Here is a 72,089-nt window from a genome sequence, read left to right on the forward strand (position 1 = left end):
TTATTGTCACTTTGGTATCATTTTCTGATTTGCTTTTGATCCATCCTGACGTGTGATTGCATTTCGAACTTACTTAACGGCGCATTGTTATTACTGAGTGGATGTAAGTCTGATTTGCCACCATTCAGGCACACGCGGTCGATATCTATGCGAAAATCCTTTCTCATAAGGTGAATCCCGCTCACTTACCATAGTCAGGTATTACACAACTTTCCTAAAAAAACTATATACAAATTACTAAAACAATTAAGGAGGTGCTTCAATTTTTGACCGAAACAATCTTCAAATTTACTTACTCAGTTGAAATGATTACAATTAGAACATGTCCAAATGACAATACCCTTAATGTGAGGTTGCTTCCATATTGCGTGTGAATTAGCGATAGCTGCGAGCAGACCAAGGTTTCAGATGAATACGAGAGATCCACGAGACAGGAAATGACATAGAAATGTACTCAACTTCGCACTGCAATTGAACTTCAGATGCTATAATTCTCTACCGGAAAGATGGAATCACGCAACATTGACAACATAACCCAAGATGTAAAGGAGAGAACAGGGCATTAAAAATCTCTCTGCCCCCGTGGTGCTCTGCCCCCAGTATGCTCGGTTCGACCGCTGCCAATTATCTGTAACACAACACACGTCAACGGCAGACAATATTCTGAGACATAAACTACACAACATTATCTACAGAACAGGTGATGAACACAACTGAATAGAAACAAATTAGCCTCCGTGAGTTACGTGGCCAGTGCCAGCACTTAAACTTTGATTAATAAGTTCGCTAAAACTCATGCCATAAAGTTAAGATGACAAGAATTATCTCGGCCACGTTTACACGCCAAGCTACCAAATGAACTACAAGGTAGAATAGAGGACGTATCTCGGCGTGTCTTGAAACGCCAGAGGCGGACTTACTATTCGTAGCATTTCTAGCTACGTCTTTAACCACGCTTGATGTCGGTTGGTTGGGCGTAACCACACTTCCTCAACTGCCGTCAAGATAGTTAGTCACTACACCGAGGTAAGTGGTAAACAATTAAAACAATTCCAAAGGATTTTTAGTACACTGGCACATTTAATTAAGCAGCACGCAACCCACCGAAGCATCTTAACGACTCCAATTCAGTCGGCCAGTGTAGCTTATAACAGACTCGAAGGAGCTTGTCCTTCCGACCTTTAGGAAAACCAAATTACCATGGGCGGTGGATCTGCCGTAACGACTCAACATGCCTAGCCGCTGGCCCCGCTCCTTCGTTGTCCGACTCGTCCTCTCGCCGTCCTGCCTACAGACACAGTCCCACGTGACTCTCGCTCACCGCCGATCCCGACCCACGTCTCCAGCAGAGTGCACGCGCCGCCATTAAATCCGCGCCGCCAAAGATGAGCAGAAGACAAATAAGCATCGAAGTGGACTCAAAGACCAAAATGACGACCGACGGAAACTGGCGCCAGAAACGCACCAGCTCAAGGCACAGAGAATTTCAAAAAGGATTATCTCCAGAAATTTTGAGAGTTACATTAGGCTGCTTTGGGTCTGAACTTCACGTACTATATACATAAATCTGATTGTTGTGTTGTTTCCTTCTAAGGAAAGAAGGATAGGATGAAAGGTGAAAGGGTCATACAAAGGAAACTAACTTGAATTTGAAGAAAATATGGAAAGTATACGAATATACTATTTCACAGAGCAGAGAAAGATCTAAGACGAATTTTCGCTGCGTGCTTTCCGAAATTTGACTATGAAGAATTAAGTGCTATGCCGGAAAGAAGTCGATCATATTTTTCGTCCAGCTGGTCTGTATAGTTCACTTAGAGTACATGTTTCACCGAAAGTTTCAGTATACCAAGGACGCAGATGCTTGTGCGCTGAATAATTTTAAATCAAGAACGCTGTTATTAAAATCTACTCACGCTCTATTCCGAGAACAGTCCATTGATTTTCGATTATGTGTTGAAATAACAATAAAATGTAATGTTAAGATTTTGTGCTATCTATACGAGATTCATCAGGTTGGCACGTTATATGTCATATATTTCCCGTTTGTTGTGTGTAAAAAAATTAAACTTTCTGTTTGTTGTATAGATAAGATATTAAGCTATTCGTAAAAGCTCCTCTCTGATATTACCATACAGAGAATGTAAAAGATGAAAGTGATCAACTACTTGTCTTTCACATCTCATACGTTAAAATTAAACCGTTTCAGTCGTCAGCATCACTAGAAATCGTAATAAAATTCATCGTACTTCTCATAGTGTAGACACGTCCAACGTTGTTCTCTGTGACCTATTCTGAGGTCTCTTTTGCTGCTTTGGCTTTGTTTCCATTGTGCCTGAAAGGATTTCCGTGCGGCAACTTAGAGTGTACGAAATGAAAAGTTAATTGCGCTGTTGCGCAGACAGATTTGCTGCGTGTCAAAACGCTCAGAATTAATTTTCGGTGGACTGTTGTAAATCTCTTTCAAGCCTTCTACAATGAGAATGACAGACGCCCACGAATAATAGCTTTGCATTCAAAGCAGGGAAGTGTTTTTTCTACACCATAGAGTCGTACTTATTGTGTGTCCGTTACTTGCAAAAAATGAGCCCTCTATGTCGGTGAAAATGTCATGACAGCAACTTGTTGATTTAAATCCGGTTTGCCGCTATGTAACGGTACCTCTAAAAGTGTTTCCAGTGGAAGAGGTAATAAGGTGTAGTTCTAGATCCAATAAGCATCGTAAGTAAACAACAAAAGCAAAGCAAAATATTACATTACAAAGTAGCAATATTTAGTTCAAAGTAATCACTTATAAAAGAAAGAACACTAAAACTACAACATACCGGCGATGAGAAGAAATATAAGAAAAAAAGTTGTGTTTGTTCGACAAGTTCTCAGTGACGACTCTTAAATCAATTGAGGCCATACTAAAAAAATATATGCTGTTGTTACTCACCAATACGGAATGTAATTTTACAAATACAAGAAATTCAGTTTGGAAAACTTCCAGAATTAGAAACAGTTACTTAGTTACTTAGTTATTTGTTTATTCATCCACAGAGCATTTACAAAACGATAAAAGACGTGTACTATTAATTTAAAACGGAAAAAATTAAATAAATTTAATTCAAGCACACACTTATGTCGATACAGACTAATATTCTGTGTTGTTAATTTTGAAATACTGTCTTTATCAGAATTTTAATGATTTTAGTTGTATCTTTAATCTTACTCGACCGTTTCAAATTGAAATTTTCTCTCTGCAGCAGAGTGGGCGCTGAAAAGGAACTTCCTTGGAGATTAAAACTGTGTGCCGGAACGAGAGTCGAACTCGAGACCTTTGCCTTTTCCGGGGAAGTGCTCTACCGAGTTTTTTTATTATCAGATTGACTTGGTATTTTCATGAAAATCAGATAACCATAGTCAAATCATCATTTAATATCAGCTGCAAAAAGAAAATCAACAAATTAGTTCAAGCAGAAACAATTATTAAATTCTGAACGGGAAGACTAACTCATTATCCCACCCTTCTTGTCATTTTTTTTTATATCCATGTGGGAGAGAAGAAGTGACAAAACAAAGCTACAAGTGAGGGGACTCAAGCTCAAGGAAGAAACAGGGATCACAGAGGAACTTAACCAACACCCTAACGGTTAAACAAGAGAAAAATCATATTCGCAGAAAGCGTTCGGTATCGCGGCAACCGCTGCCATTTCCAATGGTCAGATAATGATGAAAAACGCGGGGATCTGGCTCAGTTCCACTCTCAACGATATAGTGAACATAGTAACGCAAGAGCCAGACATTAGTGTTCGTTTTCGTCTGAGGAAAAAAAGGATATGTCCAGATGTAGGAGAATGTCATGGGGAAAGCGGCTTCAGGGCCTCGAGTAAGGAAAGCTAATTGACGGCAGACCCAAGGCCAATGATCCCATCCGCAAGGAAGAAGCCTGTGAAGTAAGGTGTCAGTTTAATGACATTCCTCACACTGATCAGTCGAAGGCCAATACGAAAAAGACGATCACCAGTAGGTATCAGACGGCGAATGACCTTATACCACGCTGAAGCAATCTCCATCGGCAATATAGGAAGACTATGATGAAACCAGACCGTTTTCGAAGACGTTGACGGGGAAGCAAGTTCAACAGAAGAAAGGAGACAGCCGGCCGGGGTGGCCGAGCCGTTCTAGGCGCTACAGTCTGGAACCGCGCGACCGCTACAGTCGCAGGTTCGAATCCTGCCTCTGGTATGGATATGTGTGATGGCCTTAGATTAGTTAGGTTTAAGTAGTTCTAAGTTCCATGGAACTGATGACCTCAGAAGTTGATTCCCATAGTGATCAGAGCCATTTGAACCATTTTTTTGAACTGAGTGGTCCCCGACAACCATCCTAAGTTGTGGCGGCAGAGGGCACTCGTGATACGGAGCTGCCAGAGGCGTGGTTCAGCAGGTGAGTCTACTGCGTGCCACATGACCACTATCGATCTCTGATGGGAACTTTTAATTCCATTGCCAACTTGAAGATACCTGTGGGATGGTATCGATATGTGATACCATAAAATGTGTCGGCCAGATGTGTCAGGTACGTCAAGACACAACATGCAGTGTAAGGTCTTGCATTGTCCTATTGAAAGATAAGATCATCAAGACTTCGAAGTTAAGAAACAGACATTGACTTTAACACATCAGAAGTTAAACACCTGCTGTCAAAATTATCTGTTATGCGAAACAGAGACGATCGTATTGTGAGCCAATCTCACCTCATACCATTACACCAGATGCTAGCGATATACGTCAGTGACTTAAGCAATTTGACAACTTTCATCCTCCTTGGAGCCTCTGTCCACAGGTATGTCCAACATAGTCCTTTACGCTGGTTTAGGACTCGTCTGACAAAATAGCGTGTGCCACACCAGTGCCCAGTTTTGTTGGGTGCATTACTCTCGTTGTGTCTATCCCTGCTTCCATGTCAAAGAAAGCCGCAACAACTGGTGTCGTGCTGACAATTTGTGGTGTTCCAAATGGCGTCACTCCTCCCATGTGTATATTCATTTTGCTCCAACCAAACCCATTTAATGACCAAACGTACGTGGCTGAGCGATAGTGCACAGCTGAGTGAACAAAGGTACGAGAGTAGTGTGTTTACATTTTTGCGGCGTGCAGTTGCAACTGTAACGGTTATAAAACTAAGTACTGACAAAGTTATTTGTGCACAGTAATACAGTTTAAATATAACAGTTTTTAGAGGCGTTTCGTGTTGTTTGTGGCGAAATAACGCTTTAATAAACTTTTGGAAACATTCGCTGGCTGTGTTTTTTAATTTTTCTGTGCGTAGAAGTCGTTTAGTAAATTTCATGCTTTAGTTATCAGCTGACGTTTCTTATTGTTACCAGTGAAATATTTCAGTAAAATTTTCAAAAAAAAAAAATGGTTCAAATGGCTCTGAGCACTATGGGACTAAACATCTGCGGTCATCAGTCCCCTAGAACTTAGAACTACTTAAACCTAACTAACCTAAGGACATCACACACATCCATGCCCGAGGCAGGATTCGAACCTGCGACCGTAGCAGTCGCGCGGTTCCGGACTGAGCGCCTAGAACCGCTAGACCACCGCGGCCGGCTAAAATTTTCATTCACCGTTTTAACTTCGTTGAGTGTTCCAGTGGCCGCTTGAATTTTTGGTTTTAGCTAATAATTTTGTGAAGTTTTGTTGGTACTGGTAGACCCTATTAGCTGTGATTTAGTGGTATTAATACCAGTAATTGCTTTCTTAGTAGCGAGAGAATTTCTAGACCGCTGTTGTCAGTTCTACAAATAGTTCTACTGGTGTAACTGAACATAGGTAACGTAGTTGCATAGTTTTTTCAGTAACTGTTAAATTTTACCATGAGTGACAAGTGTGGACTCTGTCGTAGGTTTGTGAGTAGTGGGTTACGTTGTGGGACTTGTTCGAAGTATTTTCATTGGGGCGAATGCAGCGGGGTAGCCAGCGGGCATTCTAGCGAGATCCTCTCCTGGGAATGCAGAATCTGTAGAAGAAATAAGTTGATAGAGGAGCAGGAGCCTAAGATCTGTGCCCTTCAGGTGCAGTTACAACACAAGGAGGAACTAGATAGGTTGAGGGGGGTGAAGGGGCTGGCGAATGGGAACTGGCAGTTGGCAAGAAGGCAGCTAGGAGGAGTAGGTATTCAGACAGTTATACTTTGCGTATATGCAATAGATTCGACCAACTGCCAGAGCTGAGTGGAGAGTAGCCTCTTGTAGCTGTAGGTGTAGGGAACATGCAGCGGTCCCAAGCAGTTAGGGGGCCCATGTTAGTTTCAAAGTCTAGCAGAAAGAAAAAGGTTATACTGCTAGGTAGTTCGCACAGTAGAGATGTGGACCAGCAGTTGCAGGAAGTGTTGGGGAGTGAGTATCAGGTCACCAGCATTGTGAAGCCTAGTGCAGGGTTGGCTCAGGTGACTGACAGCATAGTGAAGTTATGTAGGAATTTTACGGAGGAGGATCAGACAGTGACAGTGGGTGGAGCACTGAACACTCTCGTTAGGGACAGGGGATATGATGTAGGTGGTGGTGCGATAAAGATAGTTACTCAAACTGGTGGCACTAATGCGCAATTCGTGCAACTGTTTCAGCCTCATGATCGGTCTCATCTTAATGCGGCTGTTAGGTGCTTTAAAATGGGGCTGGAGAAGTCACTGATAGCGTAGGGAATGAGTGACATTTTAATGATGCCAGTTGAGTCTACCAGTAGATCGGGTTTCACTAGGCATGGCCTGCTCCTCAATAGGTATAGAAAGGGGAGGCTGGCAAACCTTATACGTGACCGTGTAGTGGGTGGTGGTGGGATCACTCATGGAAAAATCTTTGTAGTAGTTGGTGTTAGAGCTGCACCTTCCCTAGATTGAAGTCAGCTGATAAGTATACCTACTTAAAGGAAGTCCCTCTAAGGGCTCACCTTCAGAGGACGTCATGTTTTCAAGTAGAGAAGGAATTAACGTATTTCATCAAAATATAACATGTATTAGAGATAAGGTCAGTGAACTGAGTCTGAAATTATGTTGACTCTGAAATTATTGTTGTATAAGAGCACCACTTAAATAAATTGACAATTCAGAGGCTTCCTTTACCAGGATACAGATTAACTGGCTGTTTTTCAAGGAGTTCCTGGGGGGGGGGGGGGGGGGAGGGCAGGAGAGTGGCCATGTACGTCAAAAACAGTATTCCTTTTGAGTCCATATACGTTGCACTGAACAGATATTTGAATGTTATGCAGGGGCGGTTGAATTTAGTAAAACTAAACTTCTAGTTGTTTTTATTTATAGGTCCCCTAACTCTGACTTCAGAGCATCTCTGCTCAAGCTAGAGAAGGTTCTTGATTCACTTTGTAGGAAGTACCAGAAATTAGTTATACGTGGTGATTTCAATATAAATTTGTATATGATGGTGCAAGAAAAAGGATGTTGGTAGATCTCCTGAATTCATATAATCTGATGCAGGCTGTCTTTTTTCCAACCAGGGTGCAGTGGAATAGTAGCACAGCCATAGACAATATTTTATTCATTCTTCATTACTAGATGGGCATTCTGTTAGTAAAAGGGTGAATGGCCTTTCAGATCATGATGCGCAAATTTTAACACTAAAAGTCTTTTGTAGTCACGCAAATGTCATATATAATTACAAACTATCTAGGAAAGTTAATCCAGCAGCAGGTCGACGATATAAAGTCGGTTAGTAATAAAAATATATCTATTACAGATAAATCAGATAGATGTACAGTATTTAAAAATCATTTTCTGAGCATTGTTGGTGAATTAAATAAAAATTTAGTTTCTACAGGGAATCATATAACTCTCTTGCAAATGCCTTTTCCAGATTGATGTCTGAAATACTCCTCTGTGGTACAGACAAGGTTGAGATTGAGTCAATTATTAAAACACTAAAGACTAAGGACTGTCATGGATATGATGGACTGCCTAGCAGAAAATCTGCAGTACTGTGATGCACATGTTAGCCCTGTATTTAGCCATATTTGTAATTTTTCCTTTAGGAATGTTCAGTTTCCTGAGCCATTAAAGTACTCAGCAGTAAAGCCGTTTTATAAAACTGGAGAAAAGATAATGTAGACAATTTTAGACCTACCGTATTTCTATGCCATCAGTGTTCACTAAAGTTATTGAAAAGGCTGTGTATGTCAGGATAATTGATCATTTTTTATCACACGATTTGCTATCAAATGTACAGTTCGGCTTTAAAAGTCGTTTAACAACTGAAAAATCTACATTCTCATTTCTCTAGGAGGTACTGGATGGGTTACACAAAAGTTTTCTAACGCTATTCATATTTTTGATTAACTAAGGCGTTTGATTGTGTTGATTACAAAATATTGCTCCAGAATTTGGACCATTACGAAATACAGGGAGTAGCTCACAATTGGTTCAGTTCTTACTTTAGCAACAGACAGCAAAAGTCATTATTCACAGTGTTGAGAATGGACGTGATGTGGGGTCTGAGTGGGGTACAGTCAAGCGGGGGGTGCCCCAGAGATCAGTGTTTGGGTCACTCCCATTCCTTATTCATATAAATCATATGCGCTCTAGTATTACTGGTAACTCTAAAATATTTCTGTTTGCTGATAACACTACCTTGGTAGTAAAGGATGTTGTGTGCAACATTGGCTCCGTTTCAAACAGTGGAGTTCATGACATAAGTTCATAGCTTGTAGAAAACAAACTAACGCTAAATCACAGTAAAGACTCAGTTCTCAAAGTTCGTAACACACAATTCAACAAAACCTGACGTTTTAATTTCACAGAATGGACATATGATTAGTGAAACTCAACAGTTCAGATTTCTAGGTGTTCAGATAGATAGTAAGCTATCATGGAAACCCCACGTTCTTGATCTTATTCAAAGACTTAATGCTGCCATTTTTACTATTCGAACGATATCTGAAGTGAGTGATCGTTCAGCACGAAAATTAGTCTACTTTGCTTATTTTTATTCTGTTATGACATATGGTATTATATTTTGAGGTAACTCTTCCCATTGTATTGCTTTGGCTTGGAAACGGGCGGTTCGCGCAATGAATGGTGTAAGTTCACGAACCTCTTGTTGACCCCTGTTCATGAGTCTGGGTATTTTGACATTGGCCTTTCAATGTATATATTCCTTATTGTCATTTCCTGTTAACAATATTAGCTTATTCCCAAGAATAAACAATTTTAATTCAGTTAATACTCGGCAGAAATCAAACCTGCATTTGGATCGTACTTCCTTAACTCTTGCGCAGAAATGTGTGCAGTATACTGCTGCACCCATGTTCAATAATCTATCACTAGAATTCAATAATCTTAGCAGTATTCCACGCGCTTTCAAATCCAAACTGAAGAGTTTCCTCATGGGTCACTCCTCCTATTCTGTCCAGGAGTTCCTTGAAAAATTAAGGTAATTCTTGTGGATTGACTTTTTTAGGGTTCATAAAGATTTTATTTTTATCTGTTATTACTTTTATGTTGTAATTTCATGTACTGACACGTTCCATGACCTTGGAGATTTGCTCCTCAACTTGGTCCTACGGAACTTGACGTGTAAATACAAATCAGACAGAGACCTACAACTATCCTCTGCTGAATTCATGGTACATGTCAATGGCGGCAACCTTCAATACCTTGCCAGTCAGCTTCAGCGCTGCAGTAACCCTATCCTTAGGATTGGGAGCAGCCGCTCTGTCCACTTACTTGGTATAACCTGAGACCTCCAACACTCTCATTCTTCTTCAACAGTCAGTGAGGAGCCCATGAAGCTCGAACCTCTGCTACTGCTGCTGATCGCCAGGCTGGTATCTCAGGACACTTCTCCAATGAAGCTGGCTACTCTTGCGGCATATGAACAGATCCTGGAGGGCAATGTAGACGCCAACGTCAAAGGGGACTCTTCTCCAGAAGCCAACATGGTTGCACAACTACAGTCACAGCTTGTGTCCTCTGGGCTACCCACCAACTATCGCCATCCTTCCTTCCCAGATCACTGTTACTTCCAATGCCCTGGAAATTTTGGGCTGTATCAGGCCAATATGGGATGAAGGGATCATGTATTCTGGCCTAACAGCAACTCAGATGCCAACTCACACACTGATACCGACACTTGCGAAACCGCTTTGTATCGTGAAGTAACTAGTAGCCATCCCGCCCAGCTAGCCGCCCAGTCTAACGCGCTGCTTCCCGAGCGGGGAGGCATGCCAGTCCCCGGGACGAATCCACCCAGCGGATTAATATCGAGGTCCGGTGTGCCAGCAATCCTTTGGATGGTTTTTGAGGTGGTTTCCCATCCGCAACGAATGCGAGCTGGTGCCCTTTAGTCCGCCTCATTTACACTATGTCGGCGATTGCTGCGCAAACACTGTCTCCACGTATGCGTACATCATAATTACTCTACCATGGAAACATTTGGGGTTCTACTCGTCTGGCATGTGACGTTCGCGATGGGGGGGGGGGGGGAGGGGGGAGTCCACGGGGGGTCGAATAGCACAGTAATCCTGTGTTCGGTGTGGGGCGGAAGTGGGGTGAATGGACAGCTGGTGGCCTGTTGTGGGGTTGCGAACTGCGAACCACTGAGGGTTACGGCGGGACGAAGCCTCTCCATCGTTTCTAGGTCCCTGGTTTAATACACAACACACAACTAGTAGCCACCTGAATTGGTAGAGGAAACTTGCTGTTCGTTGTACTCTTGAACACATACTGGATTCCTAAGCTGGAGGAGTTGCTACTGCGCAAAATAACGGATTTCTGCACATTTAGGTTAAACAGTTTTCTGTTTTGGACTATAGTGGCCTTTGACTCAGTAATGATAGATAGTGAACTAATTCATTTGGTGTTATGACCGAATAAATCATTGTAGCCGTCAAGTTCGGTTGTGAAAACTTCACCAACGCTCTTTAACCATTGTACACAAAGCTGCTGCAGAACAAGTAGATATTTCCATGTGGAGAAAGAGGAAGTTTGGTTTTTTGTCGCCAAATTTTTGTTGGAGTGGGTGGGCGTGCTATCTGGAAGTGGAATGGAAGAATGTAACGCATGTACGACACTGTGAAGTAAGATATGATATTTTTACAATGAAACTGGTTCATCGATCTTTGGAAGCCTGTCTGGCCTGCGACTGGGGGCTTCAGAGAACTACCTTGCTAGACTGTGGAGCTTGTTTAACTAGCCCATCGACTCTGGGTAATATTTCCTAAGATTTTTTGTCTGATTTTTCTGTTAACTTTTACACTGGAATTTACTGAACACTTCTCGCGTCTTGCCCTCTACAGTCGTATCAGCTTAACTCAACTTTTAATTTTCAGTAACTTTTTGATTGTATTTATGTTTCTGATGAAGCTTTCTCTGTTTTCGGAAGTACTTCCCAACACGGCTATGGAGCCACATATACAAATCTATTGCACAATTCTTATGAACAAAACTCATTGAAACTTTTCATCTTCGTCTCCAGAATTTTTTTTTGTGTTGACTGCTCAATTATTTTCTGCCACAATTGCGAAGAAAAATACTTTTCCTATTTTTCTTGAAACTACCGTCATCACAGGACACAGGAAACTATGGCAGCCTTCGGGTCACTGCTTCTCTTCTCTACAGGATTAGCACACTGGACTCACACTTCGAAGAGTGACACTTGAAACACTCACTCGGCTATCTACATTTAGGTGCAAGGTGCTGTGCACGAACTGACCTCTTGGTTATGGGCCATAAATGTTCGATGAGAAGTATGTTGGGCTATTTGAGTGGTCAAATCATTCGCCCGAATCGTCTAGAATGTTTTCTAAACCAATTGTGAACAGTTGTGGCCCAGTGACATGACATCGTTGTTTGGGGACATAAAGTCCATTAATGGATGCAAATGGTTTCCAGGACACTGAACATAACCGTTTTCCAGTCAGTGATTGGTTCAGCTGAACCAAAGCACCCAGTCCATCCCGCATAAACACAGCCCAAACGTTATGGAGCTTCCAGCAGCTTGTGCATTGCCTTGGTGACGCTTGGGTTTCTGGCTTCGTGAGGTCTGCGCCACACTCGAACCCTATCATCAATTCTTACCAACTGAAAACGGTACCCATATGACCAGGCCACGGCTATCCACTTGTTTGGGTTCCAACCAATGTGGTAACAAGCCCAGAAGAGATACAGCAAACGCACTCGCGTCGGCCGTCTGTTGCCATAACTCATTAACGCCAAATTTCGCAACATTATCCTAACAGAAACGTTCTTCGCACGTCCCACATTTCTGCGATTATTTCACCACTGATGTTTGTCTGTTAGTACTGAGAACTCTACGCAAGCGCCGTTGCGCCGTTGTCCATGGTGAGAGGTAATGCTTGAAATGTAATATTCTTGCTACAGTCTTGACTTTGTAGATCTGGGAATATTGAATTCCGTAACACTTCCCGAAATTGAATCTTCCATGCATCTATCTCCAGCTACCATTCCGCGTTCAGAGGTTGTTAAATCGCGTTGTGTGGCCATAATCATGCTGGAAACATTTTCACCTTACGTGCCATAACAACGTATACCTTCTTTTACTTAATTTGCACCATAAATTCCTTTTGGTCCATTTCAGTTCGGCAAGTTGGCAATTGTTATTCGATCTACCCACCTAAAGTTCAATATTGTTTTACAGCACCACGTTTCAGAAGCTATTATTCTTTTCTTGTGTGAACAGTATCAGCCACGTTCCACTTCCACACAAGGCTACGCTCTATACAAGTAGCAACAGAAAAGAATTTCTAACCTTTAAATTTACACTGACTAGCAAAATAAATGGATAAACCCAGACGACAGGATTGGATTTTAATGTAACTTCATTCATATGTACAGCATCGGCGGGCATGTAGATGGCTAGAGTTGCAATTTTCTATGATAAGCAGAAGGGCCAGAAGGGCTCTTTAGTACTGTTCATGTTAAGTATTGTTACCAGAGCTGGTAGCTTATATACGGGGCGTGAGCAATGTCACATGTTGAGCGATCCTTGTGAAGGATACGTATAGGCCTTGTACTCGTGTGAGGCAGCGTTATCAGTGCCTCATAGCGTTTCAAAGAGACCTCCTTGTGGGTCTCCATTTACCCAGCTGATCCATGTGTAGGATTGTGTACATCCAAGCCAAAGGGGATCCGAAGTAATGCTCAGAAGTGGGAACATGCTGGCAGGCTCCTCCTAAATGTAATTTTGTAATCACAGTAATAACATCACATACAGCTCTCAAATTTCAGTTTCATTGCGGTTCCTCCTACCTTTCTGGGTGATTCGCTTTTTTTCCCAGGCAGTATAAATTCGACGTTATTTTTCACAAATGATTTTCTTGGTAAGGCCAATATTCATTTTATTTCTTCTCTACTTTGGCCATCGTTACTTATTTTGCTGCACAGATCACTAATTACTTACTTAAGACAGTAAATGGGTCATCACCTTTAGCGTCCAACGTACCCTTCCGATGCTTTTATTCAAGGTTTTAGTAAGCTTCCTGCTGTTAGTATTATGTAGGCATTATTACGATTAATTTGTGAGATAGTGAGTCCTTGCTGTGCTTGTACAGTGAAGTAATACCACACTAATTCCATCTTTCTGATTTGCAACAAGGAATGTTTCGTCAGCGATTAATATCACTGGTAAACTCCCTTCTAGGATTACGTCACGTGATTGAACGTCAAGCCTATGGCAGGGTTACCTTAAACCACACCTACTCCGCTACCGCATTGCAGCGTCCAGTAAGTTGGATATTTGAGTCTGCCAGAATCGTGTCTGGATGGCCGAAGCAGTTAAGGCAACCGTTCATGAGAAGCGGTAAATCTGGGTTCGAGTCCCGGTCCGGCACAAGTTTTCAGATTCGCTCTTCCATTACCACAATGCCCTGTGTGGCTAGGCGTCACGATCTCCCTCTCATCCTTTCCATTTCCTTCCCTTTCGTATATTTCACGTTTGCATCACCTAACCCTCTCCACGTTTCTGGGACGTAAACTTGGCTGGAACTGTAAATAGTGTGAAACTAGTCTCATTCGGCCAAATGACTGTCTTTCGTTGTTCAATAGACCATATGTTATGGCTTTAGCACCACAATTCGCGTTACGAACATTTGCATCACTGATGTGAGGTTTTGGAATTCCAGCTCGACCTTCAATTCCCTCCGCACGCAGCTCCCTTCGTGTTGTTTTGGTGCTAACAAGGTTTGCGAGAGCGACATTCAGTTCTGGAGTGGCTTTTGTAGCTGCCGTCCTCATATTCTCTTGTCACAACCCTTTTTAATGACCATCTGTCACCATCACCCAAGACACACTTCTTATCGAGCTTTGACGTAGCGGATGACGGTTTTCCCGTTTCCTTGTCATCATCATCGTCATCATCCTGGATAGTTTCCAGCCTCTGGCAGGGCCTGTTTGGAACATAAGCCTCTCCATCGTATTCTGTCTTGCCACCATTCCTCCGTCTTCACCTTCGTCCAGTCTTCTCCTTTCTTCTGGACGCATTCGTCCACTCCTTTCAGCCATCTGTCTCTCGGTCTTCCTCTTGATCTCTTTCCTTCCAGATGTATCCTCTTGGGTATCATTTTCTGCTGCATTCGCTTAACATGTCTATACCACCTCAGCCTCCTGTAATGGTTCCATCTTCATTAACTCTCTTATCCTGTCATCTCTTAACCTGTCTATCTTTGTAATTCCAATACCGTTCCTCAAGAATTTCGTCTCACTAGCCTGTACTTTGCTTTTCTCTCTTCTTTTCATAACCCAAGTTTGGGATGCATATGTCAGGATCGGGACATAGTATAGCCTTTCTACTGATTTGGAATACATCCTTGCTCCAAATCAGGCTTCTGACAGTCTTCCCAAATGCTTCTGCTTTTCTCCCCCGCTCCTTTATTTCTCTGTCGTTTTTCCCAACTTTCTGTGTCAGGTTTTCTAGGTACTTGAAACTCTCCACTCTCCTCAATCTTCCCCCCTTCCCCTCCGCAATTGTTATTCAAGTTGCTCCTCTCTCCTCAATTCTTGTTGTGATAATCATCTCACTCTTACTTATACTAAATTTCATCCCATATTCTTGTACATCAAATCGTCTACAAACACCATAGCTTTCATCTTTCCTTCACCAATTAATTGTGCTAATGTACTCATTATATCATCCATCACTACAGTGAAGAGTAAAGGTGAAAGTGCACTTCCCTGACTCAAGCCATCCTGCTGTTCAATCGAAGCTGATCTATCTCCTTCCACTTTTACACAACTCACACTTCCATGGTATATTTCCCTTATCCTTCAAATAATCTGTTTTGCTACTCCTCTGTTCTCCAGGGCTTTCCACACTTCGCTTCTATGTACACTATCATACGCTTTTTCAGTGTCCAGGAAGGTCATTAGTAGATATAATTCATATTCATAGTGCTGTTATGCAGTTGTCTTACAGCAAAAATTAGATTAGTGGACTTTCCTTTTCTGAATCCATGTTGCTCTTCTCTCATCCCACCTTTCTAGTTTCAACCGAATTCGTGCTTTCAAAATTTTCTCAAAAATTTTCGCACAGTCACTCAACAGTTTTACCCCCCAATAGTTCTTGCACTCTTTTCTATCCTGTTTCCTTGTATGTATTATAAATCTTCGGTATGGTGCCTCTTGAAAAGCCAAACACTTCGGCTACCTTGGTTACGAAAGCACTCACCATACAAGCACAAATAATTTTCCTGAGTTCAGATTCACTAAGCTACAACATAATGCAATTACAACTACAGAAAACACTATTCTGACCACTGGTGAAGCTTGCAACATATTGACGACATTGCACACTTGCCGGTTGTGGCCAAGTAACACACCTCTAACTATAAACTTCACTAGCGTTTGAATTTATCTTGAAGTAGACATATCTCGTGGTGTTTCCATTCTTTAGTCCACCCTCTCCATTCTCGCTGAGGCGTTCCATTACCGAGATAGTAGTCGGACCGGTTGGTCCAAAGCGCGTGCCTGGAAACCGAAATTTCTCGGGATCGAGTCCCAGTCGTACCGTTGAGTATTTCAGTGCCTTTTAAAGTGGCCTTCATCTCTCAGTGATCGGATGGTTCGACACGAGCGAACGTGGTTTGGATTCCACGTTAAACTATAGGTTCCCTTTCCTCGGTAGTATTACTGGGGTACGTTATAGACCCGCAGATCGCTGAAGTGACATGAATAGAAGATTTCACCAGGCAGTTGGGCTACGGGGAGTTATTACCCGAGAACAATCTGCTCTGCCTCTCTATCTGTCCGCATTTTGCCCAAAATGTGACTACAGACAAAAAAGACATGACATTCACTGCTAGCTCAGATGTGCTAACAAATGGCAGCACATCGTATCTCTTCGTAAGGCGTAAGGGGACAACTGTGCGGCTAAATGCCACATTCGCCTTCTTCTATGGATCAATAAACTCATCACAGTTCACCATCCAATATTGAGTGACGATGAACCGGTCGGGGCATGCGAGTCGGAATACACAACAATGTCTGGGGGTTTGCAGAGAAGCCGGTAGTGTTCCATCCTCCGCGAATGTGCCCCAATGTCTCTGAAGCTGAAGTTGACATCCTGAAACCCGACGACTGCAGCTTCTAGCCAGTTCCTGTTGAATCTGTACACAACAAATACAGCTGCTTTTAATGTTCCACCTCGAAGAAGAACATCCCACTAAATAAAACTTTAACATATACATTCGGGAGCTAACTGAAGCCTACGAGGCAACCGCGATAACAAGTGATCAAACTACTCTACTTTTTCGTTGCTAGAGGAACAGAGCTACACTAGTAACATTACTAGGTACAAGGAATGACCATTATAAAAACAAGCCATGGTGTCTCCAGACCACGATAATACTTAACCGTCACAAAAATACAAAAGCTAGGTACAGGATATGGACAGACATTGGCACTGAACAAACTCGGACAATCTGCATACAGTGGGTGAAACGTACCAATCTTTATTTCTACAGTGTAGTAGCTTCACGGAATCTGATCGTTGATGGGCGGCTTCAGCTGGATACGGCAAATGTGAAGAAACTTGTGGTCTCTCTTTCTCGCCGAATTGATGTGATTATCGAGGCTAGGGCAGTGTTACACGGTACTGCAGTGGCGTCTCCTGGGGGTTGACTAATTAATTCTCCGGCGTGCTTATGTTAGTCCAACAGTTCATGCTAAAAGCTATCCCAATTTAATTATTTGGAGAAGCTAATTCTAAGCTGGATATCACATAATTTAAACGATGTGTAAACAAAATCAAAATGGAGATATTGCGAAGGATAGATAAAGCACATATCATAAGGAAAACCCTTCTAAAAGAAAGAATGAATGGATGGGACTTATAATTATGTGACGAAGGGAAATATTGCTGCAAAAGCTAATTATTGGAATGTGTAACTGGGGTTATTGGGGGCAAAGAAATGTGAAAACCTGTAAGATAATTTTATTTGATGGAAAGAAATAGTGATAATTGTCAGCCAGTTAAGTAGCTGAGAAGAGTTGTAAGGGTACTGTTAAGGACAGAGCGATGCGCAAGTTAAACGGTGGGAGGTAAATTTCTGTTTTAAGAAGTGAAATGTAGAAAATGAGATACGGCTGCAGTTGGAACAACGCTGATGTACTCTTTTTTCCCCAGCGGAATGTCTTTGTTGGACTCGTTTGCATGGTAATCACTGCTCATATTGGTAGGGACTTTCATTGTGATCGGTTATTTTTCGGAATGTAGAGTCATATTTTATCCATCCATTTCATTTTCCGACATTTTCCTCTCCTATACGTTACTCAATGGTTTATATGTTGTTATTTTACTTAATGCGAGTCATAACATCCTCTGACTGCAAGTCATGATTATCGTGTCTAATGATCTGTTGACATGGCGTGCTATTGAAAAGCGAGCAGTTCCATTAAAGTACTATGAAATTAATACTATTTTATGCAGTTCAGATATTTATGAATATTAACCAGAATGAGTGGACTACTGACCATAAGCTAATTGGTCTTAATGATCTAGGAAGGAACAACGCGTCTGTGTAGCTCACAGGGGTTCTATGTGTGTGTGTGTGTGTGTGTGTGTGTGTGTGTGTGTGTGGGGCGGGGGGTGATTAATCGATTCAAAATTTAAGGCTACTACTTCCGAAAAGCGAAACCTAAAAAGATGAGGAAAATGTACATCGAATTTCGGAATAGATCAGTTTTGCCACCTTAGCAAAACGAAAAGAGAGAAATTTAGGTAAAATAGTGTAATCACAAACAACTGACACGGAAGATTATAGTCTAAGTGAGGTAAAATAGCACATATTTGAAATAATGCTTATCTATAATTATTTGAAAAGGTTAAAATTGCTTTTTTATACCTTCACAAGTAGTAGTTACAATGTCAAGAAAGCTCAGATGCAAGTAGTGAATAGTATTTATTGTCAAGCGATTATAAGAAAAAACTAGCTGCAAGTGGTAATACATCCTCACCCAGCCAGATAACTTGGCCAATACAACATAGGAGATATGGCAACAGGGAGTAAATGCCACTACCGAAAGAAGACATCAACATAAAGAACTTGTTATGGATAATAAGTTGACTTCAGAGATTGCTTCTTCTTTTTGGATACGATTTTACCACATCTTTGGCAAGTGATTACGAACAGGGAGCAGGCCTATACCTTTCTCCATATTCAACACACTCCGTTTCAACGTATCTAGAAGGGTGTTACTTTCGTCTTGATACTGAAACCACTGAGTCCTCATCGTTCACATCTGAACTTCGTTAAGCTTCTGAAGCTTGGGTATATTTTTCCAAAAATATTCTTCGTTTTTGCTTTCTTTTCTTTTTAGCATTGTTTGTGTTGTCATCCTCTTCATTTCAAGTTTACGAAGGTGAACGGCTTGTCATTTCAGCTACTCTTTTTCCTAAATTGTTCTTCTTCGTATTTTTTCCTTTCTTTTCAATAAGTGAAATGTGTTCCAGTGAAATCAACAGAGCAGCTACTTTTTTCTCGTTGTCTTGCGGAAGTGTCGAGCTTGGGTGTTAGTATATTTGTTATTATTATTTACTTTGTTTCAGGAAACACTTTGGTACCTCACCTAAGCCCGCTGGCGATTTATTGTTTAGATTTTGCACAGTTTTATTGACTACATGCTCTGTGTTTGGTAGTAACATCACTTACTTAGTTTATAGGTATTTACAGGTGCTATATTTGTTCTTGGGAATGTTCGTTGTGATTTCTTTGCAATATCTGAAAAATTCTCATTCACACACTTTAATAGGCGATCTGAATCATGTGTTACGTTATCCTCTCAGTTATCATATGTTATCATTCTTTTCCTTACTTCTTCATGTTTAATCAAGGACTGATTTTCTTTTATTCTCTGCATTGTATATTATTTGTTCATGAAATGACTTTTTTGAAGCAATCAACGGCTTTTGCAGCTGTGATAGAAGTTTGGGAGCTCTGGCACATTTTGATTCTTTTTTTATGTAACTCAGTTTCTTAAGGGCTTGGAACGGCTTCTTAACACCTGTTGCAGTTGACACATTCAGAGTTGAATGAGGGTCTTTTCTATGGGATGTTTCATAGTTTATTGGCTGGACGTCTGAATCATAATCTTCGTTTCGTTTCTTAGGTGCGTTCTTCATTGCTCTGATGTTTGTCTTTGATCAGAGACTTTGTAAGCTTCATCGGTTATGATGTCAGGATTTCTGTGAAATATTCGCATTGCACTAAAGTGTAGCGCAGTATTTTCAACTTGGCTGACTGTCCCCAGTTTTGTGTCAAGAGTTGCCTTAGGTTTCTTCCTGGGTGTCCTTTAGCCCGTTCTCTGCGAGGTTAGTGATAAACAACTTCAGGGATTTGATAGACGCTCTAGCAAGCGGGTGCAAATAGTGCACAGTATGCGCAGGCAAGCATAACAAAGCAACATTGTTTGCTTTGGATGTTTCTGAAAGATCGGAAGAAGAGCAAATAAATCTTCCCTCTCCCTTGCGCAGAAGGAGATGTTTTGTATACGAGCTTATAAAGATTTCTGATGTTGCATGATATGATTCTTGAGACGCCACAGTACCTGAACCAGGTGGCATTTAATCAGCCCACTTAGACTTTAAAATCTTGTTTTTTAAGATATAAAATGGAGGCAGAAAACAGGCTATGCATGAGTTACTTTTCTCCCTCGGAAGTCCCTATAACAACATCCTTACTCCGTTTTCTGGTACAACGATTGATTGTTCTCTCAGACAAGCCATTACTGATAAATATTACCTATGGAGAAAACAGATACTTGTTACACGTAAAGTGGTATTAAAATGTAGTCTCTCAATTCAAAATAAAATATATTTTTGGAAACTTGTTATCTGAACTTATACATTATATATCAGTATTTATGTTACCAATTAATGTAAAAGCAACACGTCCTGCAACTGTGACAATTTATTTCCTTAACTGGGGCTTAAATATCTTGTTTCCAGGAAAATAATCTGCCCTCATAGGTGCTACATCTGATCTGTATTGAGAAGACAGATGAAAGCAATCTGGTATAGATATCTTTCACGCTAGGCATTCATACGCATATTGAAAAGCACGCTTGTGTCTCAAAGAACCCATAGGCACTCTTACGCTAGTATTAGCTTTATCTGTTTATTTATTCTGTTTTTTTTGCAAACCGAAAAGGCATATCTTAAGTACGTCGCTGAGGTATGGAAATATGCGTCAGTCTGGGGATCGTGCACGGATATCCGAAGTAGGCGACCGCTTGTGATAAACAGGAAATCTGGATTCGAGTTCTGGGCTGCCACAAGTTTTCATATGTTACTAGTGAATAGTAGATCGATACCTTATATAGCTAACGTTAAAAAATTTGAGGTCAGCGAATAAATTTCAAAGTATTTCGTTCAGCTGTGGATCGTCAACAGTGTCTGTTCTTCAAAACTTGCGTGTAGGTACTCATTCCTTTGAAATAGTGTTAAATTTTAAAGTTCATTCACCCCAAAGAAGCCACTGTCGATTAAGCATTCCTACTCCAGCAAAATATTTCCGTCAATGCACTATAATGCAGCTTCACGTATTTTTGGCTCACATTCCTTTCACTACGTGTTCACATGACCAAGTCTGCCACACTACTCGTATTCGCTGCTAACTCGCGTTGCCTTGACACGACAATGCCATGTCCGCTGGATAAGGCGGGAGACTACTGTTATAATAGCTAAGACTCGTCAGCTGTTAATATTGAGAGCACGGTAAGACTGGGCAGGCGGAGGAAGCTGCAGTTCTAACTGTTGCCTATCCCATAATTATCCGTGGCTCTGGAGGTGACTCGGGGTTCTCCAGCAGCAGCAGCAGCAGCAGCAGCAACAATGGCAGCTCAGCATTGTCGTCGGTTACAGTCTCCGTCGTCCGGACAGCTACAACATCGTAAGACTGTAATATGACAGATATAATAATGTAGAGGCTTTACCCAGTTGATTTCCTTCACAACGTTTGATTAATTTGAATAATAACTTGCAATAGTTAAAACTTGTAGGGCACCTGTATTGTCATTGTCCTCAGACATTATTACCAATCAGGGTCCCTTTTCCTTTCCATGCAGTCATCGAGTGTCGTAAGAATATGGAAATGAATTAACTATATACTGCCAGTTTTGTGTGTTCGCTAATGACCAGTTTCAGTCTAATTTTCTCCCTCAGTAACTGTTCATTCTTGTATTGCATGACAGAGTCTTTTCAAAGTAAAATTTCACTAGAAAAAATTAAGAGAGCGCAGTTTGATTTATTCTCTATTTAGCTTAGCGAATGACTTCTGCTGGCTTGGTATGTATTTTATTGTTGTTATGTTAAAAGTGAAACCAATTGCTCGTTTGTTTAAAGTAAATTAAGTTCAATCTTCCAATAATCAAAAGTAAATTGCTTGCCTTTTTCTAAATTTTGCATTACGTTACACTGAGGTCGCTGAAAGTAATTTTTTTTACTTAACAGATTTTAAGTTAAGCCAGTCATTCATTTAACGAGTAACTCCATATAATTTTACTTTCAGAATTTAGTATTTCAGAATAAGTAACTACAAACTCAGTGCTTTCTGATTCATTTATTTTCTCGTGAACTGTTGTGCTATGGAAAAGTGTGAAAACCTTATGTTGCCATACCAGTAATTATTAGCTTAAGTTTCTTTGCCATTACCTTTCTTATGATTCTGGAGATTGATTGCCCTAGCGGGTTGGTGAGCGTTTAATTATCATTTGTTTTTAGTTAACCAGTGTTTTTTGTAGTAATCATTATGTGGTCCCCTCCCCCCCCCCCCTCCCCCTGTGCGATTCGTGAGTGACTGCACTATACTCCACCCATTTCAAAACTATCATCAGTATTTACCTTAAGTTTAGATTAGAGTCTTCCTGCAGAAGAGCCTGTTGTACACTTTCCTCCAACTAACCGGTGTTATTTTCCTTCTGTAACGATAGCCTTACCCACTATAAAATTTGATTAAGCATTTGCGATCACGATCAGTTATTTTGCAATCCAGTAGGCTGGATTAGGAAGGGGGAGGATACACATGGAAACGATAGTGACAGTATAATATCAATTTCGTATTGTTCTGGGCACAAATTATACGCTGTGCAGATTCGCAGCGAATTAAACACTTCCGCTACGAATAAAGTCGCTCACGCACGGTAGTAGTGGAAATAAGGCAGAAAATTTCTAAATTTGCATTTATCAGTAAAACAGGTAACATGATGGACACAAATGAAACTGATAATTTGATTGTACTTAACGGGGAACCATCGGTAGAACAAAGGGGAACGGTGGCAGGAGAACACATTGTTGCGGAACCGGCGGCCAGCTACCGCTCAAACACAGGAGCAAAGGAAAATGTAATTCCTGGCATTGAACGATGCTACAGAATTTGGAAAGAAATCAAAACCGAGATCATTGATTGTGGATACAAGGAAACCGTTAAGGAAGGACCTGAGTTAGACTCAAACCAGTAATAGCTGGAAATATAAACGATTTGTTGAGATGATCGGTACAATAAATACTCAGTCCGAATCAATTACTACTAAAATTAGTGCTCAGTCTGAATCAGTTACTGCTAAAATTAATGCTCAGTTTGAATCAGTTAATGTTCAATCCAAAGCAATAAGGACTGAATAATAATACTGGAGTTGTTAACGCGAAAGTAGATGGAAAAAGAAAGAAATAATGCTAATGAATACTGCAATCGGTAATTTTAAGCAGGACATGACAGAGGTACAGTTAAAAATAGGAAGTATAAATAGTCATTTTGAGAAGGAAGTAGAGGTGATTGATCAGAAATTGCAATAGACTGTTGATACCGTTATTGAAAATAAAGTAATTGAAGAGGTTGATATAGCGCAAAAAGACAGTATGGAAAAGGTTACGAATTTTGCTAACTTTAGTATCAGACAAGGACACTAGAGTGAAGAAACAGCTGACTATGTGCGATGAGTAAAAGAGGGAAGTGGAAACGTTAGCGACGACCACTTGCCAAGTATTTACAAAAGTAACTGAACTAGAAAAGAGATTAGACGAAAGACAGCACTGTGTGTCATGCCATGCACATAACACAGAAATTTTGGAGGAGGAGGAGCGTTCCGATCCCCTCACAAAACAGGGTTGATTGCACACTACCGACTTCATTAAATTACGAAAGGTTATTGCCTGAATCATGGATGGATCAAAGAAAAATTAACGCTGTAATCGACATTCTAGCCGGCAAGGCTACGCGATGGGGCTTAAACCTCGATGTTGTGGATTTGAGCTTTCAAGAATTTAAGAATGCATTCTTGAAAGGAATTTGGTCAGAGCAGAAGCACGAGATTGAATGGCGCGATTTCGTAGTGTCAAAACCCTAGGATGTGAACTCTGGCTGCTCGTTGAAAGAATTTTGTGAAAATAGGATCCGCAAATTAGAATATTTGCGTGATAGACGGACTGAATCGGAAATTGTCTGGGAGTTGTGGAAGAATCTTCCAGATGATTGCAAGAGGTATGTAGGTAGTAGTTGCATAACAATTACTGCATTCTTAGGAAAGGTCGAAGTGGTCGAAGTGGTACTGAAACAGAGGATGACAGCCTAAAGGCCGAAATACTACATGTCTTTTTCCAAAGCTGTTTCACAGAGGAAGACTGCACTGTAGTTCCTTCTCTAGATTGCCGCACAGATGACAAAACGGTTGATATCAAAATAGACGACAGAGAGATAGAGAAACAATTAAAATCGCTGAAAAGAGGAAAGGCCGCTGGATCTGATGGGATACCAGTTCGATTTTACACAGATTACGTGAAGGAACTTGCCCCCCTTCTTGCAGCGGTGTACCGTAGGTCTCTAGAAAAGCGTAGCGTTCCAAAGAATTGGAAAAGGGCACAGGTAATCCCTGTTTTCAAGAAGGGACGTCGAACAGATGTGCAGAACTATAGACCTATATCTCTAACGTCGATCAGTTGTAGAATTTTGGAACACGTATTATGTTCGAGTATAATGACTTTTCTGGAGACTAGAAATCTACTCTGTAGGAATCAGCAGGGGTTTCTAAAAAGACAGTCGCGTGAAACCCAGCTCGCGCTATTCGTCCACGAGACTCTGAGGGCCATAGACACGGGTTCACAGGTAGATGGCATGTTTCTTGACTTCCGCAAGGCGTTCGATACAGTTCCCCACAGTTGTTTAATGAACAAAGTAAGAGCATATGGACTATCAGACCAATTGTGTGATTGGATTGAAGAGTTCCTAGATACCAGAACGCAGCATGTCATTCTCAATGGAGAGAAGTCTTCCGAAGTAAGAGTGATTTCAGGTGTGCCACAGGGGAGTGTCGTAGGACCGTTGCTATTCACAATATATATAAATGACCTTGTGGATGACATCGGAAGTTCACTGAGGCTTTTTGCGGATGCTGCTGTGGTATATCGAGAGGTTGTAACAATGGAAAATTGTACTGAAATGCAGGAGGATCTGCAGCGAACTGACGCATTTTGCAGGGAATGGCAATTTAATCCCAATGTAGACAAGTGTAATGTGCTGCGAATACGTAGATAGAAAGATCCCTTATCATTTAGCTACAAAATAGCAGGTCAGCAACTGGAAGCAGTTAATTCCATAAATTACATGGGAGTACGCATTAGAAGTGATCTAAAATGGAATGATCATATAAAGTTGATCGTTGATAATGCAGATGCCAGACTGAGATTCATTGGAAGAATCCCAAGGAAATGCAATCCGAAAACAAAGGAAGTAGGTTACAGTATGCTTGTTCTCCCACTGCTTGAATACTGCTCAGCAGTGTGGGATCCGTATCAGACAGTGTTGGTAGAAGAGATAGAGAGGATCCAACGGAGAGCAGCGCGGTTCGTTACAGAATCATTTAGTAATCGCGAAAGCGTTACGGAGATGATAGATAAACTCCAGTGGAAGACTCTGCAGGAGAGACGCTCAGTAGCTCGGTACGGGCTTTTGTTGAAGTTTCGAGAACATACATTCACCGAAGAGTCAAGCAGTATATTGCTCCCTCCTACGTATATCTCGCGAAGAGACCATGAGGATAAAATCAGAGAGATTAGAGCCCACACAGAAGCATACCGACAATCCTTCTTTCCACGAACAACACGAGACTGGAATAGAAGGGAGAACCGATAGAGGTACTCAAGGTACCCTCCCCCACACACCGTGGGGTGGCTTGCGGAGTATGGATGTAGATGTAGATGATGACAATTGGTGGGAAAATTGCGAAAATTTTGAGAGTCGTGGTAATAACACCAATTACCACAAGAGCAAGAACTATAAAAACAACAACCATGGCAATAATGGTAACCACCAACATGGTAATAATAACTCACACCACTATAACAATAACTCTCGTAGTGGGAACAACAATAGTAGAAATGACAGAGGCCAGTATCATGTTAATGTGGTACGTGTTCTCAGCAGAATGGTTGCACGCAGGAGCAAAATCGGCATTTGCGACACCCGGATAGAAACAGGCCTGTCGTATTTAATCAGGGAAATAATTAACCGCGCCGGTTTAGGCCCCGCCGGGCGTGGGAAGATCCTGGCGACGCAAGAAGAAAGCCTGGGCAACGTCGCTATGATAGATCGGGATGTGGATAAATCGGCAATGGGAGAATGTGCAAGAAGACAGAGCGATTAACGCACCCACGTTAACAATAATGGAAGACGAAAAGGCAGTCGACAAACCGACCGACCACTGATGAAAATACAGTACAGGTCAACGAGGAAGAGGCGGCCACTGAAGACAATGGTACCGCCGGCTCCAGTACGGTGTAATTCGCCGGAGGAATTAAAGAAGCTGATATCGGGTAAAACTTCAGTTATCGCGCAGGGCAACGCGGAACTAGAGAAGGTGTGGCCAAGTCAGCTCAGTCGGATATACGACGAACTGAAGAATTAAGAGGTTTATATGGGAGGTGTGTTAATGGGGAGAGCAGGCAATATTTAACTCTTCTTAACCCGCCTGAAATTATCGTTTATGAAGAAACGGAAAGCTCTGTACTGAAGATGCAGGCTTATCCAAATACTGTTGTAATTGAAGTAGCCAACCCCAACGACGCTGCTCAGGAAACCGAGGCGACATTTCCGAAGACGAGCAAGACTCGTTTGCCGATGATGACCAGGTACAACTAATTGATGGCCACGTAGAGTACGACATCTAGGAAGTTAAGGCTGACCTCATACAGTCAGACGAGAGTGGTATGGGTTGCGTGAGCTCGGGAGAAGAATTAGAAATGGAGCACATTTTTCCAAGCAATTTGAAAGATGACAGCCGTTTTTCTGAAGAAAATTTACGTGACATGACAGTTATGGGATTTTTGGTAACACAAGGTCCGTTAATCGAAGAAACTGATAAAAAGGTTTCAGTGATTGGGTCAAAACAGCTTCAAGAACCGAAGAACAGGCAGATAGAAATTAAGAAAGTCCAAAAACAGAAAATTAAAAAACCACTGTCGGTGTCAGAGCCAGACGGAATTTTCAGAAATGTCATTGATGTGAATGAGGACTTGTTACGGGATAGCAAATCCGAAGCTGCACTGAAATTGTACTACATTCAAGACCTGGAAGAACGAAGGAAGACAGAGAATACTTGTAAAAATATGTTCCGTTATCAAAGCGAGAGCGAATGCTTGAAAATTGTGAAGACCAAGTATGACGAAAAGAATAAAGACGGAGAAAAGTTGAAAAAGTATTATAGAATATATCCTGTATATGAGCATAGATGAAAATAGTGACACTTGGCGAGTGTGTTGGCCCACTAAGTACATCACCAAAATAGTTGACTATTATCACTTAGCCTACGGTCGTTACGAACCATAGAAATGTACGGAGAAAATGGCTGAGGCTGTGCATTTTAGCCGGCCGCGGTGGCCGAGCGGTTCTAAGCGCTTCTGTTCGGTACCGCGCGACTGCTACGGTCGCAGGTTCGAATCCTGCCTCGAGCATGGTTGTGTGTGATGTCCTTAGGTTAGTTAGGTTTAAGTAGGTCTAAGTTCTAGGGGACTCATGACCTCAGATGTTACGTCCCATAGTGCTCAGAGCCCCCTTTGTGAATTTTAACAAGATGTTAAAGAGAATAACAGATAGGATAAAGACTTGCGACAAGTGTCAGAGGGTGAAAATGACCAATTGCACAAATCGTGGCACTAGGCAGAGCATAAGACCTGACGATGTACTAAAGTTAGTGTGTACGAACCTATATGGTCCTCTGCCAAATACCGCAGGTAATTTGACTTACACATTATTAGTGACGGAAGCCTTTTCTAAGTTCTTTACGTGATATCCGATAAGAAAGGCAACAGCTAAAGCCGTTTATAACAAACTTGCAAACGATTACTTTGTGCATATTGGCAAACCAAAAGGGATTTGGTCCTATAATGGGGCACAGTTTGCTTTGATATTATGGAATGAAGGTATGGAAAGTAAACGGGTTGAAGTGATACGCATCTCGGCCTATTGAGAGGACAGAAAATCAGCGGAACGATACATGAGCGAGCTGGGGCAATTTTGCCGAACGTATTGGCACCACAATCACAGAACGTGGGGCAAATAGATGAACGATTTTGAAAAGATTATGAATGCTTTGACCCACAAATCTACAGGATTCACTTCGAAGGAAATCCATTAGAACATACGTCTAAGAGTTTGGTGGAAGAGATAATTGATTTCCCTCAGCGAGTTAGTACTTGCTTTGAGGTTAAGCAAGAACGTTTCGAGAGGTAATGAAAAACAAGCCGAGGTGCGAATACGGCGTCATGAGGCGAAAGCGCGGTTACCTAAATTTGCAATTGGCGACCTGTTTCTAGGTAAAGGGAACGAAAAAACAAGCGAGATTGATAATGGGATTTAAAAAATTAAATTCATTTGTAATGGACCATTTAAGATTGCCAGTGTACCTCACGCTAACGCTTACTGTTTAGTTTTTCCTAATTCTGGCAAGCTGTTAAGTGTACGTCACGATGTTGACTTTAAGTTTTATCAGTCGAGAACTGATTAATCTGAGAAAGAATTTCCAGAAAACAATTATTAGTGTTATTTTCAAAATTTTCCCATGTTTATTTCTTGGACCAGAGTGTCGCCAACAAATTTTCAAAAAGTATCACGAGAAATTTAGCTTGCAGAGTAAATGTTCTGAAAGCAACTGAAATTAAAAAGAGAAACCCAAGCCATGACCAATGAGCATAAATGTTTCTCTGATATAGATATCATTTGTAAGTTTGTAAATAATATCTTGTAAAAATTATTTTACACCATGTATTATGTAAGTGAATATCGATGCACTCAGACAATATATAAGTTTCAAGTCTGTGTATCCTTTGAATATGGACAGTGTTGAGTTATCCACTGCGATGGAAATATGACTCCTTGCACCGCGCGGGATTATCCGAGCGGTCTAGGGCGCTGCAGTCATGGACTGTGCGGCTGGTCCCGGCGGAGGTTCGAGTCCTCCCTCGGGCATGGGTGTGTGTGTTTGTCCTTAGGATAATTTAGGTTAAGTAGTGCGTAAGCCTAGGGACTGATGACCTTAGCAGTTAAGTTCCATAAGATTTCATACACATTTGTTTGTTTTATGACTCGTTGCGATCACTCGGGAGTGATTTTTCTGGAATGCTACTGCACAGAGAGAACAAACGTGCCGCTGTGGCACACGCAACAATGCCATGTCGGGACTGAGTCGCTACCGACTCTTACAACGCTGCGGAGTCCTTTGTAAATACACGTGTGGAACGTGGCGTTTTCCTTTTCAGCACAACCAGTTAAAAACTTGTTGTAAACATTTAAGTATTATCGGGACGCTTGCTTGAAACACACAAACTCTCATAATGAGAAATGGGATCTGTTAATGATTATAATATTTATGAAAAACTATCTAAAGTAAACACTGTAACTAGTGAGTACTTATCTCGCTTCTTATCATTTTACTTATTTTCCTTCAGTAACGATGGCCTTAATCACTGTAAAATTTCTCTAGGCAAGTGAGATCACGTTCAGTTATATAGCAATCCAGTAGGACGATAGGGAGGGGGAGATTACAACCTCTCTTTAGCAGAGGTTATACTTTCTTATTTAAATGAAAATTTCAGCTAGCAACGTAAGTGTGGATTGTAGTGAAGCTTCAAGGCATGTGTGTGCAATGCGGAAGACGTGACATTTGACTCTGATACCACCTCATTTCAGTTTATTACGTATTGTAGGAACAATGCGTAGGTCCTTTTCAGTTGCACGAATTATTCATAAACTGTATCATTCATTAACATAGATGGAAGTGGCTACTTTAGATATGACGAAAGTGCTATGGTTTCAATTTTTTTTCTTTTAGTGCATGTTTAATCTCTTTTCATTATTCCGTTGTTCCATGAGAAAATTTCTGGTCACTACAGGATTTAAGGTGAGGCTAGTCAGACGACGTTCTGTTCAACCAGAGTCATAATGTAGTATGAACTCACAGGTTAAACATAAGTGTAGCTGCTGGCTTTCACACATACATGAACAAGATGACGGATATCGGGAATGGTGCTGCAAATGATTGTCTGTTTCTCGCAGTATGTACACAACAGTAATGATACAAAGAACACAAAGTATTTATGGAACATCCTATTTTCTGTTATAATATCCAGGTAGAAAAAGAAGCCACCGAGAGAAATTGTAAAATTCGTAGCATAATTGAAGGAAGAAGTTATTCCGGTATATGCTCACCTCTTCCAATGACGCATTGTAGCACCTTACTAATCTGACAATTCCCTGCTTCTGCCCAACTACAACATTGCGGAACACGCAAAGGACAGGATTTAGAAGGCACGCGGGAGGTCTATGCTTGGAAGTCAGTTTATATCCAGGTAGCTTGGAGGTCACTGGTTTTAGACGATCTAGTCGAATTCTGAACAACTCTGGAAAGAAGTCTGAGACAACACTTGTTGTGACGTTTCGAACTTCACGCTGATCTGTCAGGAGCATCTGATAACAGATGCCGGTTCCTCGACGTCAGCTCTCAAGCTGTCTGTTGCAGTCCGTATGTGACAGAGAGGTTCATCCTAAAATGGTTTTTCTGATGAAGCATGGTTAAATGTGAACACGAAGAAGATCATCAGCTCTTGCAACAGCTCCTACACGGTCACTGGATGTATCTTTCTCCAGCAAACTATTATTTCTGATAGACTTGTGAACAATATAATGACTACTTTGTTACGATGTAACAACTAACACAGTGACCAACGGTTATTTCGTGCAAGATGTCTAGCCTGATCCACTGCCTGTGGAAGATACATCCCCTAGTGCCCATGGCAAGGTTTGGATGTTATTAGTGCCCATGCACTTTTTGCTGGTCTCTCAGTGCGCCTTGTATATTGCATCTTCAATATCCCTTGACGTTTGTAAGCTTAATATCGCAGTACAATGCTCTGCACTTGAGCCTGGAATCCAGACACAAAAAAATTCCACAAGTTAATGTGAAATGAATATTACATCGACGTAATTTACATCAAAATCTATACTCCTAACAATCCCTAAGAAAAGCGAGGTAGACGGTACTTTTCATTCTGTCATATGCAAATTTTCTTCCCGTTCAGTTCAAGGATAGACCGTAAGAAAAACGACAAGTACGATTCGACATGTATGTTTATTTCCTTAATGTTACCTGCGTAGTCTCTATGAAACAGTTATAAAGGGGACGAAAGAATATATGTAGTTTCTTGATGTTTTCCTCTTAAGATATATGACAAAATTCTTCTCGTGTCTGGCGCTTTAGAGTATTCAGCATTTCTATTAGACTGTCTCTTTAGTCAAAAACACTGTAAACACTCTCTTCGCTCCATGTCCGGTGCGAGTTCGACTTGTTGTGAAACCCAAACGCTTCAGCTGTAAAATTGTTTTCTATGAAGTTTCTATTCGTAGACAGACTGAGGTTTTCTAGTACCGTATTGATGAAACGTAATCTGCTACTTATTTCCCGTACAGCTGAGGTTATGTGGTCGTTCCACTTCACATCTCTACTTATTACGATCAAATATTTGTATGAAATGACAATCTGTTTCAAACTACCGAAGAGCTAAATGAAAAACATCGCACCATACCCACAGACTATCAAGATATGACTGGTAATAACGACAATTTTTACCGATTAGAATTTTCTTAAGATAAATTCTTTATCAATAATAAGTAAGAATGTATAAAATGAACAACCAATTTTCTGTTACATTCTCTTGGGCCGCGGTAGGTGATGCTTCAGTATCTGTAGATGACTGTCTACTCGGGAATATGTTTTGTGTCCTGCCTATCAGGATAAAAAAATGGAAATGACCGGATGGCATTGTGGGCTGGGAGGCCCCTTTCGGGGGAGTCCTTTTTAGTTGACGCCACTTCGGCGACTTGCGAGTCAATGATGATGAAAATGATGATGAAGGACACACAACATCCGGGCCCCCTGCGTGGTAGGTAGTAACGCTACCGCTATGCTATGGGGACGGACGCCTGTCAGGATCTTTCCGATCCAGTTATGCACCTGATTGGACATCCTGTAGGAAGCTAATTTCTTTACAGGGTGGTACCGAATCCAAAGCCTTTAGGAAGACGTGTACAGATGAATCAACGTGAACCCTCTGCCCATGACACTGAGAATATTACGTATAAAAAGGGCGAATAGAGTTTCGCATGAATGGTAGTTTTGAAACCTTTGCTGATGTCCATGAATGAAGATGTTTTGTTCGAGGTACGTAATAATGCTTGAATTCGGAATACGTTTTGGTGTTTTGCGTTAAGCAGAGTGCCGGAATAAATGCAACACTCTCAGTGACTACGTTCAGTGCCACCATGGTATAATATGTGTATCCTGAGAGGCGATCAGATCAGATGTCGCTCAGGAGGTTTGGCGGTGTGTCCTCGATTTTTCTCTGCGCACAGTAACTGTACTGAGTTTGTATTTGAACAGTGACTGAAACATGCTCTCTAGGTCACAACAGTGTTCCACCGATTAGTACGTACTCCAGCTAAACAGTTATTTGAACGAGGTCGCATTGTCGGCCTACGGGAAACTGGATGGATGCATCGACGAACAGCTGCACATGTTGAGCAAAGTGTGTCGGTGGTGTGTCACCGCTTTCAATAGTGGTCTGTGGAACATGTAATCCAGGTTGTGGACGCCCGCTTAGTACAGACGCACGTCAAGATCGATGCATTGTATGCGCAGCAGTGGACCACCGAACGTCATCCACGAAGACATTCGGGAACATGTTGGACGTGCTGTGTCACCGAGGATCATTGGGAACCATCTGCTTGCAGCAGGACTAAGATCACATATGTCTCTGGCCAGGTGACCACCGCCAACCAAATGTACTCTGATATCGTGAAATAGTCAATGGTAGAGTGGAACGACACTCTGTCGTATCCAGCGATGAGATGTCGGTTCTGTTTGTATGCTGGTGATGGGCGTGTGTACGACGTAGATCAGCGAACAGCCTATTCCAGAGTGTGTTCACTCACGACACTTAGGTTCCACATAAGGCTTCACGGTGTGGGGAGTCATCACTTATAACTCGCAGTTACATCGTCACATCAGGTGTTTCTGCCGGGTAAAGTAACCAGTGCCCACTACATTTCACAGGTTGTTTCCCCGTGCTGCTGCTATTTCTTCGATATGAAAGAGATATGCATATTCAGCAGAATAATGCACGTCCACATACGGCTGTTCGTGGTCTACCATAACTGACATATCCATCCAGATCAGCATACCTCTCGCCAATTCAGTTCGTGTGGGTCATGGAGACCTGGGAGCTTAGCCTGCAAAAACCATTGCCGAAATGAAGTAAAAAGCGTAAGATACTTGAGACAATGTTTTACCTTTATGATGCTTGCATGTGAGAATACACGACTGCGTTGTCGCCATTGGGGCGATACACTCTTTGTGAACCCATTACTGTGACCTGTGTCTTCCATTTGGTGTGAACTTGTTACCTGCTCTTACAATGATGAACTCACTGTCACATCACCTGTTGATAAAATGAATTTGTCACTGTTAGTGTTGCGTTTTTCCCAGCGACGTAGATGTAAGTGGTGTATATTACCTTTTTTTGTAGATGGATGTGTCCTGTGCATTTTTCGAAGTCCGCGATCCCTACCCAACGATAAACACATTTTTGCCCCAGACAGATCGATGGTAGGCAAAATCGGTTGTCAAGTGCCACTACAGCTAAGTTAATGAAGCGTCATTTAGACGAGTCTGGGAAGAGTTCGAGTTTGTGGAGTCCATCGAGACTGGACGGAGCCTTGAGATACGCTTTGAGTCGTGCAGGCTGAGTCCCCACCGCCGTGGGTTGACCTCAGCAAAACATTGCCGTTTCGTGACAAATGATATCTACTGACAACTGATTTATAATGGTTGACAGTGTGCCGTATATTTTCATGTACATGCCAACCAAGGTGACCATTTATTAGATTGCAGTGAGGAATGTCTCCGTTCACCATTGTTACAGCATACGACGTAATACTAAGATTCTGACCTGTGACGAGATTTATCGTAAGTAGACTGTGTTTTCTCAGAATATATCATACAAACAATGTAAAACATGAAACTTCCTGGCAGATTAAAACTGTGTGCCCGACCGAGACACGAACTCGGGACCTTTGCCTTTCGCGGACAAGTGCTCTACCAACTGAGCTACCGAAGCACGACTCACGCCCGGTACTCACAGCTTTACTTCTGCCAGTACCTCGTCTCCTACCTTCCAAACTTTACAGAAGCTCTCCTGCGAACCTTGGCCGGCCGCGGTGGTCTCGCGGTTCTAGGCGCTCAGTCCGGAACCGCGCGACTGCTACGGTCGCAGGTTCGAATCCTGCCTCGGGGATGGATGTGTGTGATGTCCTTAGGGTAGTTAGGTTTAAGTAGTTCTACGTTCTAGGGGACTGATGACCACAGATGTTAAGTCCCATAGTGCTCAGAGCCATTTGAACCATTTTTTGCGAACCTTGCAGAACTAGCACTCCTGAAAGAAAGGATATTGCGGAGACATGGCTTAGCCACAGCCTGGGGGATGTTTCCAGAATGAGATTTTCACTCTGCAGCGGCCGCGGTGGTCTCGCGGTTCTAGGCGCTCAGTCCGGAACTGCGCGACTGCTACGGTCGCAGGTTCGAATCCAGCCTCGGGCATGGATGTGTGTGATGTCCTTAGGGTAGTTAGGTTTAAGTAGTTCTACGTTCTAGGGGACTGATGACCACAGATGTTAAGTCCCATAGTGCTCAGAGCCATTTGAACCATTTTTTGCGAACCTTGCAGAACTAGCACTCCTGAAAGAAAGGATATTGCGGAGACATGGCTTGGCCACAGCCTGGGGGATGTTTACAGAATGAGATTTTCACTCTGCAGCGGAGTGAGCGCACACTCCGCTGCAGAGTGAAAATCTCATTCTGTAAACATCCCCCAGGCTGTGGCCAAGCCATGTCTCCGCAATATCCTTTCTTTCAGGAGTGCTAGTTCTGCAAGTTTCGCAGGAGAGCTTCTGTAAAGTTTGGAAGGTAGGAGACGAGGTACTGGCAGAAGTAAAGCTGTGAGTACCGGGCGTGAGTCGTGCTTCGGTAGCTCAGTTGGTAGAGCACTTGCCCGTGAAAGGCAAAGGTCCCGAGTTCGAGTCTCGGTCGGGCACACAGTTTTAATCTGCCAGGAAGTTTGATATCAGCGCACACTCCGCTGCAGAGTGAAAATCTCATTCTGGAAGTGTAAAACATCTTGGGGCTGGTGATTGCAACATCCTTTATCACTGCCTGAACATCGTTGAGCACGCACATTTTCGTTAAAAACTACTCACGAAGCAACTAAATCCAATTGTCACTTATCCATTTAGGTCACGGTCAAATTAAAATTAAAAGACAAAGAACTTTGTCTCTGGCATAGTGTATACTAAAGTTATGCACTTATTTTATCCTTTGACTCGTTTTATAATTTTATGTTGACAAGAGCCTTTACCAGTGGGCATTTACCAGTGGGTATTTATTCTGTCGTACGCAGAATTAATCTGGCTGCTGTCTTACCCACGGCATGTGATGTTTCTAGGCTGAAGAGCCAAAGAAACTGGTACACCTGCCTAACATTATATAGGGGCTCCGGGAGCACACAGGTGTGCCGCAACACGACGTGGTACGGACTCGGCTAATGTCTGAAGTACTGCGGGACAAAACTGACACCATGAATCCTGCAGGTAGTCCATAAATCGTAAGAGCACGAGGGGGTGGAGATGTCTTCTGAACAGCACGTTCCAAGGCATCCCAGATATTCTCAATAATTTTCATGTCTGGGGAGTTTGCTGAACCGGGGATGTGTTTCAAATCAGAAGAGCGTTCCTGGAACCACTCTGTAGAAATCCTGGAATTGCCCAAGTCCGTCGGAATGCACAATGGACATGAATGGATGCAAGTGATCAGACAGGTTGCTTACGCACACGTCACATGCCAGAGTATTATCTAGAGGTATCAGGGGTCCCATATCGCTCCAACTTCATACGCCCCACAGCATTACAGAGCCTCCACCAGCTTGAAGGGTTCGCTGCTGGCATGCATTATCCATGGATTCATGAGGTTGTCTCCATTCCCGCACACGTCTATTCGCTCGATACAATTTCAAAGGAGACTCGTCCGACCAGGCAACAAGTTTCCAGTCATCAACAGTCCAATGTCGGTGTTGATGGTCCCAGGCGAGCAGTAAATTTTGTGTCGCGGCGTTGTCAAGGGTACATAAGAGGGCCTTCGGCTCCGAGAGCCCGTATCGATGTTTCGTTTAATGGTTCGCATGCTGTCACGTCTTGACGACCAAGCATTGAAATCTGCAGCAATTTATGGAAGGGTTGCACTTCTGTCACTTTGAACGATTCTCTTCAATCGTCGTTGGTCCCATACTTGCAGGATCTTTTTCCGGCCGCAGCGATGACGGTGATTTGATGTTTTACCGGATTCCTGATATTCGCGATACACTCGTGAAATGGTCGTACGGGAAAATGCTTACTTCATCGCCACTTAGGAGATGCTCTGTCCCATAGGTCGTGCACCAACTGTAGCACCACGTTCAAACTCACTTAAATCTTGATAACCTGCCATTGTAGCAGTAGTAACCGACCTAACAACTTTGTCAGACACTTGTCTTATATAGGTGTTGCCGACTGCAGCGACGTATTTTGCCTGTTTACATATCTCTGTATTTGAATACGCATGCCTATATCAGTTCCTTTGGCGCTTCATTATCGTTTTTAAGTTAGTTTTATGTATGATAAGAGCCATCTGGATTCAACTAATGTAATTTACCACCTAGTGATGTAACAAGGCCCGCTCCTGAAGAATATATTTTTAATAATATGGAAACCTAGGTCTAGGGCTAATAAACCTTTGTTTTGCAACTGGTTGGCTGAACTTTTCAAATTGTTCTGATGTTCAAAGTGTATTTTAAGAGTCTCTGTACAATCAATGTTAATTGGTTATAGCCTGAAGGATAACGATTCTAATGCACTTTCACGTTGCGGTACAGGTCTATATTACAAAGGAGAAATGACTAAATATGTATACATTTTGGAAGAGGGAGTGAGTTATATAAATATGCCACTAGGGAAGAGTATAACTTTCTTTCTGCAGAGACGCTGATATCTGCATTCCAAATCAGCACTCCACACAGTAATTAGACGTCAAAAACACGGGCAGGTGTAAAAATGATACTGCTTGGGGTAGAGGGAGTGGCACTTGAGGTCCTTGAGAGAAAAGAAAGATCCAAAGCAGAAACGATCGCACACAGAAGAAATAACGACCAGAGCGCGGCGTCAAAGAAACTGTTTAGCATCTCATAAATATCCGCAAAAATCTTTTGTGAAGTTGTCCATATGCCCGAAAGTTGACAAAGCCTTTCTTTGAAAAACTCATCAAAGGACAATCGCCTGCTTGAACGTGAAAACAAAAGTAATTGTTTTTCGCATTTATTGCTGGCCGTAGTTTCTTCGGGAAAAGAGTTGGTCAACGAACAACCTTCACGTAATGGAGCGTCGCCGAAGCCAACTACATGTCACTAAGTTTCGCAATGAGGTCTGTAGAATGGTTAGTCACTTACAACGCAAAGATGGTGTAACACTAAATAAATTTAGGTGAATTCCAAATACATCGTGTTGTAATATCTAGAGACTCCTCCCAAGCAATCTACAATATAAAAAATCATGACTTAGATTCAGATAACTATTTATCTCAACTGAAAGACCTCTGAATACCAAAAGAGAAGCCAAACCAAGGACTCTGAAATATGATATCGTGAAAATCAGGCAAGGAAGAAACTTTAGTGGTAAACAGAAAACTAAATATTCAGAAAATTGGGAACAACTAAAACAGTCTCTTGTTCAAACAGCAAAAGAAACATTACTCTTGACCAAAATCAAATTGCATGCATTGTGGAATGTACAATGTGATGAAGCAGTCACAAGACAAAGTACTCGTCAAAAAAGGAATAAAGACAACAACATAGGAAAGAGAACAAAATTCCTTGAAACTAGGAAGGCAACGTCAACACTAATCACGAATACTAAAAGAAATCAAATAGCGTGCATGGTGGAATTTGCAATATGATGAAGCAATCACAAGACAAAGTACATGTCAAAAAAGGAATAAACTCAAGAAGACACAAAACAGGATAAGACTCCCTGAAATTAGGAATGAATTGGCAACGATGATCATGAATACTAAAAGAAAATTTGATAAAAACATCTGAAAGAAATACACCACGAATTCAAAATGAACAATTCTGGAAATTTATGTAAGACTTTCAAATGAAACTTAAGTAAATATTTGACATAAAATCTACACTTTAAAAACAAAAATTGAAGAAATAACACATAATAACCAAGAAAACTCTGACATATTTTCACATATTTTGAAAATTTACTATATTGCAAACCTCCTAAGTCAGGATTTGACTTTTCAGGAAAAGCACACTCAGCACTCTGACTCGAATCACCTACTGGTATGGAAACTCAAGGAAACCATCAAATGCCTCAAAATGAATATAGGACCTGAAAAGGTTTCGTAATTACAGAACACTGGAAATATGCTCTTCTCCTTTTTATCTGTAGAATCCTATGAAAACCATTATTAGCTAGAGCAGTGAAACAACTTGAATCTCAAACTGATGAATATTCAGTGTGGTTCTAGAAGTAATAGATCATATTCGGACCAGATTCTCAACTTTAAATCAGTAAATAAGTACCTGAAAATAAGATCTAAAAATTAGGAAACCACTTTCGTAGGCTTGAGGAAAGCCTATGTGCCAGTCAATAGGAAGTCACTGTTTTAAATCTTCAAATCAACTGGGTTTAGATAGTAAAACCAGTGCACTAATCAAGCAGACGCTAACAAATATCCATTCTAAAGCGAAAACAGAAGTAAAATTTCTGGAAGGTTTGAGACAAAAACTGGAGACACACAGTGAGAGAGACTCTCTTCGCCGCTCTTGTGTTCTAGAAAAGGTCCTAAGAGAATGGAGACTGTCATTAGGAGAATGTTAAATCAATGAGAGAGTTCGATTATATATATGAAAATGGTATCTGTTCTTTCGGAACAGATACCATCGGTCACCATGCAGCCCGTTAGAATGAAATTACGATGAAACGAATACCCATAGCTGCATACAGGCGTTGATATAAGTCAACGGGGACAGTTGAAAATGTGTGCCCCCACCGGAACTCGAACGCGGTTTCTCCTGCTTACATGGCAGATACTCTATCCATCTGAACCACCGAGGACACAGAGGATAATGCGACTGCAGAGACTTATCTCTGGTTCGTCTACCGTGAGACCCACATTCTCAACTTATTGTCCGGCACTATATTCATAGTGCCCCTGCCCATTATACTCAATATTCACGGCTTGTTGCCGATTACAGTAAGAGTTCGGGCACTGTTTGTGCATCCACACAGAAGAAGATGGTCAAATGGCCGGTGAGCCTTAACTATGCCCGAAAGAACAGATACCATCTTCATATACAGGGTGAGTCACCTAACGTTACCGTTGGATATATTTCGTAAACCACATCAAATACTGACGAATCGATTCCACAGACCGAACGTGAGGAGAGGGGCTAGTGTAATTGGTTAATACAAACCATAAAAAAATGCACGGAAGTATGTTTTTTAACACAAACCTACGTTTTTTAAATGGAACCCCGTTAGTTTTGTTAGCACATTCGAACATATAAACAAATACGTAATCAGTGCCGTTTGTTGCATTATAAAATGTTAATTACATCCGGAGATATTGTAACCTAAAGTTGACGCTTGAGTACCACTCCTCCGCTGTTCGATCGTGTGTATCGGAGAGCACCGAATTACGTAGGGATCCAAAGGGAACGGTGATGGACCTTAGGTACAGAAGAGACTGGAACAGCACATTACGTCCACATGCTAACACCTTTTTATTGGTCTTTTTCACTGACGCACATGTACATTACCATGAGGGGTGAGGTACACGTATACACGTGGTTTCCGTTTTCAATTACGGAGTGGAATAGAGTGTGTCTCGACATGTCAGGCCAATAGATGTTCAATGTGGTGGCCATCATTTGCTGCACACAATTGCAATCTCTGGCCTAATGAATGTCGTACATGCCGCAGTACATTTGGTGTAATGTCGCCGCCGGCTGCCACAATACGTTGTTTCATATCCTCTTGGGTTTCATATCCTCACAGTACACATTCTCCTTTAACGTACCCCATAGAAAGAAGTCCAGAGGTGTAAGATCAGGAGAACGGGCTGGCCAATTTATGCGTCCTCCACGTCCTATGAAACGCCCGTCGAACGTGTACCTCACCCCTCATGGTAATGTACATGTGCGTCAGTGAAAAAGACCAATAAAAAGTGTTAGCATGTGGACGTAATGTGCTGTTCCAGTCTCGTCTGTACCTAAGGTCCATCACCGTTCCCTTTGGATCCCTACGTAATTCGGTGCTCTCCGATACACACGATCGAACAGCGGAGGAGTGGTACTCAAGCGTCAACTTTAGATTACACTATCTCCGGATGTAATTAACATTTTACAATGCAACAAACGGCACTGATTACGTATTTGTTTATATGTTCAGATGTGCTAACAAAACTAACGGGGTTCCATTTAAAAAAACGTAGGTTTGTGTTAAAAAACATACTTCCGTGCATTTTTTTATGGTTTGTATTAACCAATTACACTAGCTCCTCTCCTCACGTTCGGTCTGTGGAATCGATTCGTCAGTATTTGATGTGGTTTACGAAATATATCCAGCGGTAATGTTAGGTGACTCACGCTGTATATAAGGCTCACTGGCCATTTCATCATCGTCTTCTGTGTGGATGCACAAACAGTGCCCGAACTCTTACGGGAATCGGCAACAAGCCGCGAGTAATGAGTGTAATGGTCAGGGGAACTTTGAATATAGTGCGGGACAATAAGTTGAGAATGTGTGTCTCACGGGAGGCGTGCCAGAGATAAGTCCCTGCAGTCGCACTAGCCTCTGTGTCCTCGGTGGCTCAGATGGATAGAGCGTCTGCCATGTAAGCAGGAGATCCCGGTTCAGGTCCTGGTCGGGCCACACATTTTCAACTGTCCCCGTTGATTTATATCAACGCCTATATGCGGGTAGGGGTATTTATTTCACTGGAGTCAAATTAGTTTACAACAGTGACAATCTGCGTGTACACTATCTAGAGTTTATAGACGACCTACGTACTTCTCGCACTTAATGGAAACAGCCGCTAGTCAGAAAGAACTGCTGAATGAACAAGTAGCGCCCGCATCTCGTGGTCGTGCGGTAGCGTTCTCGCTTCCCACGCCCGGTTCGATTCCCGGCGGGGTCAGGTATTTTCTCTGCCTCGTGATGGCTGGGTGTTGTGTGCTGTCCTTAGGTTAGTTAGGTTTAAGTAGTTCTAAATTCTAGGGGACTGATGACCATAGATGTTAAGTCCCATAGTGCTCAGAGCCTTTTGAACCATTTGAACAAGTAGCCTTACAGGTCTCCTTTGATGAAATCAAATTTAAGACTAGCTTTAATGCACTTCCCAATATAAATAAAACTAAATATGAAAAAATGAGAGAACTACAATTTGAATTATGTAGAACAAGTACCTGAACAAGGCGCTTCGGAGAAAAAAAACATTAAACCTAAAGTTAATAAGATGCAAAAATCATACTAGCTGACTAAGGATGTACTCTGAGTTATCATAAGTTATAAGATACGTCCTAATATCGTATCGTACCTCTTTTCTCCCTGCTTAGTCCAACAACTCGGTGTGGAACAGATTCAACGTGTCTCAGGAAGTCCTTTGCAGAAATATTGAGCCATGCTGCCTCTGCAGCTGTTCATAACTGCGGAAGTGTTGCCGGTGCAGAATTTTGTGCACGAACTGACCTATCGATTATGTCCCATAAATGTTGGATGGGGTTCATGTTGAGAAATTCAGGTGGTCAAATCATTCGTTCGAATTGTCCAGAATATTTCTGAAACCACTCGCGAACAATTGTGGTCCTATGACACGGCTTATTGTCAGCCATAAAATATTCCATCGTTGTATGGGAAGACGAAGTCCATGGATGGCGGCAAATGGTCTCCAAGTAGCCGAACATAGCCATTTCCAGTCAATGATCAGTTCAGTTGGACCAGAGAACCCATTCCATTCCATGTAAACGCAGCTGACACCATTATGGATCCACCACCAGATTGCACAGCCCCTTGTTGCCAACGTAGGCCCATGGCTTTGTGGGGTCTGCGCCACACTCTAAACCTACCATCAGCTCTTACCAAGTGTAATCGGGACTCGTATGACCAGGCCACGGTTTTCCAGTCGTCTAGGTTCCAACGGACGTGGTCACAAGCCCAGGAGAGGCGTTACAGGAGATGTCGAGCTATTAGCAAAGGCGCTAGCGTCGGTCGTCTGCTGCCATAACCCATTGTAGTCAAATCTAGCCGCATTGTCCAAACGGTTATGTTTGTCGTACGTCGCACATTGATTTCAGCGGTTATTTCAAGCTGTGTTGCTTGTATGTTAGCACTGAGAATTCTATGCAAACGCCGCTGCTCTCGATCGTTAAATGAAGGTCGCCGGCCACTGCGTTGTCCGTAGTGGAGGTAATGCCTGAAATATGGTATTCTCGGCACACTATTGACGCTGTGGATCTCGGAATATTGAAGTCCCTAACGGTATCCGAAATTTACTGTCTCATGCAACTAACCTCAATTATCATTCTGTGTTCAAAATCTGTTAATTTCCGTCGTGCGGCCATAATCAAGTCGGAAACTTTTTCACATGAATCACCTTAGTAAAAATGACTTCTCCGCCAATGTATTGCCATTTTGTACCTTGTGTACGCCATGGAACCTCTATCCCATGGCTTTTGTCCCCACAGTGTATATAATAAGAAATAAATATCCCTCAGTGCTCAACATAAACACTACTATAAAGTAATTAGCCCAGGAGCACTTTTGGCAGCCTAATGTTTAATTGTAAACAAAAAGTAGATGATGGAAACTCTGGAAATCACAAAAAGAGAAATACTAAGGAAACTTTTGGGACCATAATAGTAAACCTTAAACACAGTTTAAGAAATTACAGACATGATTAGGATAGGAAGAATGGCTTCTATGGCCACAACCAAAGGATGAATCCCAACAGAGTGATAAAAAGACTTTTCACACATTTCTGTAAATTAAAAATGGGTAACACTTGGTGCAAAGAAGTTGGAATGGACGTGGAGGAATTCCGAAGTACTCCACAAGATACTGAAGAAATTACAGAATTCTAAAGATTTCAATTAAAAACCCAGGAAGACCGTATTCTGGAAACATCAGGGAGAGAGTAACATCGAGAAATGGTGAGAGAAATGTGTCAGGAAAAAACGGAATAACAGCTGGAATAACGCTACTCCATAAAGGCTCAGAGTAAAAGAAGAAGAAGAAGAAGAAGAAGAAGAAGAGAGAGTAAGTATCCGTATGCATCCATATTCATCCATTTATTGCTTGTAACTTGGTATTCGGCAGTTGGCCGCTGATAGCTGTATTTAAATTGCTGGGGCCAGCCTCTCATCATTGGTACAGCTCGGTCATGCCACGACACTCAGCCTCACCCTGTCGACGCCATATTCATGACGCAGCCGACACCGGGCTGCGAACCGCCGACCGCTGCCTGACTGTCCAGGACCCTTGCAGCCAGCACTCTGTCACCGACTCTTAGTCTGAGGCAGGAAGTGGGATCCAGCCAGCACCATATCTTGGCCGCCTGACGCCGCCCTACGCCTCTCTCCAGCGTATAGTTCCGTGTGCATTATCCTAGGGCAGTACTACTGGGTAGTCTGTCTAGCCTTCGCTACTGATCGTCGAGTTGCTCCCCCTCTGTCGGTACTAAGCAGCAGGCGTCCGATGCAATACAGAGGTAGCAAAGTTGTACGCTACCGTCTGTCTCCAGAGGAGACGCCTTCGTAAAGCGTGTTCAAACTGGCGCGCTCGGGTCCGAGGATCGTCCGTCATTTGTCATTTATATGCTGCATTTTTTATTATTCGAAATAAAGAGGTCTGGCAACTAGCTGGGTGGTTGCATCCTCTGCACCACCACCAACCTCCAGCAGAACGTCATTCACCTGCACCTCCCTCTAATACACTAGAAAAGAAGAGAATCGAAGTGTTCAAATGTGGAGGACGTTGAAAATTGTGTGGGGTGATAAGACAATAGGAGTTTTTCTGAAGAATCGACGAGGAGAGAAACAAATGAAAAACAGTTGGCAAGAGAAGGGACAGGATGATAGGACATATGTTAAGACATCAGGAGGAAAATTCCATGCTAGTAGGAGAAGCTGTAGAGCATAAAAACTGTACGGATAGACAGAGATATGAGTACACTCTATAGATAACTGAGGACATAGACAGCAAGTGCTACACTGAGATCGGAATAGGAGAGGAAAAAGTGGTGGGTCGCATCAAACCTGTCAAAAGACTGATTGTCCCCCCAAGCCATTCCCAGAAAAAGTATTTACCCTGTAGTTGGTACAGTATCAAGGGCCCAGCTGGCGGGCTGGAGTTTGAGATTAGATTGTAGGTGACACTTATTAACTAAGTTTCGAAAATTACAGTGCTTGTCATCAATAACACAGCATCAAGGCGGATACCAATAACCAAATTTCCATTCGTGTGCTTATAAATAATAGTAGGAAGTGTATATGTTTAAAATTGTAACCAATTTGTGGGTATACAGGGTGCAAAATTGAGTGCAACAATCTCCCACCTTCGGCAGCAATAATGTTACCAATCTGTCTGGGTATGAAGTTAATCAGAGCTTGGATAATAGGTACAGGTACGTTCATACTGCTGATATGCCAGAGTTTATCAATCATAGTGAATGGCGAGTGGTGCCAGTGTTTCAGCAACCCATGATCAGATATTTTCGGTAGTGAGAGGTCTGGAGATTTTTCTGGCCAGGTCAATACCAGAATACGGTGTGTAAAGAGATCTGTCAAAACTGTATGTGCAACAGTTGGTCTTGCGTTATTTTGTTGAAAGATAACGCCATGAACTCCTCAAACATAGGGGACAGTGTAATCGCTGTTGTCTGGCAGCATGAACTAGTGGTGTTTGTGTTGTGTACCCATTGGCAACCCACACCATCACGCAAGGCTATGGACCACTATGACGATAACAAAAACAATCTATCGACGTTCATTGTCCTCAGAGTCGTTTAATGTGATGTTGTACACAGAACTAGGACTCATTGGAAAGTAAATTATGACATTTATTTAGTGACGTCACTGGGCTCCTCAATAAAGGTACATCGATGAAATTTGAGACTAATGACATGGGGAATTAACCTAAGTGTTTGAAATTCTTACACATTTGTATTAACCATGTTAAAACTTGACACCTGAAGGCAAGTGCGGATTCTAACAATAAATTTACAATGTCTTTTTTTTTACCAATGTAATCCTGTTTTTACTAAATATGACGTCTCCCACGACCGTTTACAGATCTGTTACAAAATAGTGATTTTACATCTGCCACTTCGTGGGAAGTCAATATTTTTCTTAATTCATGGCCAACTTTGAGCTTGATGTGTTAAGTGTCCTGCAATACATCTTAAAGACATAAATTCAAATATTTGAAAATTGCATAAAAGGCCGAATCCTGAGTTGTACTTAAATTAACGATAAAACAGTAAAAGGAGGCGTGTTCCTTTAAAAAATATTGTATAACTGTTGCTCAGCAACATCAAAAATTGTTTATTTACAATTATGACCAAACACCTCGTGTTGTGAGATAGATTTTCTGCGATGTTTTTGATTCTGTTATCATATACTTTCACCTGTGTTACTTTTCGCAGTTAATTATAATTCACCCTGAATACTGTGAAATTCTACTTCTCAAGTAATGAAGGAGATTATGAAAAGAAAACCTGGAACTGTTTGAGTATGTTGTGTCTTCCAGGGGGAACTTCGGCAGTTATATATATGGTTGAGCCTGAGAACATGACCGGTTTGATTGAATGGAACTGATACAGAAGTTTGGAAGACCCATCAGTCTATCTAGTGAGGCGGCAGTCCCGCGAGACAACTGAGTTAGTGCGCCGCGGGTTGGCCTACATCGCGTGCCAGCAGGCGGGCACACATGCGACGACTCATTACCGACGAGCGCTCGGCATCCAACAGCGCGTCTGAATTACCTCTCAGCCCGCACTTCACCGTAGGGCGACTTCTGGCTTCTCATCGTTCGACCTCGCTCCCGCCGGCAAGTAATTTCCCGCTCATACCCCACCTCGCTACGTGTGCATCCTTCCCTGCAAGGCTTCGAAGTAGTTCAATTGCAGCAAACTTGCAGTTCACTCCCTAGCATCCTATTACTCCACACTCTGCCAGCTTTTATTGCCTGGCGTAAGACGTCAGTCTTGTCACTGCCGAAATCCTAGTGCCGTGAGAGGACCAACATTATTGTTGAAACGTGTCGTATCACCAGGAACAAATTTTTAATTTTTTTAATTTTAACTTCCGTGTCAAATAATACGTACAAAAATATATCGAAACCATTGAAAAATATCAGATGTCATATCTAGTTTCAAAATTTGTGGAGAAAATTAAGAAAATATTAAAATGCAAAAAAATTGCAAACAGCGATGACAAAGTTACCTCAGAAATTGAATAACTTTGGCAACTGTCCGAGAAAAAAAAATAAACCATAAAAACACTAGTGAAATGGTTATTCAAACTGTGAAAATGGAAAGATATCGACACACAATTACTAAAGACATTAAAAGTGGCTGCTTAAGGACACACTGTTTTACTGTATAAATTTAAAAGAAAATTTTTATATTTTCATAAGAAATGGCAAATTTTCCCAGATTTCGTTGTGCTAAGGGTCAGTTATATACAATAACTGAAATATTCATCAGATATATCAGGGAAGTTACGTTTCTTCTCTCAGTTTCCAAAAATATAAAATCTCAAACTCTCTGCTTCCATGAAAGTGGCAAATACTTCTTTGATCTCTCTTCTTTCTTGCCATTGGATAAAAAAGGAGGGCACACTATCGTCTTGATTGGAGGCCTTTGACTTTATTCTCAGTTATTGTGAGTGCTTTTCCGCTGCTCATTTTCATATATAACTCAGTGTCAGGAAGGTAGAAAATTTTAGTGACAGGGGAAAAGTCACAAAGGGATTCATACAGGGTTCAATTTTCGGTCCACCCCCCTTCGTCATACATGTGAATGACCTTCCACTTAACATTCAACATGCGAAAGTGCTAATTTTCAGACGATACTAGGTGTGGTAATGAATCCCATTAGAGGGAATTCGACAGAAGAGTTAGCAAATGACATTTTACAAAAAATTATTACATGGTTCTGTGAAAATGGACTGTCCCTAAATTTTGAAAAAATACTACATCATTTCTGTACAAGAAACAGAGTCATACCAACAACTGATGTACAATATGATCAGGAGTTAGTAAGTAGAGTAGTATGCTCCAAAATTTTGGGTGTACAAATCGATCGAAACTTGAACTGGAAGAAGCATATTACTGAACTTCTCAAACAATTCATTTCAGCTACTTCCGATCTTTGCATAATTGCTAATCTTGGAAACAAACTTATCAGCCAAGATACGCTGCGCGAGCCTCCAGACGTCAGACGATAGACCACATGAGATCGATGAGCGTCTGTGTCCTCTACACCACAGTGAACACAGAGGGGTGTGTCAGAGAGGCGGATGCGGTGTAAACGAAACTGGTTGACCTGTTTGCCATTGACGATGATATAGCAGGTGGACTGAACGCTGGTGTCGAGATAACCAGCATGCACCACTTTCCACACATAACGCCATATGATCTGCGGAAACGTGTGTTTGATGGGGTTGGGGGTTCGACACATTTGTAATGTCTTGTGTACAGTCTTTGTCTGGAGTATACGTGAAAGGGGTAAGGAGTGCAGGACGCAACTTAATTCAAGAAAGAAGTGCCGAAAGTGATAAAAAGGGGGGGGGGTAGAATGTCTGATAACATGACAGGGCTGACATGGAGACTGGCGCGTGTTGTGCAAAAGCAGTCCAGTCAGGCTCGTCGGGCAGTGATGACAGACTTCCAGTTGGGAGCTAACAAAAAGTGCTGTAACTCTGTCTAACACATGGAATAAGGGTACTCCAGTACCCTCCCACGGGATGGCAAGAGATTGAATTTTAAATAACATTGTGGTATAAACAAAGGATCCCATCGCCATCAGTATACTTCGTGCGATGGTAATTGGGACCGGAAATACTTGTGCCACATGGGGGATGCGTGAGGTGTGGTAAACATTCAAATATTGTGCAGTCTGCACAATGTCGAGGGATCTAAGCCGGTGGCCCACAAGGCCAGGCGCGATCGTTTGGAGGAGACGTGTACCGTTGGGTGCCGCTGAACGACGGAGGTCATTCATAAAATCAATGCTCCAACAGCGGACGCTGATGGTCGCACTTAGAGGAGCGACATGTCTCTCAAGTAAACCCTCATAAATGAGCAGAATCTTCGATTTGAAAATGTTAAGAGAACTCCCCGATACCTCACCATATGTCGCCACCCAAGTCAGAGCCGCGCGAGTATCGCCTTCATTGCGGAGGTAGATGACTAGATCGACAGTATAGGCTGTACAACAGAAGCGGTGCCCTTGCAATGTCAGGCCCACCAGGCGCTGGCGAAGCCCCTTGAGTAGGGGCTTTAGAGGCAAAGCATACAGTATCGTGGAAAGTGGGCAACACTGTCGGACAGAGCGCTTGATCGCTAGAGACGCGGTAAGGCGATCATTACAGAGTATTCTTGAAGTCGCGCCGATCAAGTGCCACTGGTACTATACGAGCCGGAAAACCCATGTGTTGGATTTCAGAAAGGTATGGTCGACACGGTCGAATGCCTGACTGAAGTCAAGCGATGCTAATGCGCCAGGTAAATGTATCGACGCGCGAGCGCGATCATGTCCCTGTAACGACAAAGGGCCGTATGGATGTTGTTGTCACCACCTAGCGATGTCTTATCAAAGGAGGTGACGTATCTTGATGCCTTCTTCAGTCGTGAGGCCAACAAACGGGTAAAAATTTTCAGTCACTGTTGAGTAGAGTGATGGGCCAGTAATCACAGATCTCTGATCGCCCATGTGGCTTAGGGACCACGATGATGACCCTATCAAGGAAGTGGCTGGGATCGGCCTTGTGGGTGACATCAGCTCGTGACAGATGGACGTCCAAGTAGGTACCAAAAGATAGCTAAAATACTGGTAAAATTAGAGGGGGAGGCCGTCAGATCCACGGACTTGTTCGCAGCTCCCACCTCGATAGCATCTAGCACTTCATCGGAGGTCACTTGTTCCTGAAGATCTTGAGCCACATCCCCTGGCATGGTGTTGACAGTCAGTAATGCTACCTCCTCAATTAAGATCGGGCAATATGAGACGGCAGCGTACAGCCGGCGGAAATGAGAACAAAAAGCGTGACCAATGGCGCATTGCGTAGTTTATCGTCGTCCGCGCGCGTCGGTGACGTCGTGGATGAGAGCTCGACGACGACGTCGGCGTTCTGTGAGGAGGTGGTACATCGATGGCGTTTCGTGAGGCATATGGTAGTGGGTGCAGGATCTGACAAGGGTCGCTTCCAAGCGTCGTCGCATGAGCGAAGTTCGATGGTTCAAATGGATCTGAGCACTACGCTACTTAACTTCTGAGGACATCAGTCGCCTAGAACTTAGAACTAATTAAACCTAACTAACCTAAGGACATCACACACTTCCATGCCCGAGGCAGGATTCGAACCTGCAACCGTAGCGTTCGCTCGGTCCCAGATTGTAGCGCCTAGAACCGCACGGCCACTCCTGCCGGCCATGAGTGAAGTGTTCTGCGCTTTAGCATGATGCACTATCGTCTGATGGACAGTAGAGAATGCCATAAAAGTGCAGTCAAGCTTTGAAGACTTTGCCATATCCCATCAGTGCCCTGCGTAGAGCTGGTTTCGCGCAGGGTAGTCAGCAGGATAAGGTGTATGTGTATGCGGGGCGACTTCGACGACAGAGGGCCCATGCATCCTAAACGATCCGTCGGCAATCGGGGACAGTCAGGTGGGAAACGTTTAACTTCCACAGACCGCGGTTGTGCCACAGCTGTTGGCGGGCGAGGGCGACATCGAAGATGTAGACGTCGTGGTCAGAGAAAGCCAGAGGCCATACTTCGCCATCTCGAGTGTCGGCAGCAAGGGAACGTGTGAAGTATATACGGTCGAGGCGACTGGAAGAATGCGCCGTATAGTATGTCAAACCTGTGCAGGTGCCACGAATCCTTGTCTAAGTGTCAACAAGCTGAAGTCTATCGATGATGACGGGGAGGTCCGCACACGGGGAATGACGTGGAAGTTGGTAATCAGGCCCTTGTATGGAGTTGAAATCGCCACTGAGGACCATTTCATCCAGGCGACCCTCAAAAAGCGGCGTTACCCCATTAGCAAAGAAGCTGTGCCGGCCACGACGTCGACTGGAGCCGGATGGCGCATATATATTGAGAATGCGGACGCCGAACAGCATGAGATCCTTACCTCTAGCATTAGCAATCTTCAGCAGGGAGTACAGAACAGAGGAGAATGGTGACTCCACTACTGCTGACAACAGTAGTGGAGTCGCCATTCTCCTCTGTTCTGTACTCCCTGCTGAAGATTGCTAATGCTAGAGGTAAGGCTCTCATGCTGTTCGGCGTCCGCATTCTCAATATATATGCGCCGTGATGGGAGATGTGTGCCGTGTAGCCAGTGGGGTGTAGAAATCAGCGATGATCACTACTTGGAGGAGGGCAACGTCGACATCAGCAACACAAATGGTCTCTTGGAACATTGCCAGTTTGTGAGAAGCCCGAATGGTGGTCAGATTCATTGTCGCGATGCGGTAGTGTTGTGAGGTTAAAAGTTCTCTTTAATGCTTTATTATGTAGTTCTTTTCATAAACAAATATTTGCCTGTGAACCATAAAAACACAATTTTGATTTAAGAACCTGTATTTTGTGGTACTGCCCATACTACCCGACACTTTAATAACATCTCCAGTTGTTAAGTCTCAGAAAATCTCTTCTTGCCGTGTGTCGTTTCGATTAGTAATCACTTTTTCATTCCTTACAGAAAAAAGTTCAAGTAAAGGTTCTATTATACTTTATATGAAAACAAAAGCAGAAGTTCCATACTGATTTTGGCTTAAGTGGTACATACCAGCGGCCTTCGCTTGTATAAGGAAAGATTACTTAGCAGACTACTCAACCTGAAATAGCATTTGAATGTAATTTGCTTGTGAAGAGATCGGGTTCTGTTTCCTGCAAGAAGCATAAACAGCTGGTAGCTGTTTCAACTAAATACTTAGTGATTACAATTACTAATATCCTAAACTGGAACGATCACATAGATAATGTTGTGAGTATAGCAAACCAAAGACTGCGATTCATTGACAGAACACGTAGAAGGTGCAACAGATCTCCTAAAGAGTCTGCTTACACCACGCTTGTCCGCCCTATTCTGGAGTATTGCTGTGCGGTGTGGGATCCGCATCAGATGGGACTGACAGATGACATCGAAAAGGTAGAAAGAAGGGCGGCTCGTTTTGTATTATAGCGAAATAGGGGAGATAGCGCCACAGACACGATACGTGGAGTGGCAATCATTAAAACAAAGGCGTTTTTTCGTTGCGACGGAATCTTGTCATGAAATTTTAATCACCATTTTTCTCCTCCGATTGTGAAAAAATTCTGTTGGCACCCACCTTCATAGGGAGAAATGATCATCACGATAAAATAAGAGAAATCAGGGCTCGCACAGAAACATTTCAGTGCTCGTAGAGACAGCTGGAAGGTGGTTCATTGAACCCTCTGCCAGGCACTTTATTGTGAATAGCAGAGTACCCACATAGATGTAGATGTAGAGAAGACATTGACATCCAGCTCGGCCTTCTGCATGGCTCTCATTAGCCCGTGGACTCCCTGTGTTTAGCGTTGCTAAAAATAAGTTCAAATCACCATTCAATAGTGTCCAAAATTCAACTTGTGGATTTCATCAACGCCATGTGTTAAATTTTAATGGCTGCACTCATATTCCAGGTTACGGAACCCAGACTTCACGAGTTCTAACAGATTTTTGTGTGTGCAGCGTAAATACTGATATGTCAAGTCATGTATTCGCAGCCCAATATTAATCAAGTAACCAATTCACAAATGTATTTTACAGTAACAACTGACACCAGACATCCTTTTGCATTTTTTTCAACCAACAATCTGAGGATTTTCTCAGAAGTTCGAAGTATTGTAGGTCTGAATGACCCACCATAAAAATCAGTTCACCCTGAACTGTTTTTTGGCATCTCTCTATAACGTATTTACAGACATTCACCCCACCCCCACCAATTTAAGCTGTATGAGGTCACAATATCGAAGTATAAACATGAACACCAGATGAAATCGATCGGGGGAGGGGGGGCTTGGGGGGGGGGGGATACCAATTCGTGTTTGGTATTTTAAGGCATACTTGCGTCGACGCTCGAACGCAATTATTAACTGGACTTGGATTTTGGAACTTACTTAGATCGCATATAGTTGGGTAACACGATTCCGGCTGTGTTCTTCGGTAGACATCTGGGTGAAATTACTTACAGTCGTAACGAGCGCTTGCTAATGCTTTTGCGGCTACTGAATTATCGTCGACCTTGATTCCCACGCGCTAAGTGGTTCGTGGCGATGATGTGTGTAGCTAGTGTCAGGCTACGGTACTGTCCACAAGCAGTATCTGGTTATGGACACAAAGCTGAAATTAATAGCGGAGAATTGAAAACACCGTTCATCTCTAAGTAGGTGATAGCAGATCAATTATATGTCTGAATATTTAAGTGCAACCAAGGCTGAAACAATGACAATATGATGATTATATTGTGAGCCTTCCTTGTGAATCGAAACTGTTTCTTTTGCTTGATTGTTTTGTTGTAACTGAAAAATTTCCAAGAGAGTTAGTGAATGACCTCCATATGGGTTCAAGAAATACAGACTATTATCTGCCTTTTCTTGCTTGGAAAATAGCTGAAAAATTTCCGTGCAGATACGATTATTGATATCTTGGACAGGAAGCCAAATAGCAGGAAGTTCTACGTACTGAATGAAACTTTTTTTTTGTGACTAACTGCTTCGTTAGTCATCGCAGGAAATTCAAAACTGTGTACAACTACATCATTGCATTTCTAAACCAAACTCTTTATTAGCTATTAGCCTAAACGAAAACAAACAGCAGATATACCATTTATTCTGTAGCTATCCAACTCTTCTGCAACATCTGGCGGCCCCTGTACAGTCGTGTATACCCACTAAGTACTGGGCAGTGTTTCAATAGCTCTCGTAATTCCAGGTATCCCGTTACGCAGAAACAAGGAAACCAAAGGCTTTCTCCATCAAAAGAGCGCCTTATATAGGCACGTACCAAGAGTATCACATTTCGGCTAGCATGCAGTGAACCACAAAGAGGCCACAAGTCTGCTGCCGCCAGGCACAGTATCCATTATACTCGCAGTGCGGTGTTTGATGAGAAATGTTTGATAATTACAGAGGTGATTTTGTGCGCAACTGTCAGGCGAAACGACGCTACTCCGTTATTTACCCATCAGTATATATTATAGGACTAGGAAGGGCAACAATACACGGTGAACCAGAACTACGGAACAAAATTTAGGAAATCGTGAAGGGATATTTTCGGAGTATTTTGGCTTAAGAGCCCCTTGGTCACCGGTAGCTCATTACAAAGTAACTGCATTTCATGTGATTTATTGCTCTTTTTCATCTTCGTATTTGTCCCGTCCTAGAAGTATCTACGCAACACCTAAAACGTTGACTGTACAAGCTGTGGGTTTCTTCTGGAAACAAACATCCTCCTTTCACTTGTTGTGTCAGTTACTTTACTCTTAACCCTCATTTTTACATTCAATATACTTCGGTTCAGTGTCGGATGTGTTTCCCGGGCAGTGTTGATGTTAACCACGATGCACTGCAGGATGTACGGATTTACTGATAAAGAGTTGCAAAATATGCAGGTGCAAAGTGATTCCATTTGGGGGAATAGCTCAGCGTAGCGTCTTGTGATGCTTTTCTGTTACAGTCGGTAAACCCGTACGCGAGGTGCATATTGGCCAAGTAGTGAATCAAAAACTGGTAATATATCTGACTGTAAATCTGACATTTCGAATAGATGAGAAACTAGATTTATGAAAACATCTTCGGTTTACCAAAAGCAGCGAGGGTCGCCTTCACTCCTCCGGTTATTATTTCTCCTATCCAGCCAGTCAGTAGGTTAAGCGCCATAAATTAAAAAACTTATTAACTGATTTTTGTAACTCTTTTGCTGGTCCGTGTTTGCATCAAAACAAAATGGGATTGTGGGTCCGCTTTGGAGAAGAACATTTTTGTTTAGTTCCTTACCCAAAAAGATTCTGCAACAATATTGCATCAGCAGTAGGTTTTTCTTTATTCCGATACATGCAAATTTAGCACTGCTATAAAACATTGCAAAATGTTATGACATGTGTACTCTTTGGTTCCACATACTGTTTTGGATAAATAGTTTAATAATAAATTTTTACTTCACTGTCACTGCATGGTTTCTATGGTTGTTACCGTGAATTTTCGGCATATTTTCTGTGATTGTTGCCTTTTTTTCGGGATCTGCAACGGTATGTGCGCTGCAGTTAACAAATATGAAAGTGTGAACTTACATACGTCATTGCCATACTATTTGGAACTCCAGTAGTGATGTGGATAGAATTTTGGTGGGAACGTGGTTGTTAACGTAATCTGCCATGTAGTCACATTCGTTGGTCGGCTTGCAATTTCCTTAGAAACACAGAGAAACAGAACTTTACACCTTTGTAGTAACTCAAAACGTTACGTCATTTTGCAATTCGCATGTGTCGCGAGACATATCGCGTATCGAAAGAAGGTTTTGTAAAGAGCGGTAGTGGGAGTTCTGATGACTTTTGTTCCTTATTTATATGTGTTTGTATGATGTGGGAGTTATCCTGTGTGCCTCTTTGTGTGTGTTTTGCGTGCGTGTGTGTGTGTGTGTGTAGTGAGTGTGTCAGTTTTCTTAAAGCCGTAAAGAGTGTGTCATTACAGAGTATTGTGTTTCCATTTACTACGTTTTTGCCTTCCACTACAGGCTTTTTCATGTAATAATGTTCTTCTGTTGCTATTTTTCTGTGTAATCTGTTGCTGTGTTTCAGACTATGAAGATCAATTACATTTAGTGTGGTGGTGGTTTTTATTTATTATGTATTCTGCTGAAATGGAATGTGTGCTGTCACTCTTCAGAGCTATCATGTGCTCTGTGTACCATATTCGGAACTGCGTCTTTATCCTGCACACACACACACACACACACACACACACACACACACACACACACACACACACATACACACATCGTTCCATTATCACATAAAGAGACATAAATAAGGAACGGAACAGAAGTCTTCAGAAATCCCGCTACAGTTTTCAAAACCTTCTTGCGATACGCGATACATCTGACCATACACGCGAACAGCAAGATGGCGTAATGTATTGAATTACTGGCAAGTTGTATTTTTCTGAGTGTTTAAAGCAATAGGAAACCGACCAACGAATGTTACTACATGACAGATTACGTTACAACCTAGTGCCCACCAAAACTGTATCCACGGCGCTACTGCAATTGCCAATGGTACAACACTGACGTATGTTAGTTTACATTTTCATATTTGTTAATAACAGCAGGACATACTGTTGCAGATGACATGCTGTATCATGAAAAAGACAACAACATTGAAAATATGCCGAAAAAACATGGCAAAATATATAGAGACTATGCAGTGACTCATAGGCAAAAAGTTGTTATAAAACTATTCAGGCCAATAAAGTATCTGAAACAGTACACATGTAATAACGTTTTGTAGTGCTTTATAATGGTGTTGATTTTGCATGTTTTAAAATTATGATATTGTCGCTGAATCTAGTTTGGAGACGAAATTTAAACAAAAGTGCTTTGTATCAAGGCGGAATTCACAATCCCTTATTGTCATTATCTGGTTCTAAGACTCCACTGTTAGTTTTGCCGATTTCCTTTTCGATATGCTGGCTGTAAGCTACTTATATTTTGGTATCATTGTAATTGATTTGCATCTAAGCTTTAGAACTTTATATTCCTTCCATACGTAGCTGGAGTTTATCTACGTTAAAGGCAAACAGTACAATGCGTTTAGAGACGGAACGAAGGTGGCTGAGACGTGTTTTAGTAAGACATATTTCTTCATTTTCCCACGCAGAGAATACTTTTCGTGCTACGGAATTTTCTTGGCAGAAGCGTCTTCCCATTTTGGATTTCTTATTATCCTGACGAATGGAAACAGAAGCTATAAAGTATATTTTAGCTTTGTAGTTACAAAGTTTACGCCGGGACATTGTTTCTGAAGGTCTCTTAGTACAGATTTCGTTGAAAACTGGTCAAAAACTTTCTCAAAATTTTTGAACCTCATAAAACGTAGTTATTCGTAGAGGAAACCCCCCTAACCATGTCTCTGCCCCTTCCTAAAGGGGACTCCGTGGTCTTCAGCCTCTACATCTTCATAACTCCAGGGTGTCCAAGTGTAAATAGTAGTTAGGCTTCTACCACTCTACAAAGGGGTCCAAAAGTAGCCCATTTCACGTGTTGCTTATCATTTCGCCATTACATGGTTTGACAATGGAGAAAGTATCACTCTGTTCTACAGTTTTCGCAATCTCTCCTAAATATTGGTAGGTAAGCTTTTCAGCTTATATGTGTTCTTGAATATAAATAATTGATTGACCACTTCACACAGTTTAACAGTTGTTTACATTCATGTGTCAAAGCTATGAAGAGCCAAATTGTCCTCCATAGCCATGTTTATTTCACTCGTTAGAGATTCACACAACCAGTTTCGCAACTTTTAAGTTGCATCTTCTGGTGTATATAATGCTATATCGTATGGTATAGGGAGTTAACATAGAATACTGCAGATTAACAGTTCGCGTGGATAGTCAAAATTTTTAGCCTTCTTCCGTTGATAAAAAACATCATCAATAATGAATAACCAGTCTGTGTTAAAATCACTGTACCGATCAAATTGTGTTCCTGTGGGACTATGTCAAGCCCCTCCTAAATGTTATACAGGAAAATTGTGGATCAAGAAGCCGACCCGCTTATACGTATGTATAATAGTAATTCGACATGGTACGGATCCCAAACACTCGAGAAATACTCAAGAATAGGTGACATTAGCGTCCATTATGCAGTCACCTTTACAGATGAATCACATTTTCCTGGAATTCTCCAAATAAACCAAAGCCGACTATTTGGCTTCCCTACCACAGTTTTCACATGTTCGTCCCATCTCATATCACTTTGCAACGATACGCCCAGATATTTAAACGACTTGACTGTCTCAAGTTGGACCCTAGTAATGCTGTAACCGAACGTTACAGATTTGTTCTTCCTATTCACCCGCTTCGACTAACATTTTTCGACATTTAGGGTTAGTTGCCATTCATCACGCGAAATAGAAATTTAGTCTACGTCATCTTGTATCTTATTACAGTCACTCAACTTCGGCACCTTACCGTACACCACAGCATCGTCAGCAACCAGCTGGGGATTGCTGCCCACCCTGTGCGCCTAATCATTTATGTCTACAGAGAATAATAACAGCCTTATCACACTTTCCTGGGGCGCTCCTGACGATAACCTTGTTTGACGAACACTCGCTGTCTAGGAAAACATACTGGCTTCTTTTCGAGCCACTCACATATCTCTGAACCTATTCGATATGCTCGTACCTTCTTTTACAGCCTGCAGTGATGAACCGTGTCAAACGCTTTCGGGGAATCTAGAAATATGGAATCTGCCTGTTGCCCGTCATCGATAGTTCGCGGTATGTCATATAAGAAAAGGGCAAGCAGAGTTTCGAACGAGTGATACTTTCTAAAACCTTGCTGATTCGTGGACATAAGCTTCTCGGTCTCAAGAAAATTTGTTATATCTTAACTGATAGTATGTTCAACGATTCTGCACCAAACAGATGTTAGTGATATTGATCTCCAATTTTGCAGTTCCGCTCTTTTGCCCTTCTTATACACAAGAGTCGCATGCGCTTTTTTCTAGTACCTTGGGTCTTAGCATTGGGCGAGAGATTCGTGATAATTGCAAGCTAAGGAAGGAGCCACTGCCGTAGAGTACCCTCTGTAAAATCGAATTGGGATTCCATCCGGATCTTTCAGTCGTTTGTCTATGCCAGGGATGCTTATTACTATGTCGTCCATACGGGAGTCTGTTCGATGGTCAAACGACGGTATGTTTGTACGTTCCTTCTGCGTGAACGATTTCTTGAACATGAAATTTAAAACTTCGGCTGTCGAACTGTCTTCAGTTGCCGCACCTGATAGGTCAACAAGAAACGGAATGGATATTTTAGACCCGCTTAGTGGTTTAACGTAAGACCAGAATTTTCTCGGGTTCTCTGCCAGATGCTTTGCTAAGATGTGACGGTGGTAACTGTTGTATGCTTCGTGTTGAGATCTTTCCACAGGCGCACGAATCTCTACTAACCTTTGCTTGTCGTCATTTATGCGTGTTTTGTTGAACCGAGAGTGCAACAGCCTCTGCTTCCTCAGCATCTTCCGAATTTTGTGATTGACCCATGGTAGGTCTTTTCCATGTTATCCACTTGCTAGGCACATGACTGTCCAGACCACTATTTACAATCTGTTTAAACTCTGCCCATAATTCCTCTACGTCCATCTTAATGGAACTAAGTGACGTCGGTTCAATGTCTAAGTGAGATGCTAACAACAGCTTATCTTATGTATCAAATAGAAACACTCTCATAGCCTGCTTGACTGATTTATAAACTTTCGTGACCAGATGTGCTAGAGATGCTATAGCGATGTCATGGTCGCTAACCCCTGTTTCTATACTGACATTATCGATAAGGACCAGCCTTTTTTGTAGCTACGTGTATACTGGTGAACTAACTGTTCAAGACAGTTTTCAGAAAACGTGTTCAAAGGCATTTCGCATTATTGTCTGTCTACAGCCCCCCCCCCCCCCCCCGTAATGAATCCATAGATATCCCAGTCTCTACTCGATAAGTTAAACTCGTCTCCGACGAGTATTGCATTATCTGGGTATTATCGCGCTACTGACCCTAGACTTTCTTTGAATGACCCTAGAACTGTCACAGCGGAGCCGGGTGTCCAACAATTAACTTTATTTCACCTACACCTCTTATACGCGATAGACAACTTACCGTCACATTCAACTTCGATCTCTATAGAGATAATATTTTTGTCAATTGCAATGAACTTTCTCCCTCCTATGGCCTCTAATCTGTCTTTCCAATATACGTCCCATAATTCGCTAAACATCTCAGAGCGTTCCAGTTCGGCCTTCAGCCACCTCCCATCATTGTCTCCCACTCGGACTCATAAGTTTGGAATACGACTCAAAGGTGCGTAAAGCCTTCATCTGTGATAGTACAAAATCGTAGCGCCCTGGGATGTCACCCTCAAACTGTTAGGTTTCGACGTGTGGGAAAAAGGGCTACAGCTGATAATTACCTGTGACGTGTTAGGTGGACTATTTCCGTCACTTTCGCACCAAATTTGACCAAAATTCTTCCCAAAGTCATCGTGAATGGGTCACACGATGGGAAGGTTTCCACAGCTCTTTCTTTTCTTTTGCTACAGCCTTTATCCCGCATTGTGCGCAGGGTCGACAGGGTTAAGTACGCAATTGGCATGGTTAATTTTTAAGGGGTGGCCGGATTCCATTCCTGCCGCCACCCTATATCCCCCGGACAGAAGTAGTGTACCCCAGCTGTCTGCATCCAGTGTAAACCGTGAAATAGTGTGAATGTGTTGCAAATGTCTGCGAGGCGTGTTCCTGAGGCGGGACGTGGGGACCAGCCCAGTATTCACATAGCAGGATGTGGAAAATCGCCTAAAAACCACAACCAGGCTGGCCAGCACACCAGGCATCGTCGTTAATCCGCCGGGCGGATTCGATCCGCGGCTGGCGCGCCTACCCGAGTCCAGGAAGCAGCACGTTAGCGCTCTCGGCTACCCTGGCGGGTGAAGGTTATCACAGCTCCTCCCACTCATATTTCACCCCTTCTTTTCATGCCGCTCAGATGGATATCAGAACCGCAACACCTTGCGTTGAAGTTATTCGGTTTACTTTTTGTTGGCCAAGAAAAGCATTACAGACACACCGCTGCTCAGCATCGACACGAAAAGCCCTCCGGAGTTGGCATAAATGGCGACAATGAAACCACTCCTTCCCTTGGGGTGTTCATTCCCAAACAAATTCCGCGGTCGGAAACGACAGGCGCAGTTGCGATGACGAAGAGGAGGACGTTGCTTCATACTGCTAACATCTCTCGGACGATTCAATCCTACTCTAAGGACAGTGTGGGGATGCAACCAGTATTAATGTGATGGAACCTCTTTGGAGTGTAGTGCAACCGCAATTTTTGCTCTGGTATACAGGGTGGATCTAACAGGGACTGTTCAAATCCGTTCGACGAAATTCGGACGTGACACAAAGCAGCAAATGGTGTTTATGCATTTATAGCCCTCCTGTGTCATGATCACAAATGGTTGCCACATTGACATGAAAATCAACAAAGGATCCTTCAAAGATTCCCACAGTTCCACAACGTCCCCCCCCCCCCCCCTCCCCGGTGCTGCTCACGTAGCTTTGTCGAGCACCTTAGAAATTTACCTGTCAGAGACTTCGACATCCAGTCAGCTGCATGGTGCTTCACAGCTGCTCTAGCTCCTGAGGGCAGGCAGCCCTACCCGAGGTCTGTCGACGGGGTTGCCTGCCTTCCGGTGCTAGAGCAATAAGACACGCCACTCAGTTGAATGGGTGTTCCTTCTGCGACCGGAACATTTTTAAGGTGCTCAACAAAGGAGCGAGGGTGTGCCCGAGGGTTTTAACGAAATGGTGGGGGGAGTTTTAGAGGGTCATTTTTCCGCTTTGTTCACTCACATGTCAATGTTGCACCCCTCTGTGATCCCACCACTGTAAGCTACGAAACAGGCGTACCCGTTGCTGTTTCAGACGGTTTTGAACAGTCCCTAGCGCTTCCACCCTGTATACTAGAGCATAAACTGCGGTCGCACAACACCCCAAAGCGGTCACATAACGTGCACTAAGAATTGCAGTACCATTGTGTCCTTAGGGTGGGCGTCAATCATCCGTGGCATGTCAACAGTGTCAGACGTTTCCAAGAAAGTCGTCCTGTTGCTCACCGCACTGTGACTACCGTTTTCGACCACGAAATGTGTGGGAATCAATGGCTCAAGGAAAGGGATGGTTTCATTGATACCTTTCATGCCACCTCCGGCGGGCCTTTCTCGTCGATTCTGAACGACGGTGTGTCTGAAATATTGTCCTCGGGCGCCCATAAGGAAACGACGTGCTTACAACGCTGTGCGTCGCGGTTCTTACCTCCACAGCAGAGGCGTCAAATAAAGCGGTGAAATGTGTGTAAGAAGGGCGTGACGGCCCTCCCCTCATGTGATACGTGCACGATGACATTGGGGAGAGTTGTGGCGAAATTTGGTGCCAATATGAGATCATTAACGCAGCTTACACCTTACACGAAGTTTCGAGCTGTAGTCTTTTTTTCGCATGTGTTGTCAGAGTGCTGTCTGAAGCGGGGCCGAGCCCGAGGTTGACATCGCAGGGCGCCGCGCTTTTCCGCCATTACAGAGGAAGGTTGTAGACATGTTTGACCCCAGGTTCAGTCACGAATTTTTGAAGGTTCAGATGGTTCAAGTGGCTCTGAGCACTATGGGACTTAATATCTGAGGTCATCAGTCCCCTAGAACGTAGAACTACCTAAACCTAACTAACCTAAGGACATCACACACATCCATGCCCGAGACAGGATTCGAACCTGCGATCGTAGCAGCAGCGCCGTTCCGGACTGAAGAGCCTAGAACCGCTCGGCCACCGCGGCCGGCCCGGAGTTTTGAAGAAGTAGTACTTTTTTGCGCAATTTACTCGTAATTTGTTTTCGTCATGCTTCCATTTTTGTCAGTTTTCATTGCATTTTCTCACATTGTCCCGAAGACATTTACATATAGCGTGCTTGTCTGCTCCGACGAACCAAACACAACTAATACTCAGAAATGACTGACAGGCTGAAGGCTTTTGTTCAACAACTCAATCTCGCACTTGGTCGAGTTTTTCATAGACCAATACTTACAAAGCTCTACTTCTTCCCTCAGAAGTTCCACAAGAGTTTACTTTTAGTACATGCACATTGCCATAGGTCCTTGGAAAAGCAAAAGACAATCAATGTTCTACCAAAATTCATGATCAAGATTACGAACCCAACCACGCGAACTGCTTCGACCGCGTGACCGTACGGTCGCAGGTTCGAAACCTGCCTCGGGCATGGGTGTGTGTATGTCCTTAGGTTAGTTAGGTTTAAGTAGTTCTAAGTTCTAGGGGACTGATGACCACAGATGTTAAGTCCCATAGAACCATTTTTTGAACTGCTTCGTACGACTGTATCTACTAGATTCAAAACCTGTCTTCTGTATACCCTCCCCCAATAGTCCCATCGATATTATTTGCAAAGCACGTTGCTAGCCCTACTGGTGACGTAACGCACTGACGTAATGCAATGGACCTGAACGTTGCAAGAGTAATGGTTGATATTGTGTGTGTGTTTGAAGTTTACGGGCGCTGAACAGCGTGGTCATCAGCGCCCAATAGTTGATATTAATGGATGAGACCTTTAGGGGAGGGTACACACAAAAGAAGTTTTGAATCTAGTAGATTCAGTGGTGCGAAGCAGTACACGTTCACGACGTGTAAAAGGTTTCTTTAAAAGCTGACCAATGAAAACCATTGTAAGAATCACTAAACCATTGTACTTCTATCTCTGTGTTCGTAGTACGTAACCGCAAATGTTTTGTAGAAGACTCACTGTACCCACTGTATGACGATTAAGACACCAGATACCGTACGACACAGGCTTCTTTTAGCAAATAAAAACAAATAAGTCTCAACCGAGAATCGAACTCTAGACTTCCTGTATGCTAAGTCAACACACTATTCACTACATCAACTGCACAGCACTACTTCTTTAACATGACAGAGATGGTTTGTATATACGTGACTACAGTGTTGCCAGATTGCCAATCTTTAACGTCCATTTACTGCCCAAAATATGCGCGGGACGAAATTTTGTGACAGACATTTCTGTACTGCTAGTATGAGAGGAATTACGCTGCGAAGTCCGAGTGCGCGAATTTTTCTTCACCCTGTATAAAACATCTCTGCAACTTCCTTACATTTGGTGAATGTACCTGGAACATACTCATAGTAATGAGGTTTTATTTAGGGCAGAGTACGGATTGAAGACGATTTAGTTTTCTTTTTTTCAATAAATGTTGTTGCGCACGTTATTGTATTATAGTCTCAGTAATCAAATGTGTCCCATATGTGTACCACTGTACGAGATTTAGATTACGTAGAAGTCATTCTGCACTGCAAAGAACATAGTCCCGCGTCAAGCTCAAGAAGATTTTCAATACTTATTAATCTTCCGCAAACAAAATTATAATGAACATTGCATGCTTTTTATCATCGTTGGATGTAGTCCTTTCGCGCAGGTGATGAAGTTCAAAAAGTAATTACGAATTGTCTATACATCTGTTCACATACTTCACCAAGTAACTTTAATGTCTGATAGCACAAACGCCATCAGTCATTCAGATTGCTGTTCTAAGTAAAGATGATGTTGATGTGCTTGAATCCTTCGATATAAGTTCCCTGTAATGTGTAACTGGTATGATAAACACTCGACTGTTTGAAACTGTTGCTTCGCCGAAAAGATTTACAGGATCCACATAACATAACGTGACATTCCGCAAAATAATTATTTAATAACATTGCAGCCAAATAGTCATATACAGTTACTTTGCTTAACATTTTACACTTACATTCTACATTTTTGCATATTCATTTATCGATTTCACTCTTTTACTGCACAGTTCTATGTGATATCGTTCACAGGCTTCGTTACACAGTTCACATGCATATGTTGTGGTTGGGTCGTGATAAGTTTTGTTTTTCAAATTGCATTATGAAAGCAGTGAATAGATAATCGAATTACGACATGTCACAGTTCGAAGATTGGTGCTGTCCGTGAGCGGTTCGTCATTGCTTAGGAGCCATAGAACTCCGGTCATACTTTTTCTTGTTTGTCCTCCATGATCTTCAGTAGATTTCTGGAAGCCCTGGTGTGTGGCATCATGTTTCGAAGTTTGATGTCTTCAATTAGGAATGTCTCTCTCGCTAGCAGGTACACTAGTCTAGATCTTGTTGTCTTTGAGAGACATAGTGCTCTTTTTAGATAAGTCGATTTTACCTTTTCTAGTGTTTCTAGATTTTTTCTGTCATGTGGTCCCATATAACCTCCATACAATAAGCCAGGATTGGCAAGATTTTTGCGTTGAATAATTTCATGGCTGTTTCTAGACTGAGTAGGCGGATGTTTTTAATGTCCTGTATTGCTTTTATTGCTTGGGCTGCACGTTCTGTTGTATATTTTGTGAAGCATTTTGCTGTTGGTTTAAATGTCACCCCTAGGTATTTAAAGACTGGTGAGAATTTTATTTTTTGTCCTCTGATGTTGATTTCCGCATTCTTGTGTGTTTTGCCTCCTTTTCTGAAAATCACCATTTCTGTCTTTGTTACGTTTATAAATAACCATTGTCGATGAAAGAAGCCACTTTGACTAGAAAATTAGATAATTTTTTTAAGCAAGATGGAGTCCTTACACATTCTACTCGTCTGTTAACGCCCCACCTAAACCTGACATTCCATGACTGAGCTTACCAAGAAAAACTCAATTAGATTTTAATCAGTGGGGATGAGAAAATATCTGATGAGAACCATAAACTCATGAAAAGAATTCGTCGCTCGTATGTTGGTCTACTTTAAAAAAGTACGCAAGATATTCTTAGAAGAGCTACCAGTAATCTTCTGAAGAGCACCCCCAAGTGTAATGAAGTCGAGGTGGAAGTTTTGGACATTAAAATTAAACAGTCATAGATTTATACGTTTATTTGTGCAGCAGTAGATCCCTTCAATAAGTTATAAACATGGCATTGTAATTGTTTGTATACATGTATTATGCATAATGTTGAAAGAGGTAAGTATATAACTATATCAACTCAAAATTGGCCATATGTGGATACAGGTATGTACACGATATCGAGTCATAGCTTACTAAAGTTCAAGGACACTATGATTTACTTATCGGCTTTATGACGCGCATATGACAGACAGTAGCCAGTAATCTACCTCTCATCGAAGACAATGATGCTCGAAGAGGAAACTACAGATTTGCCTGATACTAAACCTCTTGCCACCCAGTGTCAGCGAGCCAGTAGCTCTGTCTTAAAGGAAACTCTCTTTATACTTTCCGTGTCTTCATCCATACCTCTTTCTCTTCCCAGTTTTCATCTATCACCACCAAGTGTCTTTCATTAGGCACTAAACTTCTGTTTTCCCACGTTAATTCTCGGTCTTCCACTGACTCGTTAGCGTCTGCTCCATAGTTTACTCATTCCGCTCAGTTACCATGCCTCCTTGTTATATTTTAAGGCACAACTATTCAGACCTTCTACGCCTCATTTTGCAGAAAGCTTTCATTACAGTTTTTCCATGTTACTTACTGAATGCGAGCTTGTGTAATATCGGCAAAATTTTTGTTTCCAATCTTCTCTAGTATCATACTGCACGTTGTTCTTAAAAGGTCGCAATCGTCAGATGTGGCGTCAGTACGCGTTTATTGGAAGGGAGTGATATGTTATCTATGATATCTATAACTGACATCTTGAATAAACCCAATGCCTCTATCAGAGTACTCTTATATGATACTGCGGTGTATTGAAAGGTCAAAACGCAGTTAGTACACTGACGGAAATAATCGCAATACCAAAAAATAATGGAGGGTAATGAAATTTTGAGAATACTGTTGTACTGGTAACATATTTTAGTGATTAACATTGCAAGATCACAATTCAATGTAAGTGCGAAATAAGATATTGCAAATGTGAAATGCTAGTACATTAATAACCGGTGTAACGTTCAGAATGTTGAATGCAAGCATGTAAACGTGCATCCACTATGTTGCACTGTCAGTTTGTGGGATGGAGTTCCACGCTTGTTGCTTGTTGTACTTGGTCGGTCAGTACAGGGAAGGTTAATGCTGTTTGTGGATAATGCTGGAGTAGTTGTCCGGTGAAGTCCCATATTTGCTGGATTGGACACAGATCTGGTGATCGCGCAAGTCAAAGCGACATGTATACATTCTGTAGAGCGTATTGGGTTACAACAGTGGTATGTGGGGAAGCGATATCCTGTTGGAAAACACCTCCTGGAATGCTGTAAGTGAATGGCAGCTTAACAAGTTGAATCACCAGATTTCCAGATTTAGGCACAAATTTTGAGTCAGGGTGTGTGGGATACCCACGAGAGTGCTCTTGCTGGCATACCAATCGCACCCCGACCAGAACTCCAGGTATAGGAGCAATGTGTGTAGTACTCAGGCAGGCTTGTTGCAGGCCTTTAACCGGCCTCCTTCTGAACAAGACAGGGCCATCACTGGCACCGAGCCAGAACCAGCTTTCATCAGAAAACGCAAGAGACCTCCAATGTGTTCTCCAATGGGCTGTTTCTTGACACCACTGAAGCCGGAAATGGCACTGAGATGTGGTCAGTTGAATGCACGCTACAGGGCGTCTGGGTCGGAGCTGTCCTGGAAGTAAACCATGTGTAACAGTTCGTTGCGTCATTGTGATGTCAACTGCTGCTGAAATTACTGCTGCAGATGCGGTATGATGCGCCAAAGCCATACGCCGAGTACGATGCTCCTCCCTCTAGTTAGTGCCACGTGGGCGTCTAGAGTCCAGTCTTCCTTGTGACCGTAAGTCCTCATGATCATCACTGCCAGCAGTCACGTACAGCAGCTACATTCCTGCCAAGTCCTTCTATAATATCGCAGAAGGAACATACAGCTTCAAATAGCTCTATTACACGACCCTGTTCAAACTGAGTGGGATACTTATAATGGAGTTTTTGTCGTCTTAAAGATGTTCTTGACTAACATCAGTTCACCACCTTCAATCTCAAAAGTAACCAACGCTCTCGACCGTTACAGCGTGTATTTGAAGCAGACCTGACTGGCATCCTCGTAGCGGCGCTACTAACGCGAAATTGGAGCAGACACCAAGACACAGAAGTACGCCTACCAACTTTCGTTTTCGACACCCAACTCCGTCTTCGTGTTATGATTTTCTTCCTGTCAGTGTAATAAAGAAATGGAAGAAAGCCTGTAGACGTTCGACGCTTCATTCGGAGACGGGCAGCTGGTCATCAACATAAACAAACATGAAGTTTTGAGCGCAGATAGAGGGAGGAATCAATTCTTTTTGAATTGTAGCCTTGGTGTTCAGTCAAAGGAAAAATGTCTTTGCGTGATTCAGAGAAGAGCACACAAAATTTATTTAAGAAAAAGCGTGAGATCAAAAGAAAGCTCGTAAGAAACTACAATTCACATACGAAGGATGCAGCTTACAAATACTTTCTTAGACCGATCCTTCAATGTCTCTCGTCTGTCTTGGACCACTGCCTGGTGGGATTATTAGGGGAGGTAGAAGAAGGAGGGAAAGAAGATTAGAGTTTAACGTTTCGTCGACAGCACTCTCATTAGAGACAGAGCGCAAGCTCCGATTGTTGCAAGGATGGCGAAGGAAATCGGCCGCGCTCTTTTAAAGGAACCATCCCGGCGTTTGCCTGGAGCGATTTGCGGAAATCACGGAAAATCTAAATACGGATGGGTGGGCGTGGATCTGAACCGTCATCCCCCCGAATGCGAGTCCAGTGTGCCGACTACTGTGCCACCTCGCTCGGTGGAGGAGATCGGTGGTACTTTATGGTGACGCTTCTCCATTTCCATTGCCAAATACTAGTTGCTAGTGCAACTTGTAGAGAATTATTGTTAAAATTACGTCATTTTGAGCCGAGCACGACTACAGAAATGGCTCTGAGCACTATGGGACTTAACATCTGAGGTCATTAGTCCCCTAGAACTTACAACTACTTAAACCTAACTACCTAAGGACATCACACACATCCATGCCCGAGGCAGGATTCGAAGCTGTGACCGTAGCATTCGCGCGGTTCCAGACTGGAGCGCCTAGAACCGCCCGGCCACACCGGCCGGCGAGCACGACTACACTTAGTCGCTGTTGGAGTATTCTCCGCCAATCACCGGAAGAAGACATGTGAAGTACAGACGCAAATGCACATGTATGATTGCGACAAGAATGACTGTCTCCTGAAAGGCAAAATGCACAATGTTATCCTGGATGGCGATGTATTCGGAAACAGAACTAGTTTCGGGTGTATCTCAAAGTAACATGTCTGTGCTGTAAGGGTGTCGCGGGTGACAACCAAAGAGGTTCTGCTTGAAAAGAAATGGCACTCCTGACAAAAATCCTGTCTGTCGAGTTATATGGCGTGCAACCTGCCGAGGTAGCCGAAAGCGCTAACGCGCTGCATCCTGGACTCGGGTAGGCGCGGCGGCCCCTGATCGAATCTTCCCGGCGGATTAACGACGAGGGCCGATGTGCCGGCCAGCCTGGGTGTGGTTTTTAGGCGGTTTTCCACATCCCGCTAGGTGAATACCAGGCTGGTCCCCATGTTCCGCCTCAGTTACACGGCTCGCTGTCATCTGAACACATTCACACTATTCCATGGATTATACTCGACGCAGACAGTGGGGTACACTAATTCCGTCGCGGGTGGTACGGGGTGGCGGCAGGAAGGGATCCGGCCACCTCTTAAACATTAACATGCCAAATCCGACTAACGATGGCTGACCCTGCATAACTGTGGGACAAGGCTGAAGCAATAGAATAGAGTCATGTGGCTTGTGATTGATGGGGTGTCTCCAGACAAGACTTTGACCTGTAACCTCACTGACCGGAGAAGAATCGTCTTCAGTGATGAGTCCTGCTTCGACGTGAGCCTCGATGACCAGTGAAGACTTGTATGGAGACGGCCCGGACAGTGGTGGGCATAGACCTGACAGTCACCCTGACAGCTTGGAATGATTATCGGAGATGCCATTTCTCTTCATAGAAGGACTCCTTTGATAGTGATCCTCAACACCCTTGCAGCTCAGCATTATTTAGACGGTATTATACGCCCCGTTTTGTTGTCCTTCATGGCAAGCAATCCTGGACATATCTTTCAGCAAGACAATGCCCGCCCACACGGCGACAGTTTCTGCCGCTTGCCTTCCTGCTTGCAAAACTTTACCTCGGTCAGTAAGGTTACCGGATCTGTCTCGTGTTGAGAATTTGTGGAGCATTATGGGGAGAACCTTCCAACCAGCTCGGGATTCTAACGATCTGACACGCCAATTGGACGTAGTTTGGCACATTAGCCCTCAGGAGGACATCCAACAACTCTATCAATCAACGTCAAACCGAATAACTGCTTGCATAACGGCCAGACATGGGCGACTAATTCGTGAATTGCACAGTTTTTGAATCTTTTACTGTCGAAAAAAACATCCAAGTTTTCTGAAATTGTAATCATTTGTTTGTAAATACAAATCAAATCTACCGATTTCTATCTGAATCGGATAATTCCTTTGTGGTGCATTGTTCTTTTTGTCTATAACGTATTTTTAGTTTCATCTTTGCCTCAGCCAGCCAGACCAGAATGGAACTTGTGTATGCGTTCAAACAAAGGGAACTGAAACACCGTTTCAACAAAGGAAACATTTTCGTTCCTAATGTTTCGTTCAGGGCTGCGTTGGACATCTCCAGGAGTACTGAAAGAGTTGAAAGCATATAAGTCGCCAAGTCCCGATTGAATCCCATTTCGGTGTTACAAAGAGTACTCAACAGTACTAGCCCTGTAATTAGCTGGGAGTTATTCGCCTAGCGCGAAGTCCCAAGCGACTGAAGAAAGAAAAAATGGAAAAAAAGATACCGCTGGTAACTTCTGTGCAGGTGCCCCTCCTAAAAAATGGTTCAAATGGCTCTGAGCACTACGGGACTTAACATCGACGGTCATCAGTCCCCTAGAACTTAGAACTACTTAAACCTAACTAACCTAAGGACATCACACAACACCCAGTCATCACGAGGCAGGGAAAATCCCTGACCCCGCCGGGAATCGAACCCGGTAACCCGGGCGTGGGAAGCGAGAACGCTACCGCCGCCCCTCCTAGGGGGGGGTTGCCTGCTCTCAGTTGCTAGAGCAAACATGATGCACCACTCAGCTGAATGTGTGTCAGAATCTGTAACAGATATGTTTTTTACGTGCTCAGCGAATCAGAGTGGCACTAAGGTGCTGGTCTCCTTACTCCTCATTTGAACTTCTGAGCTGTCGCCATTTTTTTTCACGTTTCAGGGCGCCACGCTTTTGCAACATTACAAAGGTATGTTGTAGGCACCTTTGAGCCAAAGTTCAAAGTTATGCGTCCCTGTGTGAGACAATTACGGTGTTTCGAAGAAAGTGACAATTTGTGACAATTAATATGTCGTTCTTAAACTCAAATTATGTCAATTTTTTTAAAGATGTAAAAGATTTATCAGTTTTCAATGTAAAAAGTATCATATTTTCTACTCACAGATAATATCTGACGAAGATTAACGTATAACATGAAGGTGCACAACATTATAGTGAAAGTGAAAGCAAAGACATAACAACATAACTACAAATTAAATTAAATTTCATGACTCATGATTGTCAAAAGCGATTTTACTGGGCATAGGACGATATAACGTTAGATATTTTGTCTTTCTGTTTAACCAATATGTCTTTATACTCCTGCATGTACACCATGGAGGATGGTATCTGAATTGATTTTCGTAATTATATGTATTGTAAAATCATATTATTAACAACACTAGCACTGCCTTTAGTTGTAGTAGTTACATACAAGACAGCGGCTGCTCCCACCAAATAAGTGTTAACTCAATTGAAGGAGAGTTGAGCTAAGCAAGTAGCAGTGAGTTTGATGTTAGTATACGTCGAATCAACGTTGTTCAAATTTTCTAAAAAGTATTTGGGATCATTTAACTTCATTTAAAATTCAAAATAATATGTTCTTGTCTTCAGTGAAATGTCACTGTAATATTTACAGTATTTCAAGCTTATAAGTAAGCAAACTATGGAGAAGTTACTTCCGCCGCATTGTCATCGTATTCATTGAGATGCAAGATGACTATTTTATTGTATGTTATACCTATCAGCACATACTTCGTGTCTGATACGCTTCAATTCAATCATCCGAAAGAAATAATAGACAAGAGTTTTTAACAAATGTGAACTATTGACCTGGTACCATTGGTGGACGTGTTACAACATCCACATAATTTTGGACTAACACGAGATACAAGAGTGCTCCAAGAACTGTGAAAAGATACAGTTCTCACTTGCAACCATTAAAAATAAAGATGCTAGGGGGCTCAGTTTTGTAGAAGAGATAAGTAGTAACTTAAGGTCAAGATAAGTCTGATAGACATAAGAAAACCACAATTTAATATAAGAAAATATTTAAAAATATATCAGCAAAAGTTGAGAGAATGGGAGACGACGATTCTCAAGCAGCGCTGAGTCATTAGTGATGGTGTTGGTCTGGTTTCTACTAGCAAACCTGAGACACCTTTATAGTTCCTTTAAAATTGTGATGTGGCCAAGGATATACGCACTATGAGACACATATATTTTTCTCAGCAACGTATCAAACGTCTTGTTGTTCGTAACTTTGTGCTAATGCTTTTCTAGAAGTGTTAGTGGCGTAGCACTGTCAGGTAGAATGGTTATACTTACACGTTTTATTGGAGTGCTTACGCTCTTGGCAAACCCGTCGTAATATCAATTTTAATGTAATTGCCATATTTTTCACCCATTTCCCTGTCTTTACTTGTCCTCCGGAGCGTACAGGGGTGACCTAAGTATTAGC

General features: G+C 42.4%; 1 non-coding gene across 1 annotated transcript; it reads left to right on the forward strand.

The window, feature by feature from the left end:
* Positions 1-35,060: 35,060 nt before the first annotated feature.
* On the forward strand, positions 35,061-35,135 carry Trnas-uga (transfer RNA serine (anticodon UGA)). The gene has a single exon. It is a non-coding gene; the product is annotated as a tRNA-Ser (tRNA).
* The last annotated feature ends 36,954 nt before the right edge of the window (positions 35,136-72,089 follow it).

This window comes from Schistocerca cancellata, chromosome 3 (genome assembly GCF_023864275.1).
Source record: "Schistocerca cancellata isolate TAMUIC-IGC-003103 chromosome 3, iqSchCanc2.1, whole genome shotgun sequence".
Taxonomy (NCBI): domain Eukaryota; kingdom Metazoa; phylum Arthropoda; class Insecta; order Orthoptera; family Acrididae; genus Schistocerca; species Schistocerca cancellata.